A 72,089-nucleotide genomic window follows, 5' to 3' on the forward strand; every position below is an offset into this window, starting at 1 on the left:
TTGCACACAACAGCCGTGTCTCCCAAAGTCTTAGTCAAAGAGGTTTGTCAGTACACTGTCAGTGTAGATTCAAACACAGGAAGTGCTTTAAAAATGACCTGAAACAATGTTAACTTATTGCTTCTGTATATGACTCAGATTCAGTATGGTGTGTGTGTGTTTTGTGTTTGCATAATCATGGTGTGTAAGGCCAGTGTTTGGCATATGAGGACAACAGTGAGAACCAATACTTTAGTGCAAAGACTTGTGTGTGTTTGTGTGTGGCCCAGTAATGGTTTATAAGGACAGAGTAGCACATACAAGGTCATACAGTAAAATATAGTATGTCACATCAAACTTTTGCATGAATTTAAATATTGGGCCTAGTTTATGACAAAAGCAGTTATAGGATCACATTTCACAAGGTTTTCATCAAGTTATACCTTTTCTCACTGAGGACAAACAGTAAATATTGTGAATCTCTCCTGTAATGTTGAGATAGTATTTGATGAGTGAGTTAGCAGATCTGATTAATTTCATCTTTTTTCCTCATGATTGACATTGTTCTTTAACCATAATTTCAAGTCTTCATCTAATAATTTCACTTTTTTATAACATCAATTCTGGACAATGAGCATTTAACATTTAAAAAAAGAATAATTCAATGTTTTTGTTTGTTTGTTGTAATCAATTTTGGTCAGTGTTTAATCTGTTAGTTGGTTTGAGTCAATTTTCAGGTGAGTTTTGATTGGTTTTTGGTAGTTTTTGGTCAGTTTTGGTCTGTCTTCAATCAGTTGGTCAGTGTTTGTTTGTGGTCAGGTTTTGCACACAACAGCCATGTCTCCCAAAGTCTAAGTCAAAGAGGTTTGTCAGTACACTGTCAGTGTAGATTCAAACACAGGAAGTGCTTTAAAATGACCTGAAACAATGTTAACTTATTGCTTCTGTATATGACTCAGATTCAGTATGGTGTGTGTGTGTGTGTGTGTTTTGTGTTTGCATAATCATGGTTTGTAAGGCCAGTGTTTGGCATATGAGGACAACAGTGAGAACCAATACTTTAGTGCAAAGACTTGTGTGTGTTTGTGTGTGGCCCAGTAATGGTTTATAAGGACGGAGTAGCACATACAAGGTCATACAGTAAAATATAGTATGTCACATCAAACTTTTGCATGAATTTAAATATTGGGCCTAGTTTATGACAAAAGCAGTTATTTTTTATTTGTTTTTATTTAACCTTTATTTAACCAGGCAAGCAAATTAAGAACAAAATTCTTATTTTCAAGTGCAGCCTGAGGGGGAAGGGAGAGGGGAGTGCTAAAAATGAAACAAGGTTAATAAATTACACAGAAAAATTCTCTACAAAACAGTACATACAGTATATCAATATAATCAATAAAATACAATATAATACAATGTAATTAAACAATGGGGCATGACGAGAAGCCTGTTAGCATGTGCAGGAGTCGACTGTGGTATGTAGTAAATTTTGTTTGAAGACAGAGAGAGACGTGAGGACAGAGAGTTTAAGGGTGTTTTGTAAGGTGTTCCAGTCAAAGGCTGCAGCGAACCGGAAGGCACTGCGTCCAAAGACGGTGCGGACTTTGGGGATGGAGAGGTTGATGAATGCACTGGATCTTAGATTGCGGGCAGGGTGAGAGAGGTGCAGAAGGGAAGAGAGGTAGAGAGGTGTGAGAATCACATTTCACAAGGTTTTCATCAAGTTATACCTTTTCTCACTGAGGACAAACAGTAAATATTGTGAATCTCTCCTGTAATGTTGAGATAGTATTTGATGAGTGAGTTAGCAGATCTGATTAATTTCATCTTTTTTCCTCATAATTGACATTGTTCTTTAACCATAATTTCAAGTCTTCATCTAATAATTTCACTTTTTTATAACATCAATTCTGGACAATGAGCATTTAACATTTAAAAAAAGAATAATTCAATGTTTTTGTTTGTTTGTTGTAATCAATTTTGGTCAGTGTTTAATCTGTTAGTTGGTTTGAGTCAATTTTCAGGTGAGTTTTTGATCAGTTTTTGGTCAGTTTTGGTCTGTCTTCAATCAGTTGGTCAGTGTTTGGTCAGTTGTGGTCAGGTTTTGCACACAACAGCCGTGTCTCCCAAAGTCTTAGTCAAAGAGGTTTGTCAGTACACTGTCAGTGTAGATTCAAACACAGGAAGTGCTTTAAAATGACCTGAAACAATGTTAACTTATTGCTTCTGTATATGACTCAGATTCAGTATGGTGTGTGTGTGTTTTGTGTTTGCATAATCATGGTGTGTAAGGCCAGTGTTTGGCATATGAGGACAACAGTGAGAACCAATACTTTAGTGCAAAGACTTGTGTGTGTTTGTGTGTGGCCCAGTAATGGTTTATAAGGACAGAGTAGCACATACAAGGTCATACAGTAAAATATAGTATGTCACATCAAACTTTTGCATGAATTTAAATATTGGGCCTAGTTTATGACAAAAGCAGTTATAGGATCACATTTCACAAGGTTTTCATCAAGTTATACCTTTTCTCACTGAGGACAAACAGTAAATATTGTGAATCTCTTCTGTAATGTTGAGATAGTATTTGATGAGTGAGTTAGCAGATCTGATTAATTTCATCTTTTTTCCTCATGATTGACATTGTTCTTTAACCATAATTTCAAGTCTTCATCTAATAATTTCACTTTTTTATAACATCAATTCTGGACAATGAGCATTTAACATTTAACTCATTGAGTGCCGCGCTCCTTTCCAAAGTTTTAGTCAAGTGTACCGGCAAATTAGACCATATTTGACTTTTTATTTTAGAGCCATAGTGTATTCTATATTATTGCCACCAACACATACTGTAGCTCATTTGAAAGGTTTAACTTTATCCTTCAAATGGCCACAAACCGTTTGTTTCTACGTGCCTCCGTTCCTGAGAAAAGTCAAGCTAAACATGGCTGGGTTTCACCAAAATCCCTCCTTTTTTTCTAGAAAAGGAGATACAGCGTCTTTTATGAAAGGTGCGCTGTTTGTGCCTGTCGCTCTTCAGACACTCGCATTTCTGGATCAAAGGGCTCGTATAAGATAAATATACACAACAATTGTTGTTCTATTCACAAAACCACCAGCGGGGGCGGGGGGGGCGCCACTAAACAACAATAACACAGACGCACCGTGCCGTGTCACAGCCTCTCGCCGCGGAACGTGAGGCTCTGCCGGCCACAGCGGCTCGCGAACACCGGTCCCGCCGGTGGTCGCGGTCCGTCTGTGGTACGGGTCGGTGGTGCCGGTCTGCTTTGGTCCAGAGACCATCAGATTTTACCGCGGGAGGACTTTGGGGAGGACACGGTGTTGCTCCAGATGAAGACCGGGCGGGACAGTGGGCTGAGAGCTTCCTGGTTCAGCTCCCAGCTGCTGCAGCCTCGCGGGTGAGAGCGGAGCAGCAGCGGAGCAGCTGCGCTGCATCTGCATGCAGAACTCCGTTTGCAGAAGCTGAGTTATGATAAAAACTTCCAGATCATGAGCTGTCATGTGACTTTGATCGTCATCTATTTCAGTTCTCCTCGTCGTAGAGTCCCCAAATTTACATATAATGTGTATTAAAGTGTCTATTTTCATAATTTAAAAAAAAAAGCAAAAAACGAAAAATTTCGTTTTTGGCACTCAACGCATGGGAACGAAAAACGAGAAATTACGTGGTTGGCACTCAATGAGTTAAAAAAAGAATAATTCAATGTTTTTGTTTGTTTGTTGTAATCAATTTTGGTCAGTGTTTAATCTGTTAGTTGGTTTGAGTCAATTTTCAGGTGAGTTTTGATTGGTTTTTGGTAGTTTTTGGTCAGTGTTTGGTCAGTTGTGGTCAGGTTTTGCACACAACAGCCATGTCTCCCAAAGTCTAAGTCAAAGAGGTTTGTCAGTACACTGTCAGTGTAGATTCAAACACAGGAAGTGCTTTAAAATGACCTGAAACAATGTTAACTTATTGCTTCTGTATATGACTCGGACTCAGTATGGTGTGTGTGTGTGTGTTTTGTGTTTGCATAATCATGGTGTGTAAGGCCAGTGTTTGGCATATGAGGACAACAGTGAGAACCAATACTTTAGTGCAAAGACTTGTGTGTGTTTGTGTGTGGCCCAGTAATGGTTTATAAGGACAGAGTAGCACATACAAGGTCATACAGTAAAATATAGTATGTCACATCAAACTTTTGCATGATTTTAAATATTGCTTTGACAAAAGATGAGATTTTCCAGGAGTACAAATGGTAAATATTGCAAATCTGTCCACTAATGTTGAAATCTCAACATTTGATGAGTGAGTTAGCAGATCTGATGGGTTTCATGTTTTCCTCATGATTGACATTTTTTAAATCATAATTTCAACTTTTCTTCTTGCAACTACTTTTTTCCATTAACTGTTATTCATTTTTTGATAGGACGAGGTGTGTTTGCATCTGAGCCAATTCCAAAAGGCTCTTTCATCCTGGAGTACAGGGGAGTTCTGAAGAATAATGTAGCACCGAATGAGTATACATATTTCTTCAAACATAAGGGAGCAGATTATTGGTGAGTAGTCTGAATTGCAGGATGTTATTCTTGACCTAAAGCCAAACCACACGCAAAAAAATTCTTGGAAGTGAAATTCTTGCAAATCATGTTCTAGCGTCTGCACCACAATTTTGTTTAAGTCTGTGTAAAGTTAGAATAGATATGTGTTTTCAGATTGATGGTTTTTTGCTTTTCCACTAGCACTCGAGCGCAACGTTCGACGTGAGAATCAAACCCGCTAACTTTAAAAACACACCGACAGCAGCGACCACTGATCTGTACTGAGACTGCTGTTATTCTGTCACCTGAGTTAAATGATGCTGCGGAAAAAGACGCTGTGGTCCGTCATTGAGGTGCAGACGAGTGCAAAGAGTAGATACTGAGCAAGATAGTTATCTGTAGTTTAACAAATCTGGGAAACGCGGCCAATGTCTGTTAACGCCGTTAATGGTGTTAACAGCCCAGCACTAGATGTAAAACTTTGTGGCATAATCAAGCACTATACCTCCATGCTCAGCACAGCTGCTGCTGCTACTCAAGAGGTAGGAGGAGAGATGCTAGCCTCCAGTCCATTTAGCTAGAGTCTAGATGTGGACTGTGGTCTGGAGATGAAAGTCATTTTCCAGCGGCCCTTACCATCTATTAAATGTCTTGTTAACACCTTTGTCTGCATATGCATTCACCTCTGTTGAAAGGCAGTGGTAAATTTATCAGTTGTTGGTCGTATTTTCGGCTAAAGTTTATAATCTATTTGATCACCACACAAGGATTTGGCTAATGTTATTTTAATGGATGTAAAATGATCGCCATCTTGGTGAATTTAATCTATGACAGGCAGCTTTGGAGGAGATATTAGAGATAAATATTGATAGAAATGAGTGTATTTGAAACTTCAGTTGACAGAAGGAACTAAATTTGAATGTAGCTACATTTTAAAATATCAGTCTGTTTGGTGCTGAATTAGTAGGCTATTTTTTATTAGGACTGTAGTTGTAGCCTATCTAATAATGACAATAATAGTAATAATGGATAGCAATTAGCAATAGTTAAAAAAAAAAAATTAATATTAGTATAAATAGTAGTAGTAGTACGTGTCAGATAATTTTTGATGTCTCTCTGTCATGTCTCTCTCTTTCATTCTCCTCTGGTTCTCCCTTTTTGCCTCTCCATCAGCCTACGGCTCCAGCTACAGTGAAGAAACCTGTCCTCCGCACACCAGTCGCCTCTCCGTCTACAGGCCACTCCCCAGTCGCCTCTCCCTCTGCAGACCACTCTCCAGTCATCCCTCTGCCTACAGACCACACTCGTGTCGTCTCTTCCACAGTGCTCCCTGAAGAGGTTTGTCAGTACACTAGTCGGTTTAGATTCAAACTCTGGAACATAACCTGAAACAATGCTCACGTTCTGCTTCTGTGTATGACTTAAGATTTGGTGTGGTTCGATTCCTCTTGTGTGTTTTGTGTGTATGCCTATGTTTGTGGCCATTGTTTGTTTGAAATATGAGGACAGCAGTGAGAACCAATACTTTAGCACAAAGACTTGTGTGTGTGTGTGTGTGTCAGATAATTTTTGATGTGTGTCTCCCTCTCACATTCTCCTCTGGTTCTCCCTTTTTGCCTCCATCAGCCTACGGCTCCAGCTACAGTGAAGAAACCTGTCCTCCGCACACCAGTTGCCTCTCCGTCTACAGGCCACTCCCCAGTCGCCTCTCCCTCTGCAGACCACTCTCCAGTCATCCCTCTGCCTACAGACCACACACGTGTCGTCTCTTCCACAGTGCTCCCTGAAGAGGTTTGTCAATACACTAGTCGGTTTAGATTCAAACTCTGGAACATAACCTGAAACAATGCTCACTTTCTGCTTCTGTGTATGACTTAAAGCTGCTCTGTGGAGTTTTGCTCATTATGAGCCACCTGCCGTGTTTTTTTTCGAGTACTGCAACAGTCAGCCTGCGCCGTTCAATGACGTCAGCAATACGAGTGATGCCCCCCCCCCCCTCTGAACAGTAAGTGCAGGTAACTGGTGAAGTAGGAAGAGAAAAAAGTTTTGTTCGTTCAGCTTTGGCATTTACTGTACTAAGTTACACAGGAGGACTTACATTAACTTATGGTGTTGTGAAGGAAGATCAGACAACAAATGTAGCCTACACAGACATAGATGTGCAGCTGTAACAACAGGCAGCTCTGCAGCAGCTCCACAGAGGAGCCTCTCCTCTTCCTCTCTCTTCAGCCTGGTGTTTGGCTGCACTTTGTGCAGTTCAACACTGGATGATCTAACCTTCATATGAACTCGATCAGCTGAGACGGAGCACAATATTGACATTGCGCTGATCAGCTGTTGCAGGCACGTGTGTTACACGGCGCACAAAAAAACAAAAACAAAGTGATTGTCCCCGGCTGGGAGCGTTGTAATCTTATCGGTTAAAGGTTAATAAACTGTTAAGGAGCGTCAGTTATCGGTCAGAAAAAAAATTAAAAATGTGCATCCCTATTCGAACATGCTAACGTTAGCCTATAATGTATGCACTGTAACCAACCGGGCTTCGTTATTCTTGTTTGATTTCGGCGTTTGTCACTCTCCTTTTTAGACATTTTTCCTTCTTCTGAACGTCTCTGTGTTTGTGGAGGACCAGCAGGATGAGCTCCAGAGGTGTCTGAAGCTTTCCTGGGCCGTTTGTTTGGGTTTTGAGCTTCAGACATCTAGCTGGGTCGTCTCTAACATTTTCTTCTTCTCTTCTGTTTACCAGCGCGCTCTAAACTCTGCGTCAAATGCGTACGTGTTGCGTTGCATGCGTAATGCAAACGTAATTCCCTGTGCGACAGCACGGGAAAGTCGCTCCTCAGAGGCAATTGCACTAATGGGTAAGCCAGGGACTGTTGTGTGGTGGAGATGCGTTCAGTGATCATCCTAATAACTCGTTTGGCAGTGGCTGCAGTATAACGGACATTGTTTGTATAAACTCCACAGGGCAGCTTGGTGGTTCGATTCCTCTTGTGTGTTTTGTGTGTATGCCTATGTTTGAGGCCACTGTTTGTGCAAAAGTATTGGTTCTCACTGCTGTCCTCATATTTCAAAGCCCTTTGTGTGTGTGTCAGATAATTTTTGATGTGTGTCTCCCTCTCACATTCTCCTCTGGTTCTCCCTTTTTGCCTCTCCATCAGCCTACGGCTCCAGCTACAGTGAAGAAACCTGTCCTCTGCACACCAGTCGCCTCTCCATCTACAGGCCACACAGTCGAGGCTCCAGCTACAGTGGAGAAACCCGTCCTCCGCACACCAGTTGTCTCTCCGTCTACAGGCCACTCCCCAGTCGCCTCTCCCTCTGCAGACCACTCTCCAGTCATCTCTCTGCCTACAGACCACACACGTGTCGTCTCTTCCACAGTGCTCCCTGAAGAGGTTTGTCAGTACATTAGTTGGTTGAGATTCAAACTCTTAAACATGACCTGAAACAATGCTCACTTTCTGCTTCTGTGTATGACTTAAAGACCGGGTAAACCAAATTCAGTATTTTTCTTCTTAACATATTAATTAGGTCTTAAATGTGTCCCTCAAAACATGTAAAAAGTATTTTTGCCATTCATAATTTACTTGTGGAGCCAGGCCTCAGAGACAGTGCTTCACCAGCTCTGTGTTAAGTAGAGGCGGACCTAAGTCGAGGGCCGCGTTACGTAACCATACCATATACCCGCTCCCTGCTCCACTCTGGGTATAGATACATCAGCGAACTGGCTTGTGTGGTTTTCCGTCCCACTGGCTTTTGAGTCTAGCTGAAACAGCCAGCTAACTAAACGTAATTCATGTTCACACACAGGGGAGTCCACTACTGCCTCATTCCTTCATGTAACGAGTTTACAGTGTTAACGTATTAATACCGTGATAAACAGCAGTCACCGTGGGGAGAGAGGCTGGTCGAACCAGGAAATATCTTACCTTCACTCTGGTGTCTAAAACAGTCAGCAGCAGCAACAGCAGCATCCAGCTCCAACAATTTAATACTGATTATTCCCGTTTCCATCTTGTTCCTCGTGGTCAGCCTGTTTCATCCATGTATTGTGTGGGGGAAAAAAGTTTTTAGCGGCGGCAACAGCAGTTACATGTTTCTGATCCCAGCTCCACCGTGTTTTTTTCTCCCGGTCCTCTCTCACCGTGACACCGCCCGCTGCTCAGTTCAGACGCGGTGTGTCACGGGTGCTGGGCGGTCTGGACTCGTACCAGGTCCAAAGATAATTCATTGTCTCCTTGTGTCGGCTTCTCCTCTCAGGACACTTGAAGCTAAAGCTTAAACTTAATTTTTTTCACACAATGCAAATGGATGAGACACGCTGAGCACTAAGGAGATGTAAACGGGAGCAGCATGGTGGATTAACCTGTTGCAGCTGGATGGTGACTGTTTTGCCCACCAATAGTGAAGGTAAGAAATATTTCCTGAAGGTTCATCAGCTGTGTCAGTGCTGAGGACTCGGGTGTGCAGTGGTGTGTGTTTGAGGTCACTTTCCCGTCTTTCTTTTTTTTTTTTCATGACGACGTGTAGGCTACATGTTTAGGTTGTGTATCAGAGACGTTCAGTAAAGCCTCGCTCTCCTGCGATGGGGCGTGGTTTCCTTGCCTGCAGCCTACACGCCCTCGCCGTCCTGAGGCAGAGAATATTGACAACTTTGATGCAGAATTTTATATACTTAACAACTTTTTTTAGTCCTTCAAATTTGACAGAGAATGTTTTTTTGTGGCATTATATAAACATGAAACACATATTTATTCTTGGTTCACCCAGTCTTTAAGATTTGGTGTCAGGGCTCCAGACTTTTTGACTAGGAGCACAGTGGCCCCTAACTTAAAATTTGTGATGATTTGAGTACCGCTGCTGAGAGCGCAAGCATATTATGGGATATTTAAGGTTTGTAGTGAGCCGTCCAAAAAAATATTCCGGCTGACATACAGCACACACGCGTGGGTTGCCGGTCTGTGTGTTTCCTGCTGTTTCACACGGAGCTCTGCTGTGGAAAGATGTCTCCTCCGCTCCGAGATGTAGAGAAGAGAAACGCACATTTCTATTCACACATTAGCCAATCACAGCGGTAATTAAAAAAAAAAAACGGTACTGGTCGCACATGCGCGAGTAGATGAAAATTTTACTCCCTCTGTCTCAAATTTTAGTCGCAAAATGCGACCATTTAGTCGCAGTCTGGAGCCCTGGGTGTGGTTCGATATCTCTTGTGTGTATGCCTATGTTTGAGGCCATTGTTTGTTTGAAATATGAGGACAGTAGTGATAACCAATACTTTAGCACAAAGACGTGTGTGTGTGTGTGTGTGTCAGATAATTTTTGATGTGTGTCTCCCTCTCACATTCTCCTCTGGTTCTCCCTTTTTGCCTCTCCATCAGCCTACGGCTCCAGCTATAGTGGAGAAACCCGTCCTCCGCACACCAGTCGCCTCTCCATCTACAGGCCACTCCCCAGTCGCCTCTCCCTCTGCAGACCACTCTCCAGTCATCCCTCTGCCTACAGACCACACACGTGTCGTCTCTTCCACAGTGCTCCCTGAAGAGGTTTGTCAGTACACTAGTCGGTTTAGATTCAAACTCTGGAACATAACCTGAAACAATGCTCACTTTCTGCTTCTGTGTATGACTTAAGATTTGGTGTGGTTCGATTCCTCTTGTGTGTTTTGTGTGTATGCCCATGTTTGTGGCCATTGTTTGAAATATGAGGACAGCAGTGAGAACCAATACTTTAGCACAGAGACTTGTGTGTGTTTGTGTTAGGGCTGTTAGATAAATCAATTTTATAACAGGGGTGCAAACTTGTCACCTTTCGGCGAAATTCGCCGTTTTGGATCCCAAATTGGTCATTTGTGTGATTCGTGTAAATCCGCAATAAAAAAAAATTTGAGAGGGGGGGGGGGGGGGTCCGGCGAGGCGAGGCGAAGCAATGCACCTGTCTCTTTAAGGCTCATGCACCTTATCTGGATGACAACGAGTGGTGGCAGCGCTCCTCTTCTGTCCAGCTATATACACCTGAAGCTTCACTTTTAATACAGACTAACTAACGCAACTTTTTGAGCATGGTATGGGACCGCGTGTGTGTGATGATCGCGATCGCGGCCAATTAGCGATTAGCGCGTTTAGCATTTATTAGCTCCAGTGTCTCCCTCTTCTCTGGAGGAGGGTCTGGCGAGCGAGACTAGCTCCAGTGCGACCTGTGCAGCTGCAGCAGGAGGAGGAGGAGGAGGTTGACTGACTGTGGCAGGACACCTCTGCCTCTGTTTCACTGTATATTGCTGGTAAATAATGTGGCTGTAAAAGTAGTAGGCTAAAGTTAAATTATTTAGTATGCACTAATTAAAGGGGCAGAGCAAGAGATATTTTAGCTTTTATATTTTATAAGATATATTTTTTGTAAGAACCACAATTAATAAATATAGGTTATATATTTCAGTGAATATCTAATTGTTCTTAGCATTTGTTAGATAACTTTCTTTGCCCAATAAATTAAAACATGTTGGAACTATCAATGTCTCCTCTCTTGCCACCAGAATCTCACCTACTTTTAACCTCAGACTGTCACAATGATGGATCAGATGTCAGACTGCCTCAGACAGTTTTAACCTGAATATACAAGACATGATTGATTTTCCCAACGATCAAAATATACAAATCCGAACCGAAAACCATGACCACAAAACCGTGAACCGAACCGTTTGCTTGAACGTCTTTTAAATACATATTGCCACTTAATATGTAACCTATGGCATTTTTAAGCTTCATGTGTGTTATTGGACAGAAAGAGCAGCGCTGCCTCGGAGCACAGCCTACGTACAGAAAACAGATTTACATCAATAAATAAATGTTTCACAATGAACCAATCAGTCTGTATTAAATTTTATTTAGTTTGAAGGCAAGTTTTGCAAGGTTCATCTGATGGACATCAAAGGACAGATTCTCCAAGTTTTGCACAGCTTTTGCTCATGCTAAACCTGCAAAGGCTGAAGACCCCCTTCACATATTTCAAAACCAAACACAGTGAGACAGATTGTGCAGGTTTAACAGGAGCAAAAGCTGTGCAAACCTGAGTAAATCTGGACCCTAGTCTCGTGCTAAAATTGACTGTAAATTCACCTTTAAAGTTGGTTTTTAAAACAAATTCCCCGGGGGAGCATGCCCCCCGAACCCCCCTAGGGGGTCGGTATCTTGTCACCTTTTTTACCCCTGATGAGTTTGCACCCCTGTATAAATAAAAATAAAAGCACAATGAGATGTATATGAGGTCCAGTTGCTTGTTGGTTGTCATGTAATGCTTATTGCATGTGTTATGTATGTCTTCTTATGTTTTCTTTTCCTTTCCTTGTGTTTTAATCAGACTGAAAGTGACTTCAGTGAAGTGGATGATGATGATGCTTGTGATCCAGAATATGTGCCGGGTTCAGAGAGTGACACGGAAGAGGAAGAGGCGAATTCAACATTCCAAGCTGCTGAAGAATCAACAATGGATATCTCTACAAACTGTTATGTCACAGATGACACTCTTGACACTAGACAGCCTTCCACCAACACAGTACCTTCAACCAGTGGCGTAAGAATGTGAACAGCCAGCTTTTCCTCTCTGTGTCTCTGTTCTTCTCTGTGTCTCTATTACTCTGTGTCTCTATTCCTCTACGTGTCTCTGTTCTTCTCTGTGTCTCTATTCCTCTCTGTGTCTCTGTGTTTTGCTTGCAAAGAATGTGAACAGCCAGCACTGAAAAATAGAACGTGCCAAAACATAAGAGTGTTTGTAAGAAACAGGAGACTGACTTTTAAGCGCCAAAATGTTCATCCATGCTGAAGAAAATCTTTTTGAAAGTGAGCACTATTTTTTTCTTCAACTCTCTGTGTCTGTTCCTCTCTTTTCTTCTCTCTGTGTCTCTGTTCTTCTCTCTCTCTCTGTTCTTCTCTGTTCCTCTGTGTCTGTTCTTCTGTGTCTCTGTTCTTCTCTGTGTCTATCTATGTCGCTGTTCTTCTCTGTATCTCTGTTTGGCTTGCAAAGAATGTGAACAGCCAGCACTGAAAAATAGAACGTGCCAAAACATAAGAGACTTTGTAAGAAACAGGGGACTGATGTTAAACGCCAAAATGTTCATCCATGCTGAAGAAAATCTTTTTGAAAGTGAGCACTATATTTTTCTTCACTTCTCTGTTCCTCTCTCTGTCTCTGTTCCTGTGTCTCTGTTCCTGTGTCTTTGTTCTTCTGTCTCTCTCTGTGTCTCTCTTCTTCTCTGTTCCTCTCTGTGTCTCTGTTCTTCTCAGTGTCTGTTCCTCTCTTTTCCTCTGTGTCTCTGTTCTTCTCAGTGTCTGTTCCTCTCTTTTCCTCTGTGTCTCTGTTCTTCTGTCTCCCTCTGTGTCTCTGTTCTTCTCTGTCTCTCTGTTCCTCTCTTTTCCTCTCTGTGTCTCTGTTCTTCTCTGTGTCTCTATTCCTCTTTGTGTCTCTGTTCTTCTCTGTGTCTCTGTGTTTTGCTTGCAAAGAATGTGAACAGCCAGCACTGAAAAATAGAACGTGCCAAAACATAAGAGACTTTTTAAGAAACAGGAGACTGACTTTTAAGCGCCAAAATTTTCATCCATGCTATAGAAAATCTTTTTGAAAGTGAGCACTATATTTTTCTTCACTTCTGTGTCTCTGTTCCTCTCTGTGTCTGTTCTTCTCTGTGTCTGGCTTGCAAAGAATGTGAAAAGCCAGCACTAAGAAGAAATAGAAAACAAAACATAAGAGACATAAGAGATGTTCATATATGCTGAAGAAAATATTTCTGAAAGTGAGCACTGTTTTCTTCTTTGCTGTTTTCATTATTGTTGTTAATAAACAATAAAGAGTTATGAATTCATAATCATTCTCATCTCTTAATTGTGATACCGAAAGTTCTTAGGAATACTTACATCAATATGTAATGCTACACAAAAAAATGAAATTAATCGGTATTTGTTATTGGAGATATGACAGATAGCCTGGGCTGTGTGTGTAAGAAAGAGAGGGAGAGAAAGTATGTAAAACCTGCTAACTGTTAGCTATCGTAGCTCAAGCGTTGGTCTACCGTCAGGTAAAAGCTGCAGTTTATTCCTCAAATTAAGTTTTAAAAAAAGGTGTTGAGCCTCTCTGGTAGAGTTATTCATCACTGCAGTTAAATTAGCCGCTAAACTGCTGGACGCTAAAACCGAGGGGGCCGTCTTTGTTTACAATTCACGAAAGCAATGTGAACGTTGGACTGTATATTAGTGCATTTATCTATTTGTCTTTGTCTGTTTGTAGTCCAGTGCGACCTGTCCCGCTAGCGCGCCTGCGTTTGTGTGTGTCTGTGTGTTTGAGTGTGCTCCTGCGAATGAGAGAGCGGGAGGAGGGGCTGACGGACATAGGTGAGAGCCGGTGAAACACTGTTCTTTTTTTTTTCTGTGCAAGACTATGATAAACACTTAATCGCCTGGGCGTTTAATTGTGTTTATTATGTCACATGAGCTTGGACCCCGTTTCCCGTTACATGTGTAGTTATGACAACAAGATTATGAAGATTCTAAACAACAAATATACAGGATAATGATGCTGATATCACTGCTAATAATTATAAGGATTAAAATATGTAATAAAATGTAAATAAAAAACGTACACTGTCCTATATGTCTTTTACAATTACTTTATGTACTGATTAAAGTAAACAAAAAGATGACCCGACAATAGGTTCACAAATGAACAAATAATGCCAACAATCAGTGCATGATGAGCTGTGCACATACCAACAGCGTCCCTGTGGATTCTCACATTGAAGAAGTAATGGTTGTCATTCATTCATTCATTTGTTATCTGATTTTCATCATTCACGTGCAGCTGGCCTTTTTCCCTTTCTTTGTGCCAAGTGCACCATAAACATGGGTCTTTCAATACTTTCGTCTCAGGTCCGTGCTGCTCTCCTGTGATGTGCTCTGTCCTCTGACCCCTGACCCTAAACAGTGTTTATTAATCTAACTAAGATTTATTTGTATATTCTCTTAACGTGAGGAGTAAGTATTTTATGTGATACTGTAAATTTGTTGTTTGCAAGTAATCTTTGTACTGACTCTACAGCAGCAACTGAAGCTTTCAGTTTTTGTTGCTCGCTGTTCGGCGGTCTGCGGAAAAACAGACAGGCTGCAGTACTCTCTATTCGGCAGTCCGAGGGGGCGGGCAGAAGGCTCTCCTGTGAGGGGGACAGCAGGGCTTGAATTGCTTTGACTTGTAAAGGATGCTAGCCTTACTACTAACTTAACCCTGGTTTAAACTTGACTTACAAAGCTCTGAATTAGCAGAGGCTTCCCTCACTTGAGATGTGGCGGGGGAGGGTGCAGATCATTGCCATCGTGGGGTGGAGAATGAGCTACTGGCACTCCCCAGAAGAGAGAGCCGTGGAAAATGGCACAGGTTCTGTTATTTTTGCTTCAAACTCAAACTTCAAAACCTTTAAAGGGTTTTTTAAGAGGTTAATTATAGTATTGTATTATTGTAGACCTTGTAAACTGTGTCGGTCCTCTTATACCATTACCTGGTTTGTGTTTGTGTGTTATAGGCCTTGTAGTGCATGTCTGTCCTCTTATACCATTACCTGGTTTGTGTTTGTGTGTTATAGGCCTTGTAGTGCATGTCTGTCCTCTTATACCATTACCTGGTTTGTGTTTGTGTGTTATAGGCCTTGTAGTGCATGTCGGTCCTCTTATACCATTACCTGGTTTGTGTTTGTGTGTTATAGGCCTTGTAGTGTATGTCTGTCCTCTTATACCATTACCTGGTTTGTGTTTGTGTGTTATAGGCCTTGTAGTGCATGTCGGTCCTCTTATACCATTACCTGGTTTGTGTTTGTGTGTTATAGGCCTTGTAGTGCATGTCTGTCCTCTTATACCATTACCTGGTTTGTGTTTGTGTGTTATAGGCCTTGTAGTGCATGTCGGTCCTCTTATACCATTACCTGGTTTGTGTTTGTGTGTTATAGGCCTTGTAGTGCATGTCTGTCCTCTTATACCATTACCTGGTTTGTGTTTGTGTGTTATAGGCCTTGTAGTGCATGTCTGTCCTCTTATACCATTACCTGGTTTGTGTTTGTGTGTTATAGGCCTTGTAGTGTATGTCTGTCCTCTTATACCATTACCTGGTTTGTGTTTGTGTGTTATAGGCCTTGTAGTGCATGTCTGTCCTCTTATACCATTACCTGGTTTGTGTTTGTGTGTTATAGGCCTTGTAGTGCATGTCTGTCCTCTTATACCATTACCTGGTTTGTGTTTGTGTGTTATAGGCCTTGTAGTGTATGCCTGTCCTCTTATACCATTACCTGGTTTGTGTTTGTGTGTTATAGGCCTTGTAGTGTATGTCAGTCCTCTTATACCATTACCTGGTTTGTGTTTGTGTGTCATATGTAAACAGTCCTCATAAACACTGTTGGTTTCACAAAACACCATTTGGTCTGACCCCATAAACCTGTGAAATGTCACATATTGTTCTGAAAGAGAAATGATGATTTTGTAGTCAGATTTGTCTTCTGCAGATCAAATAAAAATTTTTGATATGTCTTTCAAGTTCACCGGATGTTGCGTTAGGTGTGGTTCCGTAAACCACCACCAGGCCCCATTTCTCAAAATTGGTCTCATAAACCATGTTTGCCTGTATGTGTGTGTGTGTGTGTGTGTGTGTGTGTGTGTGTGTATAACTGATGTGTGTAACTGTGTGTGATTGTAACTGTGTGTGTGTGTGTGTGTGTGTCATACTTGCCAACATTGGGTTGTGAAAAATAGGGAGATTTTTTTTCATCAGTGTATCAGGGTTCATTCGCCAGGTGTGGCTATAAATTGCCATCATTTCTTGCCTTGTATTTTAAACCTGAAGGAAACTTGTTCTGAAACTGTTTCTTTGATAGCCTATTCAATAAATGATTCTGTTTACCAATCAGGACAATGGGAAAAAAAGCAGTTGTAATTGTTGAAATGAAAACCAGAAGGCTGACCAAAGGTGGCCCTGTCCAGTAAGCCTACCTGAAGATGCATAGAATCTGTCAGTAAAGTCAGAAGGGGTGAAAAAGTTGAGTCACTAGACCCCTGTTGGGGGGTCTGGGGGCATTCCCCCCCACAAAAAAAAATGTAATTTTTAACACATAAATGAAGCATTCTAGTGTACTCTGAGAACATAAAGGGAACAGACTAAAAGAAAAAAGAAAAGAAAAAAAGAAGCACATTTAGCTAGTAGCTACTGACTGAAGGCAAGAATGGCTGGAGTGACACTTAACATGAACTCAGAGCTGGTCTGGTGGGGGGCAGTGGCTGGTGGGCAAAAACTAAACTCGTATTTTAAATCTAGGGGTCTGGATCAGCCATTCAAGGGCCCGTTTCCTCTGCTGTGCGGGGGGGCACGTCTGTGGAGCGGTGCATCGCGGACATGCACGGAGGGGGAGTACGAAAAAAAAAAAAAAAACGAATGTGCGCCGCCGCATCCGCTCGGACCAGCGGGTCCGCTCGTGCCGACGTCGACAGCGGCAGGCAACCGCAGTATCAACGCTACTGGTATCACTGACTCCAGTCAGTGACATGTCACCGGCTGGCTTCATACGTGCAGGCAGGCCAGGGTTGCCAGATACGGCAACAATTATCCCCCACAATCTCACTTGTTTCCTTCACTGTAAAATCGGGAGATTAGCGGGAGAAATGACTAACCGGGAGCATCGCGGGAAATAGGGTTAAAAGTCGGGAGTCTCCCGCGTAAATCGGGAGTGTTGGCAAGTATGGTGTGTGTGTGTGTGTGTGTGTGTGTGTGTGTGTGTGTGCGTGCGTGCGTGCAACTAATGTGTGTAACTGTGTGTGACTGTGTGATTGTGACTGTGTGTGTGTAATTGTGATGTGTGTGTAGCTGGGTGTGACTATGTGTGATTGTAACTGCGACTGTGTGTGTGTGTGTTTGTGTGTGTGCAACTGGGTGACTGTAACTGTGACTGTGCTAAAATAGCAAACATGCTATTTTCAACTGCTTTTTTTTTCTTTCTCTGTTTTAGGCACAAAAATCGTTTTTTCTCCAATGCTACCACTGCTGCACATGCCAAAGAGGTGCTGAAACTTGAGCTGCTGAGGTTGCCTGGAGAACTGGACGAGCAGGAGGATCATGACCTGAATGAACCACCTTCAAGAAAACCACGCACGGACCAGACCACCAGCAGTCTAGACAGCATATTTGATGAAATTGCAGATGAGCAGGCATCAGCATCAGTGGGCACAGCTGCAGTAGGTTCAAGTGTACAAGTAGAGACATATCTTGGAGAGGCCGTGATTTCACGGGAAGACAAACCACTACAATACTGGGTGGTTAATAAGGGGAGCATACATCAGTCCGACTGCCCAAAAGTCCGACAGCTCATTTCTCCGACTGCCCATTCTACAGTGTTAAGGTTAGGTTTAGGGTAAGGTTAAGGGTTAGGGCTACTTAAGTCGGAGAAGTGGGAGGTCGGACTAATGGACGCAAAAATAAAGAAATGTATGGTCGGAGAAATGGGTAGTCGGACAGACGCCATGCGCCCGGTTAATAAAGTGCGCTTCCCAACTCTGGCTAAACTTACATGATATTTTGTTTGATTCAAATGTGGACACTGCAATAGGTTAATTCATGTTTTGTCGATCTAAAAGCTGAAGACAGTGCCAAATAGTCAATTGATATTTTGTTTGATTCAAATGTGGACACTGCAATAGGTTAATTCATGTTTTGTCAATCTAAAAGCTGAAGACAGTGCCAAATAGTCAATTGATATTTTGTTTGATTCAAATATGGACACTGCAATAGGTTAATTCATGTTTTGTAAAAGCTGAAGACAGTGCCAAATATTTACATGATATTTTGTTTGATTCAAATGTGGACACTGTAATAGGTTAATGTTTTGTCAATCTAAAAGCTGAAGACAGTGCTAATTGATAATTTTGTTTGATTAAAATGAGGAAACTGCAATAATTTCACAGAAAATTTTTATTTTCACTTGAAATGTGAAAAGTTTTACAGTCATTTATTAATATTTGTCATTATTTGTTGTAACAAGCAGAGAAGAAAATAAAACTTGTCTTCCAATCCATTGCATTTTGCCTAATCGTTTGTTTTTTTGTTGTGGTAGAAGGATCGGCATCGGTACTCGGTATCGGCAAGTACTCAGATCCAAGTATCGGTATCGTATCGGTTTGAAAAAAAGTGGTATCGGTGCATCCCTAATACCTATAACCGCCATGAGTCGTTCATTGGACGAACTGTAATAAAGCGTTAATTAGAGCTGTATAGGCTGTATGGGGGGGGCATACCGTAGGAACCCCGCCCCCGCCTGTAAAGCCGGGTTTCCACCGTATAAACAACCTTTTTTTTTCTCTCTCTCTTTTACGGCAACATCCATAGTCCTTAGTGATCTTTGTTTGACACTTTACATGAAGAGCACAGCGACTCTGTTTTTACACTAGTTTGCTCCTAAATACTGGCTTTATAAAACAAATTTCGTTTTCTTTTGACATCATATTGATATTTCCCCCCTGAATGTAGGCTACACCTCTTCTACAACTAGTCTGTCCAGTCTGGAAAATAATTTCTGCGCCGTGCGTGTGTGAAGTGTGGACATGAGTGTGCATCTGCGCAGCCTGCGCACGTGTACACACAGAGACACACATACACACACACATGCGCACACACAAACACACAGAGAGAGAGAGAGAGAGAGAGAGAGCATAAACCCAATAATGCCGGCGCAAATCGGTGAATTCTCTGGTCGTCCAATGAACGAACGTGGCGGTTACAGGTAAAATGAGAAAACATGATCGATATTTTTTTTGTGTGAGTAATATTTATTGTATTTAACAAAACGGGGTGCTGCCCAACATCATTTTAGTAAAAGTCACAGACTGGTGGACTTCAATGTATTTTTTAAATAAAGTTATGCACAAATGAAAATCAAAGTCGTCCAATGAACGGCAGTTGGCGGTTCTAGTGTTAACCGGAGTTACGCGCTAAAACACAGCCTAGTTACACTGTAAATGCACGGGGGAAACAGGGAGGGAAGTGAGCGGGAGTTACTCGGTACTTGTGTGAAATAAGGGGCAACCTTCATGGAAAGTGAACGGTAGGTAAGTCGCGGGCCGTATTATGTAGAGTTACCAACCTAATTAACGATATTAGTAATCTCCTCCCCGACTACTTTTGCTTCATCAGCCCATGGAGGTCTGTTTGCGCTACCATATATTCGGCCACTGTGAGTTCCAACCTCCCGGACCAAAACATCAGTTTCCTCCTGAGGAAAGTTTGGCTGTCTAGCGTTGTTGTCTCCTTCGTCCATGTCGAAATATAAAATGACAAAATTGCAGTGTACATCGCCCCCTCACACTTTGACCATCAAACAGTTGTCGACAGCCCAAATAAATGGGGCTAAGGAGGCGAATGTCAATATGTGGTACATTATGGCTGAAACACTGAAAAGCTCACTCTGATCCCTGTGACCTGTTGGTGTATATAACTTACCTCACTTGACATCTTGTATTAATCTGTACATCTGTATTAGCTATCCCACAATTCCACAAGTCTTTCTCTTTTGACTATTGTTGTTTGTTTTAGCCGCATTGTCTTAATTCTCTCCTTTTTTTTTCTTTTTCCCACTTTCCTTCTTTCAGGATATTTTCATATGTATTTTTTAGTTTTTTTAGTATTTGGGGGGAGGGTAGGGTGGTTGATGTAACGGTATGTTCAGTGGCTGTACATCATCATTTGTTTTGTGTCTGAATTAAAATAAAATAAACCCTTGATCAAAAAAAAAGAGAAGAACGTGTGTGAGTAGTCTGGGGCCGTTGACTCGCTGTTTTGGTAAGCAACCGGATCCAGGGCGAGAAAGACAGCCCTTTCTGTCAAAATAAAAGCACCAAGCTAATAAAATGCGGTTGTTGGTGAACACTTTTATTTTGGTGAATTTGGTAATTTCCGTCTCCGCTAGAAGACGGGAACCAGAATGCAGACAAAATTCGGAGTTAACAGACACCAGACTCTTCGCCTCTCTGAAGAGCCTGGTTGAGTGTTGGTGCTCTCACTTATTGATTGTTTATTTATTTATTGATTTATGTTTATTTGTCAGAACATTGACGTGATTATGATTTAATTGTGAAGGTGAAGCCACCTGTCTGGTGGGCGTGGTTTAATAAAAGTGCCCTCCTGCACGCAGCTGTGAGCAGTTGCTGTGCTGAGTGCCATGTGAGGCAAACTGAGCGTCTCTCGTCCTCCTTCCTTCTCCTCCGCGTTCGGTGCCGACAAAGTGGGTTTTTACACCAGTAGCCGCTGTATGGCTGCTCTGCCAACAGGTTATGGGCCCAGAGAATCCACAGGAAAGTTTTGCAGCATGTTCCCACCGACGTACAGGTGATGATAGCATGCTGTGAGCACCATGAGAGAGCAGTCTCGGTAGCCGCTGGTCGCGGCTCCTGTTTGACGGAGAAGAAAAGAATTATGAATTATGGGAGGCGAAGTTTTTGGGCCACCTCCGGTTGCAGGGGTTAAAAGACATTATCTTAACAGAGCCCACAACCGAAGACGCAGATGAGTTACTTGAAGACGCAGAAAAGAATGCGGAAGCATATGCGGAGCTCATCCAGTTTCTCGATGATAAGAGCTTGTCGCTGGTGATGCGCGATGCTGCAGACGACGGGCGGGAGGCCCTGCAGATCCTGAGAAACTACTATCAGGGCAGAGGAAAGCCACGCATCATTAGCCTCTACACAGAACTGACTTCACTGCAGAAGTCAGACAGTGAAACTGTGACTGAGTACGTGATCCGGGCAGAGACTGCAATCACAGCGCTAAGAAATGCCGGTGAGACATTGAGTGACGGACTATTGGTTGCAATGGTATTGAAAGGTTTGCCGGAGTCCTTTAAACCATTTGCAATACATGTCACACAACGAGATGAGACGATGCAATTCTCTGAATTCAAAACAAAGCTACGAAGCTACGAGGACACAGAGAAGATGCGGGCTGCAGATGACAACGTGATGAACGTGCGGCAGCGGAAAGCGAGACCCGCCGGAGCAGGTGAGAGAACCGCTGAGAGAACCGCCGAGGAAGTGGTGTGCTTCAGATGCGGCCTGAGGGGACACCTGGCCAGAGGCTGCCAGCGCAGACTGTGGTGCAGCCACTGCAAGAGCACCACACACCAGGACACGACCTGCAGGCGGAAACAGCGTGGGAACCGAGACGACGCACGAAAGGTCTCCGGGGAGACAGAGGACCAGGACAAAGAGTACTTCTTCCGAGTGAGCGAGGGAGCAGCAGATGTCGACGTGAGGGGCCTGATGGTTGACTGCGGGGCAACCTCGCACATCGTCACAGACCTGGCGAAGTTCGTGAGGTTTGACGACGGGTTCCAGGCCAAGTCACACTGCGTGGAGCTGGCGGACGGCACGCGGTGCAAGGGCGTCGCAGAGCGCCGAGGTGATGCAGAAGTCTGTCTGATCGACAGCAAAGGAAGACACCTGAACACAACACTGAGGCAGGCGCTGTACATCCCATCCTATCCACAAGACATTCTGTCTGTGAAAGCAGCTACTGCCAATGGAGCCACCGTGGTGTTCAAGAAGGGGAAGGACGTTCTGATCCACAGAGACGGTACCAAATTTCACATACACGTACACGATAGACTTTATTATCTGCACACATTGAACAATGATGATGATGAAGGTGATGATGATCAATGTAAGGGGTGTCATGATATGCAGACCTGGCATGAAATTTTGGGGCACTGTAATTATAATGACATTCAGAAGTTACAAGATGTTGTGGATGGTATGAAAATCAAGGGTCCCACACAAAAACCTCCACATTGTGAAGTGTGCACTCAAGGGAAGTTTTTCCAAACCAGAAACAGAGACCCTGATGTAAGAGCTAAGACCCCTCTAGAACTAGTACACACAGACTTGGCAGGGCCAATTCACCCAGAGTCTAGAGATGGTTACAGATATGCACTTTCATTCACTGATGATTTTTCCAGTACTGTATTCGTGTATTTCTTGAAGAACAAAAGTGACACTGTTCTAGCTACAGAGAAGTTTCTGGCCGATACTGCCCCATACGGCAAAGTGAAATGTTTCAGATCTGATAATGGTACAGAGTTTACAGGTAAAGATTACCAGACATTGCTCATTAAAAATGTGATCAAACATCAGACATGAGCACCTTACTCTCCTCACCAAAATGGTACTGCTGAGCGCAATTGGCGCACACTTTTTGACATGGCAAGGTGCATGCTAATTGAAAGTGGTCTGCCGAAACAACTATGGACCTATGCAGTCCAAACTGCTGCTGTGGTCAGGAATAGGTGTTTCAACAGACGCACAGGGCAGACACCGATCCAGATGTTGACAGGAAGACGACCCAATTTGTCTAGAATGCAGAGGTTCGGGTCAGAGTGTTTTGCTTATAAACAAGACAAAAGAAAACTTGATCCAAGGTGTGAAAAATGTGTTTTCATTGGGTATGATAAAAACAGTCCTGCATACATGGTCTACTTACCTGTCAGTAAGAAAGTGCAGAAGCACAGGTTGGTAAAGTTTGTGGCTAAATCAGGTGTAGAGCAACAGACACAGACTCATTTTACACCTGAAGATGATGACTTCATAAAACCTAGATCTAGAAGTCCAGATCACGTGATAGAACAGAAACCTGAAGTCAGCCATCACCAACCACAAAGAGTTGAAGTCAAGTGTGAACCTGAGTCAAGCCGTTATCCTTCCAGAGAGAGAAGGAGGCCAGACAGATACACAGATCTAGCCCAGAGTAACATTGATTATTGTTACCGTGTGATATGTAACCTACCTGTGTCGTTTACAGAAGCAGTGACCTCAGACAAATCAAAAGAGTGGGTGAAAGCCATGGATGAGGAAATGCATTCACTTAAAGAGAACAACACATTTACACTGACCAATTTGCCTGAGGGTAAGAAAGCAGTGGGGGGTAGATGGGTGTATGCTATTAAAACTGATGTTGATGGATCTGAGAAATACAAGGCCCGATATGTTGCTAAAGGGTACAGTCAAAAGATGGGTGTGGATTATGAGGAGACATTTTCTCCTACAGCTAACATGACTAGTGTTAGAGTTTTGATGCAGAAGGCAGCACAAGAAAATTTAATCTTACACCAGATGGATGTGAAAACTGCCTATTTAAATGCACCCATAGACTGTGAGATCTACATGGAACAGCCAGAAGGGTACGAGGTGAGATCTCACACAGACAAGAAGTTAGTCTGCAAACTAGAGAGGTCATTGTATGGGCTCAAACAATCGGGCAGGAATTGGAATAAGTTGTTACATGACCATTTGACACAGAATGAGTTTCTCCAAAACCAAGCTGACCACTGCGTTTACACACGAGAAAGAGAACATGAGAAGGTCATTATGGTGATTTGGGTTGATGACTTGTTAATTGCAGCAAGTGATGAGAATGCTATGAAGGTTACAAAAGACATGCTTGCAGCAAGGTTCAAGATGAAGGACCTAGGCAAACTGAGGAGTTTTTTGGGTATTGATTTCGAACAATGTAATAACTGTGTAACAATGTCTCAATCAAAATATGTTGAGAAGATTCTGGTAAGGTTTAACATGCAAGATTGCAAACCTAGGTCAACACCTTGTGAACAGAAACTGAACTACACAGATGATGCTGCATTACTGAGTGATGTTTCAATGTACAGAGAAGCAGTGGGTAGTCTGATCTATTTAACTGTATGTACAAGACCTGATTTAAGCTTCGTTGTAAGTAAACTGTCACAGTATTTCAACGAACCTACTGTTGAACATTTTTGTACGGTTAAACATGTGCTAAGATATCTAAAAGGTACAAGTGATAAGAAGTTGTGTTATAGTAAGAGTAATGAAAACCTGGGTATACAAGCCTACAGTGATGCAAACTGGGCTGGTGATGTAAAAGATCGTTGTAGTACAACTGGGTATTGTGTAACTCTATCTCAAGGTGGCACTTTAGTGTCATGGAAGACCAAAAAGCAGCCCACTGTAGCACTGTCCACTTGTGAAGCGGAGTATATTGCTCTTGCTACTACCATCCAAGAGTGTCTGTACCTCACACAACTGTTAGATGGTATTGATAAACATGTGTATATGCTACCTATAGTTTTTGAGGATAACCAAGGCACTATTGCTTTAGCTAAGAATCCTGTTAAAAGACAGCGATGTAAACATGTGGATATTAAATACCACTTCATTCGGTCCACTGTAACTGATGGTAAACTGTCATTAGAGTACTGTCCAACTGAGCAGATGGTTGCAGATCTTATGACCAAGCCTGCAACAAAATTTAAGTTAGCAAGATTTGCTGAATTTATGTTTGGGTATAACTGAAAGAAAAATAGAATGTATTGATGTTGATGTTTTCTGACTGAATGTAAATGAAATGTTTTTTTTTGTAATGTGAGAGCAAGTGGGGGTGTTGAGTGTTGGTGCTCTCACTTATTGATTGTTTATTTATTTATTGATTTATGTTTATTTGTCAGAACATTGACGTGATTATGATATAATTGTGAAGGTGAAGCCACCTGTCTGGTGGGCGTGGTTTAATAAAAGTGCCCTCCTGCACGCAGCTGTGAGCAGTTGCTGTGCAGTTTGCCATGTGAGGCAAACTGAGCGTCTCTCGTCCTCCTTCCTTCTCCTCCGCGTTCGGTGCCGACAAAGTGGGTTTTTACACCAGTAGCCGCTGTATGGCTGCTCTGCCAACAAGCCTGGTGACACGAGGCCAGTGTGTGAGAGAAATAAAAGCTTTTTCTTGATTGGGCAGGTGTTGTTTGGTGCCGCCCGCTGATTTGCATATACAAATATCTAGACTCTAGATTTTCAGACTTTTTTCAACTGAAAAATAACTTCTTTTTTTCGGGTCAATACATAATTTGTTGAATTTAGCTGAAGCCAGTATTTATCCATGAAGCGATGAGTTTGACTTTTGCCTTGGTTGAGGCTTCTGACAGAGAAGGTGAGCGTTTCCTCTGACAACAGAGATGAAACATAAGGACAGGTCTGATTGTCTGATCTCTGATGCCATAGATTAGAGCACTCAGACATCTTGGGAAGATTATAAAACACACATAAAGCACAATTTGTATGCGCACTAATATTATTCTGTCCAGGACTTTAGAGATGGCTATGAGCAAGGGGGTTTGTATAGTTGATGAGAGACTGAGGCCCAGCTGCACCAGATGCTGCAGCAGTGTGTTCCGAGCCTTTCTGGCTGAAGCTTTGTCTGTAGAGGCTGACCTGGCTGCTACCACCACACCAACATAGGAGTAAATGACTGTCACAACACCTAGAGCAAACAAAAAATAAGTGGAGCTTATGTCATAAAGATCAGATATTGGATTAAGCAAAATGCTTTCTTTGCCACAATAGTCCTTCATCTGCAAAGTCTCTAGCTCTTCAAATGGAAAATTCAAAAGCAAAAGAACTCTAATGAAGACATCTAGGGAACTGATGGTCCAAACCACAATAATGGCCACTCCTGTGTTTTTGATGGTGATGATAGTAGTGTGTCTCAGTGGGTAACACACAGCTACATATCTCTCCAGAGACATCACCATTAATGTTAGAGGAGAAATAACACTTGTGAGATTGCCGATCATGGCGAGAACACCACACACGATATATGTCATCCTCACCCTAAAAGCAGCAATGAGGTACAGTAACTGACTGTTTACTAGCAATATGTGACCCGTTCCATCAAAATGAGTCGGAAGTCGCAACGTTCTATTTTTAGATAATCAGCTGATAACATAACCCGTTTCGCAAATACCGCCATCTTGGACATCCCGCAATGCATTGTGGGTATGCACCGATGCACTCTGGGATTGAAAGCGTCCAAACAACACCGCAGCACCGTGCTCCGCGGCTCTGACAGACGGGCCACGGCCGCAATGGACACAGAAGTTAACTTTAGTAATTTGACGGTTAGTCATAAATGTAAACGGAATCAAAATAAAACTAGTGAAACTAGTAAATCAACTTGGAGCACGAGCGTTTATAAGAACCAGGCGCATATTTGCAACAGGCTACTTATTTTTGCAATGACCAGCACCAGACCTGCACAGAACAAGGAGGTCACTGCAGGAACACTGGAATAAAACTACTTTAACCCCGACATATCTTTATTGACATCAGACAATAAGTACGACAGCTTGTCTGTGTTACCACGACACAGTCCTTATTAGTCCAGCACAACCTGTCATGCTCCCGTTTTTGTGTGTCTCTGTGTCTGTGTGCACCTGCAGGCGAGAGAGCGAGCGGGAGGAGCCGCTGACTGACAGGTGAGGACGCTGTAACACAATATTATTCTATTAAGGAATGTGAACATGTACTAAAATATGTACACGTGTAAACTGTGCAATGCTTTCCGTTTTAAACGTGTACACGGTACGGTTGCCGCCCCCCCCTCCCGACACATGACAGCTGTAACCTGTGGTTCGTAATCACGGCCGTAGCAGCTGTAATATGACGAACCCGTGTACATACTTCAGTTCACATCCCTTGTATATGACCAAATAGTAATAGGCTATGTGTTACAGCGTCCTCACCTGTCAACAGCGGCTCCTCCTGCTAGCGACACAGACACACAGAGACGTGACAGATTGTGCTGGACTAATAGAAGCTCTGATCTAGGAGTGTCAACATCTACACGTGTAAACAGGTACACGGATAACAAATCATAACCGTTTAGAAAAATCAATAGTTTACACGTCTTTTCCCCCCCTCCTCCTCGATCATTTCTCACCAATATATATTTTTAGGGGTGATAATGTTGCCTGAACTGCGTGTCAATTCCCCCCTCTATCTCCGCGTAGCCTACCGGTCTCTTTCCAGCTGTCCCTTCAGAATAAAGGCCGAGGGGGGAAAAAAACAACAACATCATCGACTCCTCCGGCCTGTACTGCGAAGGAGACTCGGCTTTGTGTTCATTTTCCATCTTAACAAAACCTCAAGCCCCGGTCCGAGTTAACACGGTACGAAGCTGGTTATCAACTTGCTGCTGACGCTCAGCTCAACAGGTGAGCAGCGTCTTCCCTCAGCTGAACATCTGTAGGCGGAGACGCTCAGAGAGAAAGTCAACAGCAGCGGATCAGCTGATCTCTCCCTCCGTACAAACGCAGACAGAGGCGGCCGCCTCAATATTTATAATTCAGAAAAAACCCTGGTAGTAAATGTTTTCGATCCGAACCTGTCCGGTCGTGCCCGGTCCGATGACTGAGCCAAGGGAAGAGCCGGAAGCTGTGGCCGTACATTTATTCAGAAAAGGTGTAGGCTATTGGTGCAGATTAAACTTGTAAATGAATGCTGCTCTCGATCCGACCCTTCCTTCTATTCTGACTCTTTTGAACAGTAACAACAACAGAGATTATATTATAGATTTTCTGTGCTGAGCATAAGAATTGTTTGAAATTAATAATAAATAAAAAGCCTTTGTTAGACACAAAACAAATTGCGTTGACACCCCTACTCTGATCAGCTCCTGTGTCGTGGTAACACAGACAAGCTGTCGTATTTATTGTCTGATGTCAATAAAGATAAGTCGGGGGAAAAGTAGTTTTATTCCAGTGTTCCTGCAGTGACCCCCTTGTTCTGTGCAGGTCTGGTGCTGGTCATTGCAAAAATAAGTAGCCTGTTGCAAATATGCGCCTGGTTCTTATAAACGCTCGTGCTCCAAGTTGATTTACTAGTGTCACTAGTTTTATTTTGATTCCGTTTACATTTATGACTAACCGTCATATTACTAAAGTTAACTTCTGTGTCCATTGCGGCCGTGGCCCGTCTGTCAGAGCCACGGAGCACGGTGCTGCGGTGTTGTTTGGGCGCTTTCAATCCCAGAGTGCATCGGTGCATACCCACAATGCATTGCGGGATGTCAAAAATGGCGGTATTTGCGTAACGGGTTATGGAAAACCCATAGAAAATCAAAAAAAAATTTTTACCCTAATTTCAAAGCAATGACATTCAAAAACAATCTCCCAAAGTTTCACAGTCCAGATAATTGAGAAAAGGCACGTAAATGATGATTAAAGTTGACCTGCAACTTAAACCCTCTGAAAATGAGTGTTGCTTCGGTGCAAAACATGAAATGTCTTCTGAACCGTTCATGATAGAGACGAGCTGTAAACTGCATCTGAATCGCGGGATTCTCCGCTTTCCGACGGTCATTGAATGTCGCCTCTATGGCGAGCAGGGATGGGTACAGAAACAGATGCTAAACCGAGTAGCATCGACGCTAACAGAGCGTAGCATCGATGCTAACAGAGCGTAGCATCAATGCTAAACCGAACGTAGCATCGATGCTAACCCGAACGTACACGCTTGCACATGTTTTACAAAATGTCAACAAAACATGACAACTTCTGAACAGTTTGGATGCTACCTCTATGACAACAAGGGGCCGTATAGGTTGTGTTTAATCACGTGGTACAGGAACAGATGCAGAGTCACTGGCAAAAACTTTAACTGCTATTTTCTCAGGTTTTAGAACAGAATAAGAGAGTAGGAGATCGTAATTCAAATGGCCACATCTCGAAAACCATCAAATGTATGACTCTGACTAGGGTATCATTTTAAAGCTTATTATCTAATCTTTCCATTGATACCAAAATCTCAACTTTGAAATTTGGGTCACTGTGACTCATTTTGATGGATCGGGTCACATATAGTGTCTGCAAAAAGTAGGTTATACAGAAGAATATACCGAGAGGTCTCACGGAAAACTGGTTTACTCCTCAAGGTGAATAACATGGTCCCATTAATGAATAGAAACACAACACATGGTACAGTAGTTACAGTGGAAAAAAAACAACCTTTCCAGTATCCCTCGTTGAGTGAGGGTAGTCTGGGATTGAGTTGCATTTGACATCTTCAAAAAGAATTGAAGAGACATAAAAACATTTAACCACTTGACATGAATGGACATAACAATCAAAAGGTTGTTCTGTTTCCCACTGTTTGAGCAGAGAATGCAGCAGAGTTAACATGAAACACGTGCATACTTTTTGGTAGTTCAGAGGAGGATAGGGTGACCAGACGTCCCGGATTTTCGGGGACAGTCCCCGATTTGGCCGACCTGTCCCCGGTTAAAGCTGTCCCCGAAAATGTCCCCGATTTGAATGGGGGAGAAACAAAGTTGCGTATGGATACAAACTCCAGTTATTATGGTTAAACCATAGGGTTAAACCAGTATAACTAGCGTGCTGACGTTACGTGCGCGATAAATGGCTTGTACCGACCGGCTGCGGTCTCTTTTTGTTTGCTTTTTTTTTTTTTTTAAATAAAACACACGCGCTGTTACCGCTGTGCTGCGGCATCAGACAGCAGAGCGCTCCTCTGCTCGTCTGTGCAGCTGCAGGTGAATGACGGGGGAGCCGACTGGAGAGCCCCTCCTTTTTATTTTAGGGGCACCGTACGCGTTGCAGGTTGCACTCAGAGTTTGTTCTGACTTTCTATCACAGGGAGTGCACAGCATAAGTGTAAATCCTCTCATGTAACACTTTGCTGTGAAATATGGCTGAAGGCACGAGTGGAAGTGTGCACGTGTTGACAAGCTCCCATGAGTTGATTGACATAAAATTAAAAAAAATTAAAAAAAACATAATAGCCTAATAAGAAGAAGAATCAGAGTAAAATCAGAATACAAGTTATTGTTATCAGTTAAGTTTGTGTCCAAACAAATATTATTTAGCTCCTAAAAATAATTTGGCTTTGTTGAGCATCTGTGTCTGCAATAGTGACTGTCTGGCAGAGTTGGCTAATAAAATAGGACTCTTTTATGTCAGTGGGTAGTGGCAGAGGCCTGCACAATGACCTGGCCTTAGCAATGACCATTACTGAGTCAGAATAAACTAACTACACTGTAAGAGACAATATTTGTATTAGGCTATATTTACTGTATTAGGCTGCACTGTCATTTTGTAACATTTTTGGTTGGTGTGCCACGGGATTTTTTTAATGAATATGTGCCATGGCTCAAAAAAGGTTGAAAAACACTGAGCTAAGAATCCATCCAGGAGTGTGATAGTGTTTGTTTGGTGCAGAAGCCTCTTTCAGCACTGGCTTCTGTTTTGTTGTTGTTGTTTTTGTTGGTTTTGCTGATGCTGTTGAACTGGTAGCCAGAAGTGACTGAGAGGTTGGAAGGGTTATGGGTAACTTCTTATTGGCTACTCATTTGCTTTGTCAAATACATTAACATGTAATTGCCCCTGTTATTAATTTCATAATGATAACATTTGAATTTTGACCACCGCGCTGAAAATGTCCCCGATTTTCATTTCGGAAATCTGGTCACCTTGGAGGAGGTTAATGTAAGCAGAGCTGGTCTGCAGGGTTTGCCTGCCACCACATGCTGTTTATGAACTCTGTCCCCCTATTCACCTTACGTAACACAATTACACACAAGCAGTTTTAACTCTTTAACAGTCACAACTATTTCATCATATTATCCTTGAGCGTGAGCAGCTATTCAAGTTCAAAAACCTGTATTATCCCCTAAGGGGAGTTAGTTTCACAGCCAGCAGTAAAGATTCAAGATTCAAGACAACTTTATTAATCCCTTAAAAGGCAATTCCATTTGGCAGTTCGCGCACCATGTACTCGTAACACAAAACACATAAAAACAGAGATAGAAAGAGAAAAAGTTGGCAGCTGAAATCTCATAATTCTGTAGCCCTATCCATACGAAAACGCAGCTTCACCAAAAACGATCTTCTTCTTGTTCGTTTTGAAAAAAAAACTCCATTAAAACGGGTCAGTGTATCTTTTGGTCATTGGATTTTCTATAAAATTGAAACACAAAGGGTTATTGTTTTTGAGTGTCAAAGAACAATGAACTAAATTTTAAAAACAGTTAGATTTTCATGTTCTTAGTCACATAACAAAAAATAAAATCAGCAGTCAACAGAAACAAATAAACAGACCAAAAAACTTTTTTCATATTTTGACACCAGATGTTGTCATTTTCAAGGCAAGAGTGCCAATGAGCATGTGATATCTGTGTGTCTGTGGTTCTTTAGGCCAAAATCTACTCAGATATGATTTCAAACAGTAAAACAAGGCCTGGCATCTGCAGAAATCTGTACACATATCAGATGAAAGTGGGGGCAGAAGAGGATTTTCTGCACAATAGGGAACATAGTAAAGACATTCACCCAGGTACCAGAGGGCTTGTACCTTTAAGAGCTAGAGTTTAGATGGTTACTTAGCAACCAGAGAAAATTAACATGTCTGACGGCGAAGGAAGCAGACACAACACCCCAGCAGCACTGGCACCGAGCGACATTAACGACATTGGACAACATTCTCGTAGCCAGCATATCAATTGAGGAACACCTGACACACCTCCGCCAGTTGCTTGAAAGGCTCAGTGAACATGGACTTATTGTCAACCCAACCAAGTGCCAGTTTGGACAGTCGTCCATCACCTTTCTGGGACACCATGTCACCCCACAGGGAGTGGTTTCTCCTACTGCCAGGGTGGAGGCAGTCACCTGTTTCCCACGCCCCCGCATCTTTAAGTCTCTTCAGGAGTTTCTGGGCATGGTGAACTTTTAGAATCATTTTCTTCCCCACGCAGCCCACCTTATGCGTCCTTTGTATGAGGCCCTGAGAGGCAAGAGGGCCAATAATGAGGTGGACTGGTCCCCAGAAAGGGACAAAGCTTTCTGTGCTGCCAAGACTGCACTGGCCAACGCTGCTCTGTTGGCGCACCCGTCTCCTAGCGCCCTCACTACAGATGCCTCTGACTATGCAGTGGGGGCGGTGTGTGAGCAGTGGGTGGGCGGTGCTTGGCAGCCACTAACCTTTGTCAGCAAGCAGCTCCGTGACAGTGAGAAGAAATATAGCACCTTTGACAGAGAGCTCCTGGGACTTTTCCTCGTCACCCAACACTTCAGACTCCTGTTGGAGGGCCGCCGGTTTACTGCGTTGGTAGACCACAAACCTCTGACATTTGCCATGTCCAAGACCTCAGAGCCATGGTCTGGTCGTCAGCAGCAGCAGCTCTCTGCAATCTCCGAGTTTACCACAGACATTCAGCATGTGGCGGGCAAGGACAACTTTGTCGGTGAAGTTAGGTAGTTAGTGTGCTTGGGTTGCTGGGGGCTTGTGATACCAAATTGCATACAAGACGCAAAATGTTTATTTTCTATTTTATTTGTGTTTGTCTTATTGTTTGTGTTGTATGATGAACTTCTTAATAAAAAGAAAAGAGAGAAGGTTTGTCAGACGGGGCCCACTGCGCTAAGGCTGGATGACGTGGTGTTCGACAGAGCTAATGACACGCTTCTCTGTGACGTCTCCACCAACCAACCGCGCCGTATCGTGCTTGCTGGCTGGCGACGCCAGGTTCTGGACACCATCCATGGCCTTTGCCATCTGGGTGAGAAGGCTACTGTCAAGCTGGTAGGGGCCAAGTTTGTTTGGCCGGGCCTTAAGAAGGATGTTAGTGCCTGGGTGGGTGCTTGTGTGGCATGTCAACATGCCAAGGTGCAGTGTCACACCAAGGCCCCTTTGGCACCCTTTGTAGTGCCTTCAGAAGCGTTTTGATCACGTCAATGTGGACCTGCTGGGCCCCCTGCCTCTTTCCCGTGGGTTCACCCACCTCCTCACCATGGTAGACAGGACCACCAGGTGGCCAGGAAGCTATTCCCCTGTCCTCAACTACGTCAGCAGAGGTGACCAGGGCATTCATCACATCCTGGGTGGCACGCTTTGGCACACCATCGGACGTTACCTCTGGCAGGGGCCCACAGTTCACATCAGAGCTCTGGACTGCAGTCGCTGAGCATCTGGGGGTGAAGCTCCAACGCACAACAGCGTACAACCCGCAGGGCAACGGACTGTGTGAAAGGTTTCATTGTGCCATGAAAGCCTCTCTACACACCAGCCTGACGGGCAGCGACTGGGTTGACTTCCATGGGTCATGTTCGGTCTTCGCTCTGCCCCCAAGGAACACCTCCAGGCAGCCGCGTCGCCAGACAGATTTCACTGGGGCACGTGCCCCAGTATTGATCTGCAGTGCCCCAGTAAAAATTTCACCAGTAAAAAATTCACTTCAGAGTTTTAAGTCTACATAGCATAGGCTACGGAATGCGCACATAACTACTTAATATGGTAATTTATTCACGTGTAGCGACTTCAGCTGATTTATACTTCTGCTCAACTTGAAGCTGCAGACAGAGAGAGAGAGAGAGAGAGAGAGAGAGAGAGGCGCTGTGAACGTTAGCCGACAACCATAGTGCGAATTACAGGAGGGTTTGACCCCCCCCCCCACCCCCCCAATTACGACTTCGACCCCCCTAAAAGAGGTACAAATAACAGGGGGGGGGGGGTTGAAACATTTATCTTTCTTATTAGTAATCATAAATACTACAATAAACAGTATTTTCCATAGTTATGCCAGGAAGATGCTTGTAGTAAAATTTCAGACACCCCTAGTGGACTAAACCATTTCATTGCCTGAGCCTGACTGGCTCACATCCAAGTCGGTGCCTGCATTAAAAAAAAAAAAAGACTTCACGCCATCTCATGGAGCGCTGTAAATTAATCTAAGTAGCTACCAAGCTATTTAATACACTTACTAACTTTCAGAGTTTCAGAATTATATTGTGTCAGGTGTATGCCTCCTACCTTTTTTTTTTTTTTTTTGCTAGGAACACCTGGCCCTTGCCTGCTCGTCCCTCTCTGGCGTCTTTATGTTGATTTTCATAATGCTGCTTCCTCTGACTCTTTAACGTCACTATTCCTTATCACGCCGCCTGTCAGTCCGTTTGATTTTTCTTATTAGAAATCGATCCATTTTGTGCCCTGTGCAGTCACTCTGGTTAGCGGAGCTATGGTAACCTGCAAGCTGCACTGCCGTCAGGTTGTAAACAAAGCCGCATGCTGCGTTGCCAGGTTTGACATTTTCCCCCTTTTGGAAACAACATAATTGAAGTGAATGAGTTGAGTTGAATGAGTTTAATGCATGGTTTAATGTAGTTGTTAGCGTGTTTGTAGTGCAGTGTTGGGCTATTTGTAGCCTAGCACATAAAAAAAAAAGTTTTATAATTTCATTTTAATAGTCTGTGGTGGTTTAGTTGGGCTTTTATCTTTTTAATAATACAAAAAAAAAAAGAAAAGAAATTGGTGACCTCAAAATCAAACTTTGTGAACAGTTTTCTTAAAATAGTCTAATATGTTTCTCACTTCTGAATTAATGGTAAAGATGAGATTCACCATAGCTCTGGCTTTTGGGCCTATAGATAGAGTCCTATCTTATCCTTAGTTCCAATATTGGGACCAGTACAGGATGTGAATCTGTCTGGATTAGAGCATGTATGGTAACACATCTGCCATCTGTCTGGATTAGAGCATGTATGGTAACACATCTGCCATCATCTTTGCTATGTAGATAGTGTGTTTGGTTCTAGTTCAGCATTTTGTGGCTCTGTGTTTGAACAGAAATGAGGGTGTGTGGGGGTCTCACTTGCTGGCAGTTTAGATCTAGAATATTTTGTTGGTGACTGCAAAAGTTGTTTGTGTGGTACATTATGTGCCACATGAACTGTAAAATTGTGTAAAATTTGGTTTATCATCATCTACAGACTGTAGACATGTATAGTTTAAAGCACTATTTATGTTTTTTTTTATTATAAGTAAGTGCTAAAAATGTTTTTGCTCGTGCACTTTGCGCGCTCACATGAATTCTTTGTGCCCCAGGTGTGCCCCAGTACAGTATTAGGTCTAGTGACGCCCCTGCCTCCAGGCCTCATCTGCCAAGCTGGTATACGGCCAGCCAATGCAGGTCCCGGGGGAGTTCCTCCCAGATGTAACAGCTCCCTGGTCAGCTAGCTATTTTGTTATGATAGGCTAGTGCTAATCCCCTCTGAGTCTGGGCTGACCTGTTATCAACATCCGGGGGCTGTAGGTTGACCTACTAACCTCTGACCTGGATGATGTCATCTCCCACCGCGGTGCGGCGCGGCTTGTTGCTACTGCTAATGCTGTGGTCCATTTCTGCGTGTTTCTGACTTGTCAGAACAAAATGAGCAGCTGGTCGAAGTTCAGCTTCCACAGGCTTCCTCCCCGCAGCCTGGACTTACTAAAGCTCCTTGCGCTAAAAATTGACCCGAATGCTGAAGCGGAATCATTATCATCAGAATGAGCCGGGCAGCGGTTGTAGATGACATCATCCAGGTCAGAGGTTAGTAGGTCAACCTACAGACGCCGGATGTTGATAACAGGTCAGCCCGGACTCAGAGGGGACTAGCACTAGCCTATCATAAAAAAATATTGGTGAAATGAACAAGTTTCGTGGCAGATAATGTGTTATTTAGAGGCTGCATTGTGTGCCCCGTGTACTCGCATTATACGGATATACGCGGCTCTCAGCTGGATCTTATTTCGTCGGAACAACTTCTAATGACACCAAAGTTATCTGGGTGAGTAAATGATTGTATATTATGCTAGAAATAGGTCCAGATTGTAAAAATTGGTAATTATCCTTTAAGGGGGCATTGCCCTTGGGACAGCTCTCCTTTCCGAAACACCTCCATTCCGACACACCGCTGTTCCGAAACACCCCCACTCTGAAACACCGCTATTCCGAACGTCCCACCGAAACACTGCTGTTCCGAATCCAAACCCCCACCCCTACAGCTGTCCAAGGTGCTGAACCGGGTGATGTTGTTTACACTCTGCGATGTGGCTTGTCTGTGAAATGCCCGCAGCTCCGGGACTGGGCAGATCTGTCCCACTTGCTTTCTCCCCCACTCCGTTGTGGGACATCTCCACAGTAAAAGAAATACACTTTTCTTTTCTCTCCCCCGCTCTGCTTGAGCACGGCTGAACCCGGCTTGAGCCCACACAGGTGCGGGCCTGCTGCAGCCTCTCTTGCTGACAGTGGACCAGGGGAGATGCTCTTTTGAGAAAATAGAAAACCCCGCTATTACGAAGTATGGAAGTCTATTCTCGGAAAGGCGGGGTGTAACCCATTGCCCCCTCTTGCCCCAGCATATAGCCGGCCTCGGACAGAGGTGGGATGCACCGGGGTGTGTGGCGCATGAAACTTGCGCCTGGAGACACTGCATTGGCGCAGTGGTATACGAAGCTGGAGCCCAATATGGGAAGAAGTTAAACACATTTCTCTGTGGATTTATTGTTGTTGTTTTAATACCTTCAACATATTTATCAAGCACATGAGCTGCTTGTGTGATAAAAAGAAACTGAAACCTCATCTTCTACAACAGGGCACTTAAAATATTTGGTTACTACATAAAGTAACAGTTGTTTTTTGCGTCAAGTATTCATATGGAGACTTACAAACACAGTGCAAGTAAAATCTTCTTTTTTTTTGGGAGCATGTCATGTTTATATAACTTCAGTAATTACCTCTGAATTACTTGCACAGGGAGAATGATGGGTCTGTGTACTTTGACAGCAGTTGCTAAAGCTAATGTTGATTGATTGTCTGGATAGCACAAATATGGATTACTACAAATGCAGTTGTCATGCTAAGTAAGGTAAAAACAGACACAAGCTGGGGCACACCTACACAAAGGGACAGGGCAAGGAGAAAGAAGGGACCTAACCCTAGAGCCGAGCTGTAACTGCGGTGGAGAAGAATGTGTGTGAGAGAAATAAAAGCTGTCTTGATTGGGCAGGTGTTGTTTGGTGCCACCCGCTGATTTGCATATATAAATATATAGACTCTAGACTTTCAGACTTTTTTCGACTGAAAAAATTAAGGTCAATACGTTAATTTGTTGAATTTAGTTGAAGCCAGTATTTATCGATGAAGTGATGAGTTTGACTTTTGCCTTGGTTGAGGCTTCTGACAGAGCAGGTGAGCGTTTCCTCTGACAACAGAGATGAAACATGAGGACAGGTCTGATTGTCTGATCTCTGATGCCATAGATTAGAGCACTCAGACATCTTGGGAAGATTATAATACACACATAAAGGACAATTTGTATCCGCACCAATATTATTCTGTCCAGGACTTTAGAGATGGCTATGAGCAAAGGGTTTTGTATAGTTGATGAGAGACTTAGGCCCAGCTGCACCAGATGCAGCAGCAGTGTGTTCCGAGCCTTTCTGGCTGAAGCTTTGTCTGTAGAGGCTGACCTGGCTGCTACCATCACACCAACATAGGAGAAAGTGACTGTAACACCACCTAGAGCAATCAAAAAATAAGTGGAGCTTATGTCATGAAGATCAGATATTGGATCAAGCAGCATGCTTTCTTTGCCACAAAAGTCCTTCATCTGCAAAGTCTCTAGCTCCTCAAATGGAAAATTAGAAAGCAAAATAACTCGCATGAAGACATCTAGGGAACTGATGGTCCAAACCACAATAATGGCCACTCCTGTGTTTTTGATGGTGATGATAGTAGTGTGTCTCAGTGGGTAACACACAGCTACATATCTCTCCAGAGACATCACCGTCAATGTTAGAGGAGAAATAACACTAGTGAGATTGGCGATCATGGCGAGAACACCACACACGATATATGTCATCCTCACCCTAAAAGCAGCGATGAGGTACAGTAACTGACTGTTTACTAGCAATATAGTGTCTGCAAAAAGTAGGTTGTACAGAAGAATATACCGAGAGGTCTCACGGAAAACTGGTTTACTCCTCAAGGTGAATAACATGGTCCCATTAATGAAAAGAAACACAACACATGGTACAGTACTTACAGTGGAAAAAAACAACCTTTCCAGTATCCCTCGTTGAGATTGAGTTGCATTTGACATCTTCAAAAACAATTGAAGAGACATAAAAACATTTATCCACTTGACATAAATGGACAGAACAATCAAAAGGAATCTTGTTCTGTTTCTATTCCTAGAACAGAAGACATATGCCAGTGTTTGAGCAGAGAATGAAGCAGAGGTAACATGAAACACACACATGCTTTTTGGTAGTTTAGAGGACGTGGTTGTGTTAATGTGAGCAGAGCTGGTCTGCAGGGTTTGCCTGCCACCACATGCTGTTTATGAACTCTGTCCCCCTATTCACCTTACGTAACACAATTACACACAAGCAGTTTTAATGATGTTCCCAACCATTTAACAGTCACAACTATTTCATCATTTTATCCTTGAGCGTGAGCAGCTATTATTAGTTCAAGTTAGAAAACCTATATTATCCCCTGGGGGCAGTTAGTTTCACAGCCAGTAGTAAGGATTCAAGATTCAAGACAACTTTATTAATCCCTTAAAACACCATCCACCATGTACTAGTAACACAAAACACATAAAAACAGAGAAAAAAAGAGAAAAAGTTGGCAGCTGAAATCTCAGAATTCTCACTTTTTCCCTCAGAATTCTGAGGCCCTATCTTCACGAAAACGGAGCTTCACCAAAAACAATCTTCTTCTTGTTTGTTTTGAAAAAATCTCCATTAACACGGCATCAGGCCCAACTTTGCTACTCTTGCAGCCCCTCTCCACGATCTGAGCCGCAGCCGACTGCCACATCATGTACAATGGACAGAGGTGACGGAGAAAGCTTTTCAAACCCTTAGACAAGCCTTGTGTGAGGAGCCCCAGACTTTACCAAGCCCTTCCTGCTGCACACAGATGCCTCCAGTATGGGACCCAGAGCTGTGCTGGCCCAGGTGGTAAATGGGCAGGAACACCCAATCATGTTCATCAGCAGGACCCTCCTAAAACATAAACGCAACTATGCTACAGTCGAAAAAGAATGCTTAGCCTTCAAATGGGCCGTGCAACACCTACGGTACTACCGATGGGGTCGGGAGTTCGTGTTGGTGACAGACCACGGCCCCACTGAAATGGATGGCCACAAATCGAGATAGGAACCAGTGAGTGACAAGGTGGTTCTTGGACCTGCAGAATTACAAGTTCAGGGTTGAACACAGGCCGGAGAAGGCTATTCAGAACGCCGATGCCATGTCGAGGATGTTTGAAGGGGAGTCGGAAGCTCCCTGACCAGGCAAATGATCTGCTATATTTATTTACTTACTTATTATTTTATTAGCGGGCGAGCGGCCACATCGCCATGCGACCATAACGAAAAACTGAAAACAAATACACTATAATCTCTCTCAGCAAACCACAATCAGCCTCGGCATCAAATAGTGAGCAGATATTCACATCTCCCATCTCAGGAAAATTCTAAAGAAAAAAGAAAGAGAGAGACGCTCCGCGATGCCTCCTTTACGCACAGCTGTTTCTGATTTCATTCCAGTTAGGCATGGTATTTGTTTATGTTGTGATCTGTGCACACGGGTTTAAATATAGGTTACCAAATATGAGTGTCTTTATTAATGGAAAAGGGGTGTGTGTGTGTGTGTGTGTGTGTGTGTGTGTGTGTGTGTGTGTGTGTGTGTGTGTGTGTGTGTGTGTGTGTGTGTGTGTGTGTGTTTTTTTTACTGGGCAATGGCTCTCAATATGTCAGAGCAAACCTGAGGTATACTTTTTTTTGCCCAACGGTGACTATTTGTGTCATACAGTAAGATACCCATTGTCCTCATGGACATTGATTTTTGAGAGAACTACTTATAGAAAGCTGAAAATATGAATTACTAATAATAATACTAATGGGCCCTTATGGTCCCTAACAACAATTACTTTTTTTTTTAAGGTTGTGATAATCCCAATCCCAAATAATACTTCCTGTGCAAAGGCAAAGTTTAGGTATTGTACTTATTAGGTCCTACTTATCCCAGATAGCAAGGATAAATAAATAAAAAAATCCACACCCGACAAAAGCTCGGTTCTCAGGAGGATAAAGCAAAATAAACCAGCTGTCCACAGCAGAACCCCTGTGTGCAATGTGCCTGCTACTGTACCATTTGAGTTAGTCTCAGTGGACTCCTTTTTTGGTGATTATAATAACTTGACTGAATTTGCACAATTCTACCCAACTTGAAATATGTCAGGAAAAACTATTGCTGTCAAACTCTTTAATAACTTTCCCCTGAAATTAAAGAATAGAAGTGTTGCCATTTATTACACAAGAACAATTTTGAAGGACTATGGTGACCCTGTGTCATGTATAATCTCAAACATTTAAAAAATATAAACAAAAGCTTGATGGTACAGGAGGAGGCTTTAATACCCCTTCTGTTGTCTCGGCACTTTATCATACATTGTTACATGTTCAAACATTTTCATTGGTACAGTTCATAATAGATCCAAACCAAGTAATTGCAGACATTTGAGTTTGTACAAGTAATTATAATTAGTGTATATTGAAGTTTCTATTTTCATGTTATATATGAACATTTCACATTTTAACAGTATGGCCTGCATGTTAAGTTAGCAAATGAATCTCTACAACTGTTGATTATACCTATCCAGATAAAGTACTTTCATGAGTAGCATGAAGCAAACCCAGATTCAAAGTTAGTGTTTATCTATGAGGTGACATGTATGCTGATTTTTGTCTTGTTTGAGGCTTCTGACAGAAAAGGTGAGTGTTTCCTCTGACAGCAGAGATGATACATGAGGACAGGTCTGATTGTCTGATCTCTGACGCCATAGATTAGAGCACTCAGACATTTTGGGAAGATTATAATGCACACATAAAGGACATTTTGAATGCGTACAATAATTAATCTGTCCAGGACCTTTGACATAGCAATAAGTAATGGGTTTTGTATAGTTGATGAGAGACTGAGGCCCAGCTGCACCAGATGCAGCAGCAGTGTGTTCCGAGCCTTTCTGGCTGAAGCTTTGTCTGTAGAGGCTGACCTGGCTGCTACCATCACACCAACATAGGAGTAAATGACTGCCACAACACCTAGAATAAACAAAAAGTAAGTGAAGCCTCTGTCGTAAAGATCAGACATTGGATCAAGCAACATGCTTTCTTTGCCACAAAAGTCCTTCATCTGCAGAGTCTCTAGCTCCTCAAATGGAAAATTCAACAGCAAAAAAACACGAGTAAAAACACTTAGTGAACTGAAGGTCCAAACCACAATGATGGCCACTCCTGTGTTTTTGATGGTGATAATAGTTGCGTGCCTCAGTGGGTAACACACAGCTACATATCTCTCCAAAGACATCACAACCAGTGTTAGTGGAGAGATTTCAATTGTAATGTTGGAGAGCATAACAAGAACACCACACACAGGATATGTCAGCCTTACTCTAAAAGCAGCAATAAGGTACAGTAACTGACTTAGAGCCAAGTTCATAGTATCAGCAAAAAGTAGGTTATACAGAAGAATATACCGAGAGGTCTCACAAAACACTGGTTTACTCCTCAGGGTGAATAACAAAGTCCCATTAATGTAGAGAAATACACAGGATGGCACTGTAGACATAAAAGAAAACAACACTAATCCCATTAAGCCTTGATATTGCAGTCCAACAGTGATGTTGGTCTGAGACTGATTCATGAACATTTTAGAGAAGTATTATTTACCAGTTAACGTAATAGCAGTATAAAAGGATACTCTTCTTCAGTTTGCTATTGTTTGACAGTGAAGGTCTTGTGACCCACACATATTTTATGAGCTCAGTCCTCACACCTACATGACACCATGCTATGTGTCACATGGGTGTGACCCAGTTATGTTAGTAATGGATGATGCAATTCCTCTATCACAATATTACACTTCCAGTCATAGTTTTAAGACTTATGACGGACATGGTGGATCAGTAAGTGCTTAACTGCTAACAGTGAGAAATTAGGGCCGGGACTCGATTAAAAAAATTTATCGAATTAATTAGAGGCTTTGTAATTAATTAATCGCAATTAATCGCATTTTAATCGCATATAAATATTTGACCTGAGAACAGTGAGAAGCATTTTTTTTCACATGGATTTTAGTATACCATTGAATGACTGAATACATAAGCTTAAGCATTCAAGGTGGTACTTAACCAAGACCAACAGACTAGGGATGCAAATTATCGATTAATTCATTAATCGATATTTGATACATACAGATTAAATGGTCTTTCCTTCCAATACACTATGATGATTACTGTAGTATTTAACTAGGCTATTTAAATCACAGTAGCATAAACTGATTTGTTGAACTCAGCCTGTTGGAAACATTAAAGCAGAAGTAAGCGATATATTTGTGTTAATATAAGTCTTAAATAGTTGTATCTTCCGACAGCAATCCCTTCTATAGAGTGTTTGGACCGAAACACGGGTCTGTCAGTCACTCTGCTCTGCTCTGAGCCCAGGAGAAAACTTTTCTCGTATCCTACAGTTTTTATCCAATGAGCCCAGCCAAGGGATGCGCGTGAATGTGGTGACGTAGGGACGAGGACTGTTATGGTGCGTTCAAGGCAGCCCGTAACTCGAGTTTTTCCGACCTGTGAAGTCGTACCAGTTCGATCTGGTACGAGTTCACGGGTCAGAAGTCACGAGTGGCCGTTATAGTGACTTTCACAGGTAAAACAGGTTGGAAAAACACGAGTGGGTTGCCTGAAACGCTACAAAATCGTAAGTTGTGACATGAAGCTGTAATTTACGGTTTCAAAAGCCTGCCTGGAACGCAGCATTCGCCAAAACGACCGGATCACTTACTTCTGCTTTAATAAAACTCAGTAACCAGTCACACAGGCAGCTCCATGTTGTCCCTGTGTGATGTTCAGGGACAGGTCAGGACAGTCTGAAGACAGACAGCTCTGAGGGTGAAGTCCTATCATAATGAGATGAGATGCACCTGTGACAGTGACAGGTCATAGATATAGCGCTGCAGCTGAGCAATTAGCGCGATATGGCGCATTTAGCGTGCGCCCGTGTCTGTGTATCTATGTGCAGGCAGAGATCAGAGATGGTGTTTTAAATAACCATGCTAGCGTTTCACCAGCTCTCATCTCTGCCAGTCAGCCTCTCAAACTGCCGCCTCTCTCGCGTGCGGGCGCACCGCACGTAGACACACGTGAGAAAAAAAAATAAATAAAAAAATAAAAAAATTAAATAAGTGTGATTAAAATGCGTTCATTTTTTTAACGCGTTAATTTTTGTGGAATTAATTAATCGTAATTAACGCGATAAAGTCCCGGCCCTATGAGAAATATTTTGTTAGAAGCCAGATTTCAAATCTTCTATTGACTGATGTGTGTCTCTTCCTTATCTACTACTTCCTACTTCCTCACAGAAGAAAATTTGTCTCTGACCTTAGTTAAAGCAACTATAAAGAACCTTTAATTGGATACGGAAAAAGTCTCTCGTTTCTGCTGATGTCCCTGTATGACCTACAATAGCAAATGAGGCCATCGGAAGGAACATAAGCTATTTTTTAACAGTGTAACACTATACCTTCGGGAGGCAGTGGTCGGGTTGGTCCACTGGACAAAACTATTTACGGCACTTGGATTGGAGACAGCACATGCAAGCTAGATACCGTATATCAGAGCTGACTAAAAAACCAAAGAGGGAGTAATGGGCAAATTCCACTGGATGCGGATCGGCTGCGGTTCTGTTTCTATTCTAGTCTGTGTGTGTTTCTATTCTAGTCTGTGTGTGCTTCCACCGCCACTGGCACCCGGCGGCCCTCCACAACACGCAGAGCTTTTACTTTTGCCAGACGCCGGAGCACGGCACGGTTACACCCCGCCTTTCCGAAGCCCCGCCTTTCCGACAATAGACTTCCATTCATCGTAATAGCGGGGTTTTCTATTTTTTCTAAAGACCCCGCTACTCCGAAAAGGCCAGTGGGGGAAACCCCCCCACTCCGAACGGACAGACGGACCTAATCAGAAAGGAACCAGAGGCTGTGCAGTGCGCAGTGCGCAGTGATCCTTTTTTCCTTTTTGGGGTCAAACGGATCATGTGCATAATTAACTGCAAAACAAGCAAATACTTCATATTAATGACATAATGTTCATTATGCTTCTAGCCTGTCTAGCCTCTACCTGGTCTTTTTACTAAACTTAACCAACTCCTTTCTTCATTGCCTAAATCCAACCAAAGCATCTCCCTCAGTCAGCTGTCAGCACGAGCGGTGGCTGCAGCAGCCTCGCGCCCCTGTGAGCTCAAGCCGGCTTCAGCCGCGCTCGAGCGTAGGAGGGGGGGAGAAAAAGAAAAAAAGTGTATTTCTATTACTGTGTGGGAGATCTCCAACAACGGAGTCTGGGAGAAAGCAAGTGGGACAGATCTGTCCAGTCTCTGAGCAGCGCACGTTTCACAGACAAGCCACAAAGCAGAATGTAAACAACGTCACGCGGTTCAGCACCTTGGACAGCTGCGGGGGGGAGGAGGGGGTGTCGGAGTAGCGGTGTTTCGAAGTGGGGGTATTTCGGAACAGCGGGGTGTCGAAGTGGAGGTGTGTCGGAATGGAGAGCTGTCCCCGCACGGCACATAAATTAAAAATATTTAATTAAATAAATTAAGCACAGAGCAGCTCGTGCTGGACAGGAAATCATGTACAAAATACAAAACAAAACACCCAGTTAATTTTACGGCAGATCATAAACACTATGACAGCATGAACGAGGAGATACTGATTGTAAAATCCCAAAATAGGCAGATCAACAGGTCAGCACCGAGTTGTTGCACGCGACCAGGAGATCAGGATGTTTACGACGCTATGCGCTGGTGCTCATGGGTTAGGGCAACAGTGGCAGCAGCTTTTTTAATAACTAAGTTTTTTTTTGTCTTGTTTTGATGGCTGCCTGTGACGTGAACTACCGTTTCAGCTAGCCTCTGCCGCCATACGCTTCTGCCTGGGACAGATGTTCTGACACCGCCTGTTTTTGTGGCTGATGAGGCGTTCCCACAGCAGATCAACCTCATGCACGGGAGCGTACCTATGTTCCCCGGGTTCGAACCCCCTTTTTGAAAAAGGGTCCTATGTTCCCCGTTTTTCCCAAAAAGGGTCCTATGTTCCCCGGTCGCAATACATACATACATAGGTCCTATGTTCCTAGGTCCTAGGACATAGGTCCTAGGTCCTATGTTCCGCAAAGTCCTATGTTCCCGACTTTGCGGAACATAGGACCTATTTTCAAAAAAAGAGTCCTATGTTCCCCACTGTTGCCGGTCGATGGATTCTCTACATATCCGGACTCTATCTATCTGGCCTGTCTAGCCTCTACCTGGTCTTTTTACTAAACTTAACAAACTTCTTTCTTCATGGCCTAAACCCAGGGCGCATGACGTCCGTCCGACTACCCATTTCTCCGACCATACATTTCTTTATTTTTGCGTCCATTAGTCCAACCTCCCATTTCTCCGACTTAAGTAGCCCTAACCCTTAACCTTACCCTAAACCTAACCTTAACACTGTAGAATGGGTAGTCGGAGAAATGAGCCGTCGGACTTATGGGCAGTCGGACTGATGTATGCTCCCCCTAAACCCAACCAAAGCATCAGAGTAGATGTCTTTTTTTCTCCCCCAGACTGCTGTCAGCAGGAGCGGGGGCTGCAGCAGACTCGCACCCATGTGAGCTCAAGCCTCATACAAGCCGGGTTCAGCCGTGCTGAGCGGAGCGGGGAAGGAAAAAAAGTGTAGCCTACCGGTATTTCTTCTACTCTGTGGGACGGTAGATCTCCCATAACGGAGTGGGGGAGAAAGCAAGTGGGATCTGCCCAGTCCCTGAGCAGCGCACGTTTCACAGACAGGCGCACAGTGTAAACAACGTCACTGGTTCAGCACCATGGATAGCTGGGGGGGGGGGGGGGTCCGAGGGTCCGAACAGCGGTGTTTCGGAGTGGGGGGGGGTCCGAACCGTCCCTGTGCTGATGCTAACCTGCCGAAGCTAACGTTAGCTAGCTACCGTAACTGGCTGCAGCTGAAGTACAGGGGAAAAGAGGCAGAGTGCAGTAACTGCGCAGTTACTGCGGTTTGGCTCAGTTTTCAGCGTGATTTTGTACAGGGAAACGGATCGGAGAGTGCAGTAACTGTAGTTACTGCGGTTTGGCTTAGTTTCAAGAGTGATTTTGTAGTTACTGCAATTTTTCCATACCTCGTACCTCTAAAACTGAGCAATTGACCGCTGAAAATTTTACACAAGATAAAACATTTATTGACAAGTTCAATTTCACAAAAAAATCCATTTCGAATTTTCGTGTAGTTACTGCGTTCTGGCTTAGCAGGGCAGAGGAGGTGCCTGCCGACCCGATCACCACAGATCAGTGGGTAAATATGATGTTTGACAGTAGTGACGAGGAGATACAAACATTTCTTCATTTAATCAAAGAAAACAACATTAATACAATTCTGGACGGCAAACAACAAAGGAACGCAACAGTATACCAAGATTTGCAAAGGCAAATGAGTGCCAAGGGATATGAAAAACCGTGGCACATCCAACGGAACAAATGGAAAAACTTAAAACAACGGTACATGGCGGAGAAGCGGCGGTTGTCGACGAGCGGTGAGAGGGGGAAAGAAAAAAGTACATTTAAGTATTTCGACCTCATGGACGAAATTCTTGGCCAAAGACCCCTGGTCTCCTCGCTCAATTCCTCGATCAACAGCTCAGGTAAGATAACGATAACGTTAGAGGACTAACTGCTGACATAAGTTAGCAACTAGCATGCTAATAACGTTAGCCTAACGTTAGTTTATCTGTTGTTGTGGTGGTCGTTGTCGTCGTCTTGTCGTTGTTGTTTTAACCATGACAAGGGATTTAAGTTCTCCGACGGATTTCCGTCCGTGTCAATTGGATAAAAATAGTGGTAACACTTTACAATAACCATAGTTTATAAATGGTAAATAGACCATTTATAAATGGTAAACAGATCGTTTACTAATGTATAATCATCATTTATAAACAGCATGTAGACCAATTATAAATGGTAAATAGATAAGTTATTAATGTTTAACCATAATTTATAATTGGCAAATAGGTAGTTTATTTATGTAAGTGAATAGTTAATTTACCATTAACAAGCAATTAAATTATGATTAATAATGTTTATTAATTATTAATGGACTATTTATTAATTGTTTATATAAGGTTTAAATGTTGGTTGTAAAACATCTATAAAGATTAAAATGTGTATCAGTGGCACTTTGTAAATGGGTAATATTTGGTTTAAACCATCTAGAAACATTACTTAGATGGTTATTGTTAAGTTGCAACATATTTTTGTAATACTTTGTAAACGATTAACAATTGGTTTATAAACCACCTATAAACATTACTTAGATGGTTATTGTAAAGTGGCGACTTATGTTCATAATTATTTAAATGATTAATACGTTGTTTGTACTGGAAATCATCAAGTGACATTTATTTGACTTCTTTTAATGGTGATAACAGAGTGATTATTTTTTGCAAAAGAATAGGGTCTGATCATCGTATTGAACACATTTATGTACAGAGTCAATAACATGCAACACTGTACCACAGGCGAAAATGGTGGGATTACAACACAACAATGACAACGTAATTTTAAATTTGATGATTACATTTGAATTGATGATACAATATTCAGGCACACTGCACTTTAAAATTAAAGGGATAGTTCACCCAAAATTCAAATTTCACTCTTTATCTACTCCCCCTCATGTGGACTAAGGGCTGGGAGAAGTTTCAGAGTCCTCTGTGCCTTCTCGGAGTTACAGCGGGGCTCCGTGCAGCACTGCATGTCCATATGACAGTAGGCTCACTTTTCTTCGTCCAAAAAGACATACCAAAAAACATCCAAATACCTCCATACTGCTCGTCTGTAATGTCCCTCTTGTATTGAAGCCCCAACATGAGAAATTGTTCCGAAAAAAATTAAATAAGTCTATATTTTAAGCTTGTTTGTAGCGGAAGCTCCCAGTATCTCAGTTCAGTGCTCTGCCTGGGTCTGTGCAAATCGCACAAGATTTGCACGGAAGGGAAGAAGAACAAGAGGGACATTACAGACGAGCACTACTGTTAGACTTTTTATTGTATTTTTACAGTAACTTACTGGCAACACTATTGCCAGTAAATTACTGTAATTACCACTTTACAGTATCTATGCTGTAATTATGTTTTACAGTAAATGAGCTTTACTGTAAATTTGTTTTGCGGTAAAACTGCTTTACTGTAAATGCTTTTTACAGTTACACAGTCTTACTGTAAGTATGCTTTACAGTATCTCTACTGTGAAAACAGTATTATACTGTATGTTGATACCGTAATGAGGTTTTACAGTAAATTAGCTTTACTGTAAGTTTGTTTTGCGTTAAAATTGCTTTACTGTAAATGATTTTTACAGTGTGAAAATTGTATTATACTGTATGTTGATACCGTAATAAGGTTTTACAGTATATTTATTATTACAGGCACAGTATTTAATGGGACACACACAGCAGTGATACAGACACTCTTTTTTAATACTTTATTGTAAAGCTTCATAGTTCTTCAATGTTGACAGGAAGTGTGTGTGTGTGTGTGTGTGTGTGTGTGTGTGTGTGTGGGTGTGGGTCATACTGAGAAAAACATGAAGCAGGTGAAAAAAAGTAAACAGCCAAACGTACCAAAATTAAAGGCATGGCTATTAAAAACAGTATGAATTTCAAATTTTGGATAAGGGAAATAAACTGAACTGAAAAACGACCAATCAAAGTAAAGGTACATTGTGTAAGTTCTCCTGTTATTTATTCACAAAAATCGATTATTTCGTTCAAAAGTATGTTTTTCATTAACCAGTAATCCCCCCATCAACAAAGTGAAGTGTTCCTTTCAGCTCTGAATGAGCCGTTCATATCATTCATATCTACATGGAGCGGGTAAGCTCGGTGCTGGCTGCCATGTGGTGTCGCCATGTTTTTACGTTCAGTGGCAGCGTGACAGTAGCCTGGCTCTCGCCAGACCCTTGTAGTTCCGCAAAGCTCCACCAGAGGCGCTACGCTCAGCTTCACACAAGGGTCTGGACTCGAGGCCAATGCAAACTTCTTCCCCGGAGCAAAAAATAATGAACCAATCAGGATCGCCGGGCGGGACTTTCTGAGGTGTGACGTAGCGCTGAAGCGACTGTTTGAGTCAAACAACAATGGCGGCTCGCAGTGAGTGGCTGAAGTAGCACGTCATTCAAGATAACGGACAAGTGGTTTATCCAATCACATACAAGATTTTTTTACAAGGCCCCGCCTTCTGAAATGAATCGCCTATGGAGCAGTCCCAGACCCTTGTGTGGAGCTCAGCGTAGCTTTGCGGAACTACAAGGGTCTGGCGAGAGCCAGGCTAGCGTGACGGTAGGAAACCACGGAAACTCAGCGGAGACTGCACCTGAATGCTGCATTCAGGAGCAGTCGGAAAAATGGCCGTCAGTAACAAACCAGATGTCATTTTAGTCACAGAAGTCCAGAGAGTAAAACGTGGGTCAGGTAAACAGTACGACATCACCGTGACAACATATTGTCACGTGTATTGTTTTGCCTCGTGCTGAGATCCACTTGTTTACATAGAGGCTTGTTTAAGCTGTTATCTGCAGTGGCTGTTGTCCATCTGCCATCTAACCGATTTCACGTGAATGCAGCATGAAAAATACGACTGAGTTGCTTGCGATCTACAACCGCACCACTAGATGGGAGTACTTCTTAGGGCCGAGATATACTTGCTGTTAAGTACGCGTACGCGAGCTGCCGCGCGTATCCTGCGTCCGTTTGATGCGTCGCCTGCGACCGAACGCACATATCGACGCGAGGTGACGCGACGCAGGATACGCGCGGCAGCTCGCGTACGCGTAGTTTACAGCAAGTATATCTCGGCCCTAACACAATGTCCCTTTAAAGATATCGATAGAACGCTAACATTCACACAAGCACATACAAATACAACAAAATATCCACTTTAAGCAGGGTGCTCAGCATCTCTTTGTCTGGCATCATACTGAAATCCACCCACCATCAAAACTGAGATATTTCGATGTGTGGGTCTCTACATTTGCCCCAAAATACAAGAATGTGAAAATTCTCAGTATGCACAGAAAAAGTGTGCACAAATTTGATTATTTACATTAAATCAATTTCATTGTCCACCATCACTGGTTTTTAGACAGTTTTTTGAGCGCAAAAAGTCATGTGTGAAGCTGTAGACTATAGTAAATTGGTAGTCAAGTTATCAAGAACATAGCCTGCAGCATATTAGATTTAAATAAGTCACTTCACTTCATCACTTTATATATGTAACAGTATGAAAATGTTATGAACAATAGACCGAACCTCCTTCTCTCTCCTCCTTCCTCCTCCTCTTCCTCCACATCCTTCTCTCTCCTGCTCCTTCCTCCGCGCTCTTCTTTCTTCTCCTCCTTTCTCTCTTCTTCCTCCACCTCCTTTGCTCTCCTCCTCCTTCCACCTCCTGCTCCTCTCTCCTTTCTTCCACCTTCCTCCTCTCTTCTTCCTTCTCCCCCTCCTTTCTCTTGTTCCTCCACCTCCTCCTCTTGTCTCCTTCTCCCTCTTCCTCCACCCTTCTCTCTCTTCTTCCTGCTCCTCCTCCTTTCTCTTCTTCCTCCACCTTCTCCTCGTGTCTTCTTCTCTCCCCACCTCCTTCCTCATCTCTTCCCATTTCTCCTCCTCATCTTGTGTTGAGCTGAAAAGAAATAAAGGGACAACAAGGTCATTAGATGGTAAGCAGTGGTAATAATATAAGTGTAGTATCAGTAAAAAAGTAGAGTTTGCAGGGTGGGTTGCTGATCAATTGCAAACGTTACCTTGTAAAAAATGATTACCCTTTAAAGTGATACTTCAGCTTTTTTGAAGTGGGGTTGTATCAGCTACAAATGCCCTTAAAGGGGAATTGTTATCAACCTGTTATCAACATCCAGGGTCTGTAGGTTGACCTACTGACTTCTGACCTGGATGATGTCATCTCCGACCGCTGCCCGGCTCATTCTGATAATAATCATTCTGCTTCGGCATTCGGGTCCATTTTTATCTCAACTAGCTGGAGCTTTAGTGAGTCCAGGTTGAGGAGAGGAAGCCTGTGGAAGCTGAACTTCATCCAGCTGCTCATTTTGTTCTGACAAGTCGGAAACACACAAAACGGACCGTAGCATGAGCATTAGCAACAAGCCGCGCCACGCAGTGCTCAGAGATGACATCATCCAGGTCAGAGGTCAGCAGGTCAACCTACAGACCCCGGATGTTGATAACAGCTAACCCCGGACTCAGAGGGGAATAGCACTTAGCCTCGTAAACCAGCCTCTCCCGGAACTGCATTTCATTTCATTCTGAGGGAGAGTCTGGCCTCATCCCCCCTGCAAGCATTTGGGGTGGGCGGGAGCTGGGCGGGAGTAGTAGCAAAGACGGTTTAATATCTTTGGTAGTAGCGTTGACAGACAACCCCATTCAGCCAATCAGCAAGTTGGTGTAGTGACGGGGCGTTACACCAGTTGGTCCCTGATTGGCCAACGTGCTGTGTCAATCACAGCGGGCGACGCTGATTGGCTCGGCCTTCTGAGGGTTTCAGTCCAAACGCTTAGAATGGGGATGAGGCCAGACTCTCCCTCAGAATGAAATTAAATGCAGTTCCGGGAGAGGCGGGTTTACGAGGCTAAATAGCACTAGCCTATCAGAACTAAATATTGGTGAAATGAAGGAGTTTCTCTGCAGATAATGTGTTATTTAGAGGCTGCATTCTGCTGCCCTGTAGACTCCATTATACGGATATACGCGCCTCTCGGCTAGAGGTAATTTCATCACAACGACTTGTAATGACACCAAAGTTATCTGGATGAGTAAATGATCGTATTTTATGCTAGAAGTAAGATTGTAAAAAAACAGCAATTAATTAAAGCAGAAGTAAGTGATATATTTGTGTTAATATAAGTCTTAAATAGTTATATCTTCCGACAGCAATCACTTACATAGAGTGTTTGGTCTGAAACACGGGTCTGTCAGTCACTCTGCTCTGCTCTGAGCCCAGGAGAAAACTTTCCTCGTATCCTACAGTTTTTATCCAATGAGGAGAGAGAACGGCATGCAGGGCTGTGTGTGCAGCCAAGGAACGCCGTGAATGTGGCGACGTAGGGACGAGGACTGTTATGGTGCGTTCAAGGAAACTCGTAATTTTCCGACCGTGAAGTGGTACCAGTTTGATCTGGTACGAGTTCACGGGTCAGAAGTTACGAGAGGCCGTTATAGTGACTTTCACAGGTAAAACAGGTCGGAAAAACACGAGTGGGTTGCCTGGAACGCTACAAAGTCGTAAGTTGTGACTTGAAGCTGTAATTTACGATTTCAAAAGCCTGCCTGGAACGCAGCATTAGCGAAAACGACCGGACCACTTACTTCTGCTTTAATCAATTAATCAGTGTATTTTTGCCACCTACGAGAAGTCTCATCTCAAAATAATATGCCAGTTCAAGCTCACTACGATAGAAAGAAAAAGTTTACATTGCAACAGCTGGTCAGATTTTTTAAATTTATCTGGAACTAACTAACTCACCCAGTACGCCTCAGTACCCCTAAGTACACTATATGCAGTAGAGATGACTCTGGTCTCCTGATCTGAGAAACACTGGTGCATCGCACTGCACCGACACACAGGCAGGCTCCGCAAGGTGCTGTGTCACTCCGCTGCACAGTTGGTTTTGTGGAAGAGGCGACGTGATAAAGCATGTCGCGGAGCCTGCCTGTGTGTCGGTGCAGTGCGATGCACCAGTGTTTCTCAGATCAGGAGACCAGAGTCATCTCTACCGCATATAGTGTACTTAGGGGCATTTGTAGCTTATACAACCCCACTTAAAAAAGCTGAACTATCACTTTGAATCACCTGCAAGGATATTTATGTTAATTTTGGCGGCCGCTGTGGACAAAAGCAGTGGTGTCTTGCCAGAATTAAGTATGTATTTCGCATGAGCTCTTGCGCATATTGAGGTAAGGACGCCTATCTGGCTCACGCATCAGTGCTCCAAACAAACAGACAAATTCCTTTGGAAAAGCCTGTAGCAGGACGGCGGAGCAGGCTGATGTTATAGCCCAGACGTTACAGAGGTGAAGTGTGTGTGAGAGGAGCAGAGAGACTCAGCTGGCTGGAGCATAAACCAACTGTCTCGCTTTCCCCCACTGGTTGTTGCAACTCGTGGCCGAGAAGGAGAACCGAGTCTCGATCAGCTGTCTGGTATTCTGGTCGCTAAAAACACAGAGGTGGGAGGGGCAAGGGCTTTCCAGAGGACCTGTGTGTATGGAAAACCGAGTACAGACAGGTATAGACGAGTAGAGTCAATGTTTGACCTGGCCTGGAGGCAGCAGGAGAAGCACGCTCTCTGTGAGGATGAGCGCAGCAGTCTTGCTCCGCTTCCACGGGCAGTGCGTCCGGGCTGTGAGTCTGCAGGAGTGTTCTCCTGCTGTAAGAAGTTGTGCGTCCCTGGGGAGGACAGGATGGTCTTGAGTCCTGCTGCGCGTGCAGTCTCCAGTCTGAGTGCTGTAAGTTGTTTAGTCAGTGGACCAACCTGAGCACCGCCTCCCAGTTTCACTATTTAGAAACAGCTTATCTTCACACCAATTGGCTCATTTGCTGTTGTAGGTCACAGAGACACATCAGCAGAAACGAGAGACTTTTGCATATCCAGTTAAAAGTTCCTTGGAGGGGCTTTAATACAGTTGTGTATTGTTGTGACCGATTAAGAAAGGATGTCATACAAACTCCTGGGCATAAAATTTACACTGGAGAAACAAAATAATAAACAAACAAATTCTTACCTGGTTTGAAGTCCTCCATTCAAATTCAGCCAGTTGCTGGAGAAAGGTGGTGACACGTGGGTTGACAGCTGTCACCTTCCTCTTCACAAGCGTTCCAGTCTTCCGGCTGGTGCCCACTTTGGCAGGGCATTTTGTCCCCTCATCCACATTTATTCTCACAAAGAACCTTTCAAAAGAATAGTAGCATAAGCATCTGTCATTTGGTGCTTCATTTGCAGTAAAATCTTTTTTTTCATGATAATAGAGGATATGCCTTTCCGTCACATTGCCCTCGGCAACGCCCCTTTTGTTCGGACTGAGTGGCAAAACAAACCTCCCTCAACGTGCTGGCAGACAGCGGTGGACTCATAAACTGGATTAACCCTCTTGTACCCTTAGGGACGCTTTTGTCCTTTGAGGCATTTTTTCACTCGTTTTTTGGTCATAACTTTCACTGTATGACTTGAAATGGCATGATTATTGCCTAATAAGCTTTTTTTTGGAACGTTCCAAATTTTGTTTGAATTTTTTTTCAATCATTACAATCATTGCAGCACTGCATGCGGTGTCATCGGATGTCTCTTTTTTCTCTCCTTGATGCTGTACGCGCGTTTCACGGCGGTGATCCTTTGCTATTTGCGGCGAATCATATACATCCAGGCCACGATCCAGGCAAACAGAACTAACTGTTTCCTGTTTTGTTCGTCTTCTGTTGAGTTTGATCGGCGGCTGGCATCCACATTACAGATCACTACCTACTGGACTGGAGTGTGTCACATTCCTCCCTGTCCATGTTGCTGTCTACAATAAAGTAAAAAAAAAAAAAAAACATTCCTTCCTGTCTTCTTCTTCTTCTTCTCTGTTTCTGGTTACGTTTATGTGGCAGCGCTACAGTGCCACCCGCCACATGCTCCATCCTGGAGTAGTATGTAGGCTACAGACTGTCTGAAAGACATTAGATCCTGGATGTCCTCTAACTTCTTGCTACTGAATTCAGATAAAACTGAGGTTATTGTGTTTGGACCTAAACATCTCAGGGACACGTTCTCCAATCAGATCGCTACTCTAGATGGCATCACCCTGACCCCGAGTACTACCGCGAGGAACCTTGGAGTCATTTTTGACCAGGACCTTTCCTTTAGCTCCCACATAAAGCACGTGACTAGGACCGCCTTCTTCCATCTGCGCAGTATCACTAAGATTAGGAATATCCTCTCCCAGAGTGATGCTGAGAAACTAGTACATGCATTTATCACTTCTAGGCTAGACTACTGCAACTCTCTCCTGTCAGGATGTCCGAAAAACTCTCTAAAGAGTCTCCAGCTGGTCCAGAATGCCGCAGCGAGGGTTTTGACAGGAGTTAGGAAGAGAGAGCACATCTCTCCCACCTTAGCTTCTCTCTACTGGCTTCCTGTGGGATTTAGAATAGACTTCAAAATCCTTCTGCTGACTTATAAGGCTCTTAATGATAAAGCTCCAACCTATCTGAAAGAACTAATCATTCCTTACTGTCCTACCAGAGCACTCCGCTCCCAGAATGCAGGTCTGTTAGTGACTCCCAGTATCTCTAAAAACAGACTGGGAGGTAGAGCCTTCAGTTACCGGGCTCCTTTACTGTGGAACCAGCTCTCTCCATGGGTCAAAGAGGCAGACACTCTAACTACATTTAAGTGTAGACTTAAGACCTTCCTTTATGACAGGGCTTTTAGTTAGGGCTGGTTCAGGTAGCTCTGAACCATTTTATAGCTACGCTGCTATAGGCTTAGACTGCTGGGGACACATCTGGTTACACAGAGCCCTCTCCTCCTCTTCTCTTCTCTTCTCTTCTCTTCTCTTCTCTTCTCTTCTCTTCTCTTCTCTCCTCCCCTCCCCTCTCCTCTCCTCTCTTCTCCTCAGTATATTTTTGAACTGTCATTTTCTGTTGTACTTTGTAGTTTGGCCTTGGTGTCTCGCACTCTCTCTGTGTTTCCGCAGATCCACCGGAGCTCCATCTCTCTGCACCAGCCGCCGCCTGCATCGCCCCCCCCTCCCACCCCTTCCCCTGCTGTTAGACCGGCCTCCCCTTCCTTCCCATGGACCAGTCTGCCACCCAGCCCTCCCATCGAGCTGGCCAGCTCTCCCTGCCCCCCCCCCGCCCCCCCTCCCTCACCAGAGACTGCCTTCATCAACTCCTGCTAACATTTCCATATTTCGCACATTCTGTGACAAACTGTAAACTGTTTTCTTGTCTGTAACAACATCTATTGCACGTCTGTCCGTCCTGGGTGAGGGATCCCTCCTCTGTTGCTCACCCTGAGGTTTCTCCGACTTTTCCCTGTTAAAAGGGTTTTCCATGGAGTTTTTCCTCAGTCGATGTGAGGGTCTAAGGACAGAGGATGTTGTTACGATGCCATGTAAAGCCCTTTGAGACAAACTGTTTGTAAAAACGGGCTATACAAATAAAATTGCCTTGCCTTGCCTTACAGTCTGATTTTATGAATTGTGATAATAAATCCTTGTTATTATTCATAAATGTATGCAGAGTATGTTTTTTTTAAACAGAAAATTGTATTTCTGAAATATTTTGAAAAGTAAAAGTATTTTCATACCTGCTTTACTATATCTGGAAGAATAGCTCTTGGAATATAAACCCAGAATTATAGTTTTTCTGTGCATTGGCCTGGATAGAAGGTAAATGGCGCCATCAAGTGGTGGATGGTAAAAACTGCAACTTTGACCTCTTCTGAAGAAGACGATTGCAGAATGCATGTTTTTTTTTTTTTTTTACTGTTATAGCCCTGCAATCAAAAAAATAATGCATCAAAATCAGTTTTGTTACTAATCTTTGACATATCCAAGGGTCTCATACCACGTAAAAAAATCTCCCGCCTCCAATCACTTTTTATATATATTTTTTTTCAAAAATCTGGCGCATGCTCTATATAATTGCCATAAAAATATAAAAAAAGTAAAGAAAAAATATAAAATTTAGTATTTTTGGGGCACTTGTTTTGAGGGGACAAAAACGTCCTTAAGGGTAAATTTGTAACTTTTTTTTGAAAGGGTACCAGAGGGTTAAAAATGTTATATCAAAACAAATTGATGTCAAAAGGAATCGACAACCAGCTCCCCAAAACCGTCTGCTCCACGGACACTGACAATCCTGTAACACAGTGTGACCACGGTACCTGCAGAGTGACAGACAGGCTCACTGCTATTGTGCAGAGGGACGAGATTACAGCTGTTGCTCCCGACACTTAAACCCGAGTTGCTTTTATTCTGAAAAACTCTGACAAGTCAAACTGTAGGATGTGTTACCCCTTGGACGCACTGGGCGTGCGCACTGCGCGCGGCTTCTCGGGCGCTTGGGTGGTCGCACTGGGAGCATACTTCTCCTCCTCTCTCCTCGCCGGTCAGACATCGACTGCAGTCGTTCATACTCGTATTCACTCGGTTTTCCACACACACGTCATTTTAAACATGTGTCTGTGTGTCTCATGTGCAGACGCAACGGTCAAATATGTATAGATGGACAAGCAACAACTGAGGGGGCTTTCACACCTACCTCGTTTGGTCCGGACTTTCGGACTTTCCAGATAGTTCGGATCAAATTGACAGGTGTGAAAGCTCCCCCGGACCACGGTCCGGACTAAAGACCGAGTCTTTGGTCCAGCCTCAGAAGGTAGTCTCGGTCCGGACTATCCTGGACCAAGGTCCGCTGCTGCGTAGTGTGAAAGCATTTTTTTGGAAGATTCGAACTATCAGACCAAATACAGGAAATAACGTCAGATTCGCTCGTGCCGAAAAAAGTAAATAAACAGAAAAAAAAGGAAAGAGGAGCCGCGGCAACCGGCGGCAACACTTGGGGAGAGGAGGAGATCATATTATATCCAGATTTGGTCAGAGGGATGGGTGTGTCAGTGTAGGCTACACTTGTAAACGTTTACACGGAATTAAACAGTAGAGTGTTTAATATAAATCCCCAAACGATACATGCAAGCCTATTTTTTTATATAATGACCCGAATATATATTTTTTCCGCCGAAAAAAGTCTGAAAAAGACGGATCAGGGGGTGACACCAAACAACGTCTGCCCCAGCAAGTCAGAGCTTTTATTTCTCTCACACTCACACACAAGTGACCTGGAGAGATGCAGCCGCATCTGACAGGAGGATCGTGCGTGTGTGCGCATAGCGTGTGTGTCCTCCACTACACAAAACAGCTGATCGCTGCCACTCTGATCAATGAGAGCATTTCGCCGCGGCACAATCCTCTTTTTTTCTCTCCTTTCATCAGCTCTAAACTCACTCTTCTGCACCGCGATTACAAACCACAGCGTGCTTTCCAGCAGTAGGCTATATATATTTTTTTTTTTTTTTTTTACACATATTTTTATTTCATTTTTTTCAGAGCACTTTCTATGCGCTTAAGTCAGACGCACGCTCATCCGTCATGATGTCGGTAGATCCTTTAGTCCGCTGTCATAATAGCAGTGTGAAAGCGAACTTTACTGGACTATATGGAAACAATGTAACAAAAAAAAAAAATTAAGTCCGGACCTTGGTCCGGACTATTAGGTGTGAAAGCGCCCTGAATTAATCATCATTTAATTATTTTATTTTGAAAATTGACCGGATTCTCTCGCCTTTTCTGTGCCCGACTTCCTGTCTGGTACGACCACGTCTGTCCAACCCCCCCCCCCCCCCCCCCCCCGTCTCCAGGTACCACCGCCACCTCATTTCTGTCCAGGAAAAACCCTGAAATAAACAAACACTTTGTTTGTGTTGTAATGTAAGAATGACCATGTAAAATTAAAATGATTATTACATCAGCCAAGATGAAAACTGAGTCCTCTCTTTCGTGGAAATACTTCATCAACAAGAGGATGGCAGTTGTGGCAAGCTGGTTGTTCTCAGCACTGTTGCACTCACGCAGTAGATGTTCAATGTCCTTGTTCCACTTCAGTCTTTGGTTTTGAAAAAGTTCCAAATTCTCCTTCCCTTCGTAAGGAGAGCTTCACTGAGGCGGATGTCCACTTCAATCCCAGTGAGTGTGTGGAAGTGAGTGCAGAGGCCTCTTTTAGTAAAAAGAAATGGCCACTGCTCTTGAATCTCACACAAGCTGGGGGCAGGCCAAGAATTAACCATGTGCCTCTGATAGATATAAGTCAGTCTCATAAAGTCATCTACATCTGTCATCTCAACAGCTTTAGGTCCTGCTGATGTGTAGATGGTTGACATCATCTGCCTTTTTGCCTCCAAAGATTCTGGAGATTCTTCTTCTGGCAGAGATGTAGGTTGCCAGTTAATGCAGCCATAACTGTCTAATTCAGTTCTCCCCGTTTTGATAGAAGGTTGACCAATGTCACTGTCACGCCTTTTCCTAGGCTGTCTGATTCTACTGGTGACGTTGTCTCTGTTTACATGTTTGACTCTTGTTTTTAGCTGTCTCAGTAAAGAATAATATCCACAACCTAACTGCTCACCATCTCCAGTCTTATCTCCAAAGGTTGCAGTATACTGAGATACAATAGCTCTAGCTATCTCAGTACAAGCAGACCTGTTAGGGTTTGGGCAATGTGCTCGCATTGCATCCACAACAGTCCTAACCATTATCCTCCTGTCTTCTGGATGAGCCAGGTGACCACTTGCCATGGCCCGGGAGAGTCTTGCTGGCATTTTATCCCACGGTATCGAGAAACTGCTGACCCAGGAATTTCTACTTGTGGTTGGTTGCGGAGAGGGAAGTGGTGCAGAATCACATACATGTTCAAGTGCAGTGGATTCAGGCTCGTGTGGGATAGACAGCATCATCCGGTTATCTAAGTAGACAGAAAGAGAGACACACACATACAAAAACTATTAAAGTTGTTCAGAAAAGAAAAATGCATTTGAGCCCACTATGGGTCTAACAATTTGTGTAATCACTCATCTATCAGACAATGTAGCCCAAATTTTGTGCAAAACTCTACTTTTGAGTGAATCTGGGGTGAAAGTGTTTTTTTTGGGGGGGGTTTTTTGCACTGGATAATGCAGGCACTCAAATTATGCATCATGTTGTACACGATTCATCAGCCAATGATATCAGGATCCGTCGACAGTTAGCTACGTACTGAGCTGGACAACATTAAATCGCCCGCTTGATAATGCCCAATCAAATTTGTTTTCCTTACTCATGCAAACCTGTGCGGTAACTCGGGAAAACTTGTGGAGGGAGGCCGGACAAACGGCCATTTCTGAACGACTTTAATAATTCCAATTAACTTTATACAAATATACAGGTATTTACAATAACATTTGTGTTCATTAATTGTGTTTATTAATCATTGTTATTATTAATATCATCATGAAGCAAATATTCTTCAGTGAGTACCTTCAAATATGCAATTTGATCATCGTGAATTTTGGGAGCACAAATGAGCTCAACCATCTCCTTGAGTTTCAGACACAGTTGCCACACTTCACTGTCACATGGGTTTTTTATCCAGTTATGGACCAATAATGGCAACAGCCGCAACAGACACCAATTCTGTGCTGCAGAACCAGCGAGCTTTTTGTCACTCTCCTTAACCTCACATGGTTTGCTAAGACCATCATTTCCTGTGTATTTAAACTGTAAGATTGACCTGTTCAGTTGAGCGTAGGTGAAATGTTTTTCCACTGTCACTAAATGTTTAATGTATAATGCTAAGTCGTTAGCAACTACACCTTCAAATACATCATGACCCAAACAAGGGGGAAGCCCTGTGCAGACATGAAAATATTTCAGAGAATTGAAGGTTGAGTCAAACTTTACTCCCTGTACCATCCCCTGGCCACTGTCAGACAGCTGTCGCACAGTCTCTTTGTGATCACTGATTGTTCTTTTGGGGCCAAGCTTTAGAGGTGTCTTTATGAAGTCAGTTCTTTCTATTAAGCAGTACCTGCAAAAATGTGTACTGGAACTGAAGTTTTCAGTGGAGCCACCTAGAGAGTGTGAGCCAAGGTTATCTCCACAAATGGAAATCAGGGCAGCTTTAAGGGTTTTTCCATCATCTGTTTCAATACCTGTACATTCTAAATCTTTTAGGTCTGTGATGATGCTGGAAAACACTTTCTCCTGACCAAAAGTCGTTAAGTCATTTTCTCTGCATAGCATCACCAATTGCATGGGATCAACACAAGAACGATTGTGTGGCTGGAACTCACTCTCTTTTACACTGGAATGTTTGAAGAGGGATTTTAGTGTGTCTTTAATGCTAATGAATTGACAGAACCGTTCCTTTCCAGCACCATCAGTTCCCAGATATATCTGGGTGGGCTCAACATAATCAAAATGCTGCTTATAAAAGGTCTTCCTTGTTTTGTCTGATCTTAAAGCAGAAGTAAGTGGTCCGGTCGTTTTCGCTAATGCTGCGTTCCAGGCAGGCTTTTGAAATCGTAAATTACAGCTTCAAGTCACAACTTACGACTTTGTAGCGTTCCAGGCAACCCACTCGTGTTTTTCCGACCTGTTTTACCGGTGAAAGTCACTATAACGGCCACTCGTAACTTCCGACCGGTGAACTCGTACCAGATCGAACTGGTACCACTTCACGGTCGGAAAAATACGAGTTTCCTTGAACGCACCATAACAGTCCTCGTCCCTACGTCGCCACATTCACGGCGTCCCTTGGCTGCACACACAGCCCTGCATGCCGTTCTCTCTCCTCATTGGATAAAAACTGTAGGATACGATAAATGTTTTCTCTTCGGCTCAGAGCAGAGCAGAGTGACTGACAGACCCGTGTTTCAGACCAAACACTCTATGTAAGTGATTGCTGTCGGAAGATATAACTATTTAAGACTTATATTAACACAAATATATCACTTACTTCTGCTTTAAAATTCCCTCACTGTACAAGGAGAAGAGATCCTCTTTAGAGAGCTCATCAATGATTTGCTCAATCTCAGTTTGTGACATGTTTAGCTCAGAAAGCTTGTTTTTCAACTTTCCATAGAAGTCTGACATACTAGTGCTGTGAACATGCTGAAATCCTTCAATAATGTTCTGTATGGTGCTAGCAGGCAACAGCATTTTCCCTTGCATTTTCAAGAAAAAAAGGGCCAAGCTATGCAAGAATGACTCTTCATCACCACATTCTTCCTCTACATCATCACATGACATTGAAGTTAAATTCTCGTCAAGGGGCTGCGTAGAACACCCTATGTTGCTCTGCTTACCTGTCACCTGAGCTGCTGCTACTTTGTGATGCTTCCTTGATATATGTGTAGCAAAGGATGATCTCACCCTGAAATATTTATGACAGCCATCATAGGGACACGCAACTTTCTTGCCATCTTTAATATGGAATCTCAGGTGAGCACATAAAGATGAAAAGTTTTCTGCCACGTAAGAACATGCCTCAACTTCACAGGCAAGATTACTGTGGATGCGTGTGTGTGTCTGTGGATGTGTGTGAGGCCTGCAATAGCGGTGGTTCCTGTGCATATGAGACCTGAATGAAGAAAATGTTCGGTAGGAAGCGGGGCATTGCGCTATTCCACATCCAAACCTATAATTAGCAGTGTGCTGATGTTTTTTTATATGACTACAAAACTGTTTTAAGTCTGACATACAAATGCTGCAAAATTTACACACAAACATGGTTGCCTGCGTGTAGTCTCAGCGAGTGTCGAGCGAGGACTGTAAAATGTCAAGTCGGAACAGAAGTAATAACAGCACTTAAACTGACACTTTTTTTCCCTTTTTTTGAGCGCAACCAAGCGCAACTGACAGGACAGAGAAAAAAACGAGGGGACGACTGGACCGTTAATGACGTCACATAAGGTCAACGCTATGGGTCAACGTCGCCCACTGAAACCAAAACTGTTACTAAAGAAAAAAGACTATACCGTTAATACCTAACATTTTCAACCAAAACAAGGGGGTAGGGTTTACTTCACTTAGATAACAACAGATAATTTTTAGATATGGGCCAACGATTAAACAGTGAAGCACAGAGAACAAGGTTTTAGAGAGAGAAAAGGGGAAACAACCGGACCCTTAGCTTCACATAACGTCAACGTCTCCGGTTACATGCTGCCATTCCGACATGCTGCCACTCCGACATACCGCCATTCCGACATTCTACTATTCAGACATGTCACCATTCAGACATACCACCATTCCGACATGCAAACGTCCTGCCATTCCGACAGTTTCGTCCCGCCATTCCGACAAGGCTTTAATTTCCATAAGTAAATGTGCGTTACTCCGAGCGGTGGTTAGGGTGTGTGTATATAATAAACAATTACACACAGATCAACAGAACCCGAAAGCCCCCCCCCCCTCCCACCGTCACTGTCCGTGTGTGTGTGTGTGTGTGTGTGTGTGTGTGTGTGTGCGTGCATTGACGCGTGGTGAGGGTGAGTGAGAGAGAGTTTGTTTGTCCTACTGTCCACACGGGAGAGACGCCGCGGCTCCGCCAGGTGACCACGCCAGTCCTCTCCCTCGTCCCGCTTGGCTGAAAACGGGCCCGGCCGTGCAGTGTCCAAAAGGAAAAATAATCCACTATGCCGCTTTGGAATTGCCGCCACGCCAGCCGTGTCTCTCATTCTCCTTCCCTCTTACCACGTCACTTCCCCATTTAAACCCTCGGTCCCACTAATGCACTTTTACGCATTACGCACACAACTTACAGCAAAAAAGAAACATTCATTCATTCGTTACAGGTCCACACGTCCCCGTGCGCAAACCACAAGGATAATTGATCATTTCCCTGGCCTAATACACAATGGAAAAAACCTGCAAATCAACTACCCCAGCTGGCCAGGCAAAACCCAGTGGATCACTACAAGTTGTTGCAACTTGGGGGAATTTACTCCTGGTAAAAAGGCTTACAAACAGCTTCATAATACGCACAAAAATGCAAAGGAAACGAAAGGTAACTTGAAAAAAAATAGCAACAGCATTAAGTAGTCAAAATATGTGTTTTACGCATCTGCCTGTTCAGCTCCGCTTACATGTAAAATGACATTTCGTTGCGTACAGAGTCTCTCTCTCTCTCCAGCACTGAGACAGCGGACAGCGTGCTTGGTCATATTTCAGCACTACAAAATATCAGCAGTTCACTCTTCACTGATAAATCCACGGCACTGTCCATATAGTTAGATAATAATAAGTAACACATTTCACATGTAAGGGGAGCTGAACATATAGTTTTCATTCACAAACCAATGTGGGAGAGGTCCAAGACGCGTGTGCCAGACGCACAGAGGCATGCGTAAAACACCGACCTGTTTAGTTAATCTTTTAGTTAATTTTCGTTTCTTTTGGATTTTTGTGCGTATTTTGGAGCCGTTTTGGTCCATGTTTGTAAGCCTTTTCCCCCCTGAATTATATTTTCTAAAGTGCAACAAGTGGGTTCGGAGTGTGTGATTGAAAGCACGGTCTGCTTCCCGTTCAAGGCCTATCTCCTCCTTCGTTGGTTTACGAGGTTGTGGAGTCCCTCTGCTTAAAATCTGAGGCTTTGAAATCGTCTGCCGTTTGAATTATCTGACCAATCTGTGTGCTTTAATGAGATGCACTGGACAAACGTGGGCAAACTGCTATTTTGCGCCGGCATATCATTAGTGCAAAATAGTGTTAGGCCTATTTCTTTTTTTTTTTTTTTGGGGGGGGGGGGTGCGGTGGGGTGGGGTAGGCTTTTAAAAGATTTGTCGGAATGGCAACACGTTTCAAAGAGAAAAAAATACCGCCATTCCGACCTTAGGAGACGAAAATTGTCGGAATGATGGGATGTTTATTAAAGGGTAAAGTGTTGCCATTCCGACAATTAGGGCCTAATGTCGGAGTGGCGGCATGTCGGAATGGCGGTTGCTCCCCAACGTCTCCGACTATGACTAACACCAGGCTACTATACTTCACGTTAAATTGAAACAAGAAAAAAGAGGAAGGGATTTACTTTAGGCTACTAACAATGTAACAACAATTTATTAAACTCCTGAACGTAAACACAGAAGCACAGAGTGTTTTAGTCGGGGGGGGGGGGGGGGGCTGGAAACGAGCGACCGTTAGCAACACCACGTCAACTTCGCCATGACTGAAACCGTTTATATTTACACATTTAAACTGAAACAAGAAGATGAGATTTACTTAATTTACGATGTAACTTTTGGTAAACGATGATAAAATACCGTGCAGCACTTACCGTGTTGTGTACTGAGTACCGTGGGCAGCGTACTGCTAATGCTGAGCCTGAAAGTGCTACTTCCTGTGTCATTTCAGATTAAAAGCTGAGAAATTGTCAGCGGCGGACTTTGAAAGCCAGATGCTGCAGACAGGGAAACGTTAGAGACCAAAACACAAAGTATTTAACTTACTTACCAGTAGAACCAGTGAAGTCTTCTTCACTGTCTTCGTATCTGACAGCAATATTCTCAACCACCAGGAGTTGCATAAAATAAAATAAATGCATTAAAAATCCCGGAAAAAAATATGACCCTTGGGCTGGCGGTGGTAAGAAAATAACGGTGGCAGCAGCTATTATATTTCTATGTTGTTGTTGTTGTTGTTTTTTTTATCTCCATGTACGTTTTTTTTTTCTTTTTCTTTTTTTTTTAGGCTGAATGAATTTAGCTGTAGGAATCACTCTGTTATAGGCTACTGTAGACACGTTTTGTCCTTTGGTAAATTTTACAGGTAGAGAAAACTCGATCACATAGACCACAGTGTTAAGACCATAGACTGTAAAAGGTTAAGACATATGCCTACAGTAGCATTACTGTAAATATCAACAGTAAATTACCGTAATTTCAATACAGTAAGTTACTGTAAATAAAGGCGGTTTACCCATAATACTATGCAAATTACAGTAACTCGCTGTAAACATATTTTGCGGTAGGTTTACTGTGTATTTTGTGGTAAATTACTGTAAAAATTACAGCAAAGGCTAACAGTGTGGAGGTATTTGGATGTTTTTTGATGTGTCTTTTTGGACGAAGAAAAATGAGCTCCGTTCTCAACCATCATATGGACATGCAGTGTTGCACGGAGCCCCGCTGTAACTGAGAGAAGGCACAGAGGACTCTGAAACTTCTCCCAGCCCTTAGTCCACATGAGGGGGAGTAGATAGTTAGTGAAATTTGAATTTTGGGTGAACTATCCCTTTAAAGGGACAATGAGGAGTTTCTATTTGGTTATAAAAAAAAGTCTCATGTTAATGTGGATGAATCTACATTACCCACACTTGTTAATGGGCCCATTTTCGATAAATATATGGTTTACTTTCGGTTTTGCGGCGAGTCATGAGAATAAAGCCGCCGCATCGCCGTTTATGGTTGGAACTACGACGGTATGTGATCGTCTTCGAACCTCTGACTTTAATTCTTGATGAATGAAAACATGAGTCTGTCTTCACTTCACTTTTCCAAAACTCCTCGTTGTCCCTTTTAATTTTAAAGTGCAGTGTGCCTGAATATTGTGTCATCAATTCAAATGTAATCATCAAATTTAAAATTACGTTGTCATTGTTGTGTTGTAATCCCACCATTTTCGCCTGTGGTACAGTGTTGCATGTTATTGACTCTGTTCATAAATGTGTTCAATACGATGATCAGACCCTATTCTTTTGCAAAAAATAATCACTCTGTTATAGATCACCATTAAAAGAAGTCAAATAAATGTCACTTGATGATTTCCAGTACAAACAACGTACAGTGGGTACTAGTTTCATTTGGACGTTTCCCTCACGTAACGCGTGATTCACGCGTTGCGTGAAATTGTAGGTCACACTGCAGCCACTAGGTGGAAGCATCGTACTGAGATGCAGCTCAAAAGATTTTGGGATAATTCCACGTTTGACCACAACGTAGCTGCAATGGAGAGTGGCGCTGTTCATAGGCTACTTCATTTGCAGCTGTGGTCGAGAGAGCTAGAGAGTGAGTGGAGAGAGGGACCGCTACGCCGGTCAGTGAGATCAATGTTGTTGTTTTATTGTTTCACAGTGGTTACAGACAGTAGCCTACGTTCAACAGGATCAGTGGTTCTCAGCCTTTTGGGGGTCCCCTGCATATCTCTCCTGTAGCCTGGCTGGGTGGCTCCAAGTTTGAGTAGTTTGAGTTCTGCAAGTTCTGGTGAATGTAACAATCCACTCATAGACGATCGCTACGTCCGTGCCAGCAGCCTGGACCCGATGCTGCTGGACTCACGAGCGAAGGGACAGATTAGATGCTGATTTTGTTAACAGTGACTTTGTTGCATCCAAACATTTAGCATAGCCTATCTGTCGGGTGCTGTCTCTTATCCGGTACAAAGTGGGAGATGACAGAACTACTTTAATCGAGGGAAAGCTACATTGTTGCGAGTTGACTCCGGCCAGCGTGTGCACATGCACTAAGCCTGGGAATATTCTCGTTTGTCCCGGACTCCCGGTCATAGTTATCTCAAGGAAATTTAAATCGAATGCAACTGGACTTGGTTATTTGTCTAGGAAGACGTTTCACCTCTCATGTTACAGTTACAAGTTACGGGGGGCGACCGCCATTCCGAAGGACCGCCATTCCGACGGTCTGCCAGTCCGAAAATTCCCGAAGGTCCGTCATTTCGAACTTCCCGAGGGGCCGCCGTTCCGAATGTGTTTTATTTTGAAAATTGACCGGATTCTCTCGTGGTTTGACTTCCTGCCCGGCTTGACACGACGCGCCGCGGGGACAGCGCCCGACCGGCCCCTCCCCCTCCCCCTCCCCCTCCGCCTCCAAAGTTTCACCCAGGTGCGAGTCTGATGCGAGTCTGATGCATTACATCCATGGTCTGATGCAGCCGCGGCACTCCTGCTGAAAATAAATGTCCTTGCTCTGTGCTTTGGTTAGGTTTAGGCAATGTAGAAAGGAGTTGGTTAAGTTTAGTAAAAAGGTAGAGGCCAATAAAATCGCAGTTAATATGTATCTCCCCCGGGAGTCGAACCCTGATCCACCGCGTCAAAAGCAGATGCTCTGACCACTACACTACCACCACAATTACGCTTGTTTACTCCGTGCCGTAAACCATTCAAGATTTTTTCAGGTTCGTAATGGCACCCTTTCTTTCAGGTTCGTAATGGCACCCTTTTCCCATAAATAATTAAGGGTCGGCATTCCGACAAATTAAAGTAAACGTTCGGAGTGGCGGCCCTTCGGAATGGCACCCTGGAACCACAAGTTACAGTTGCATTCGATTTAAATTTCCTTGAGATAAATGCACACTGTTTCTGCTGTCAATTCGGTCATAGTTCATTTGTAACGTGTTTTCTTCATTCTTCATTAGGCTAATGTTAACACTAGAACGGTTACATGCTGCTATTCCGACATGCCGCTATTTCGACATTGACTTCTAATTGTCGGAATAGCGGCATTAACATTATTTTTTAAGCGTCCCACTATTCCGACATTTTTTTTTTCATTGTCGGAGTAGCGGCACTTTACTATTTTTCAAACATTCCGCTTTTCCGACATTGATTGATTACGTTATAGTCAGACGTGTCCTTCTGATTTATTTTTATTTTTTCATCTGAGACACTGTTTCTCATACACAAATATATAGGCCTATTAGAGAAGAAAAAACATACCCTCCAAGTTTAAAAACACACCGGCAGCAGCGCACACTGATCTGCAGCTACTGAGACTGTTATTATTCTGTCACCTGAGTTTATCCTGCTGCTTTACATCGTTTTAACATAGGCAAAAGAAGAAAAAAAGATTGTCTGGAATAAAGGGGCAGATTACATAAGATTATTCTTTTTTCTGCTCCCTTTTGTTGAGATTTGGGAGGTTTTTGCCTGATTTATTGCCCGATGCCATGTATCTAGCTTTCTCTCCCCCCCCCCCCCTCCGCCTGTTGTCTTCGTTGTCACTTTGTTGTCGCTCCACAGAGCGCACATGGCTAATTAATATGCACGTGCTGACCATATGGTTGTGTCTAGGCATTCCGGGGACGGAGGTGTGTTCACGTGCGCAACTGCGCACCATTCTTGGATCCAGTTATCAAAGTTGAGGTGCAGAGTTGTGCACGCACAGTTTGATAGATCTGAAAAAGGTGTAAATATTTTGGGATGTCTTTTCACCGTAGGCCTAAGCAAAAAATTTAGTAGCAGCAGTTTTACACTGCTTACTTACAGTTTTCATAAATAAGGCCCCAGGCCATAAGCCCAGAGCCCAGACGCTCACAGATGCAGCTTCTCCGCGGCTCATCCGCGGCACTGTCCGTGGTGCTGAAGGTCACAGGTTAACTTGACAAACAAACTGCAGCATAGTTCTGTTTGTTTATTATGTGTGTCAGTTTTGTTTGCGACTTGATAGTTGAGTTGTTGAGATTAAGAACATTACTCCCTCATCAAACCAGTGATAGACATGCTGAAAAGAAAAGAGAGAGAGAGACGCGCCTGGGTATCGCAGCTGTAAAAAAATTAAAAATAAAAATAAAAAAGACGTGTCGGAATAGCGGTATCAAAAAGTGTCGGACTACCGGCATGTCTAGATAGAGGGATGTCGTAATAGCGGGATGTCTAAATAGTGGGTATGTCGGAATAGCGGGATGTCTGAATAGCGGGCGGACCCCCACTAGAACCACCCAGATGGTCTCACACAGACGTTTGTGTTTTTCTTACGTAAATGACTTTGTTTACATTAAAACTACAGGTCTCTCAGTCCGTGACTTTTCCATGTGTGATGGTTTCTGAAGCTTACAACTTACACAAATGAAACATTCGATTTCTGGGCATTTATACCTCGGGCCGACAATAGCTTATTTTTTTCTTCAATTATTGTTTTCATCTACAGTTATATTTATCATAATATGCCCAATTCGGGAGGGAGAGAGGGGGGAGAGAGTGCCGCGGTCACGTTACATAATGTAACAGTTTCCAGAAAAATACAAAACAGGATATTTATTCATGTTACCCTCTGTTTAGGTAGATAAAGGTCTCAGTCACATTTGAATAAAAATAATGCAATTAGGCTAAATATCATAGGATCTTTTTAAAGATAGGCCTATTTTATTTTTAGTTCCATAATTCAGAGATGATTTTCACTTAACGAAATGAAACGAAACAATGAAGCCTATAGTTTTGTCCTCCGGCTTATGAAAAGTGTGAGGAGAGGTAGCTACTGTAAGAACCGTTTTTTCTAAGCTGACTGAACAGCTGTGTGAAGTTCTGGGGGGCAGGGCTGTAGCCTACTTGAGTGAAGTATCCACAAGCACACCTATTGATCAGAGATAAATGAAGGTGCTAATGTGTCGCTGATGCGTCTATTAAGCTGGTCCTACAGACCGCTGCATATAAACCACACTGTAGCGATTTTCACCTAGCCTCGCTTTCAATAAAACACACACTAGCATTCTATAGCCTAATTGCAATCAGTAAAATATATGAAATCAATATAAAACACAATGTAAATATGAGAGTTGCTGTTCCTCTAGTTTAATAGCGCTGCAGCTGCATTTGCCGTGCGCCCCTGTCTGTATGTGAACCTGTGTCTGTCTATGTGCGGGCAGAGATCAGAGATGGTGTTTTAAATAACCATGCTAGCGTTTCACCAGCTCTCATCTCCGCCAGTCAGCCTCTCAACCTGCCGCCTCTCTCGCATGCGGGCGCACCGCACGTAAACACACGTGAGACGTGGACACATTTATTTATTTATTCTGTGGGAAACACTGATCAACCTGTGCGTACGCACAACTCTCCGCAATATTCCATTGATAAATCACACCGGACCCAAGAATGGTGCGGACATGAACACACCTCATATTCCACCCCCAGAATTCCTCAGCACAACCATATATGGTCAGCACGTGCATAATTAAGTAGCCATGTGCTCTGTGGAGCGGCAACAACAAAGACAACACCCGAAATGATGCTTCGGCGGACCTGCCCTCGCTTTTGAGGTCGGTTATGAGAAAAATGCCTACTGTCCAGACAACTGTGTTTTTTTAAAGCACCCCTGCATTACACAAACATACACATACGGTATATATAGCCGCACATATAGGCTATATCAGTGATCATAATAATGATGATAAGAGAAAATGCATTGTTCACTAAAACTGCACGTTGGCATCCCAGACTGAAATAAAATCTTTGCTTACAGTGAGAGCTGCTCTACTAAGTGAACTATACCTTTCTTGCGTTACTAATGTTATTGTGTCTCGAGTGTTTCAGAGTCGCCGGCTGTAAACCAGCTGACCCCAACTGACTTTTTTTTTTTTTGCGGTCACATCAGCGCGGCTGCATCGGTCGCGGCTGCTGTGGCATTTGCCCACATTGCCCTATGGCCAGTCCGTCCCTGCCACTGGTTGTTTGTGTTGTCTGTCAAAACATGGGTGAATGAAACCTATATCCACACATCTTGTAGCCTATTTCTATCGAGGGAAAGTTATTTCAGGATATCCTGTTTTATCGCCCAGGCCGAAAGTGACATAGGCTATTGCCCGTTCATTCATGAGAAATCATCCAGCTACACTCTCAGTCAAACAAGGTGGGGAATGAACACTACTGTACAGTAGTTGGCTCATTTTAAAAACACACCGGCAGCATCGCCCACTAATTAACTGCTGTGTGGAAAACCACGCTGTGGTCCGTAATCGCGGTGCAGGTGGGTGTGTTTAGAGCTGACAAGAGGATCGATAAAAGAGAGTGAGACGTATAGCTGCCATCGTTACATTTTTCTCATTGAAAAACTATACTGTATTATTATTATATTGCATTCCCCATTCGTGTTCAGTGCTCCGTGCTGCTGTCTTATAGAGGCGATCTGCTGCTCACAGATGCCACCCGGCGGTTGTTTGGGCACATTGTAGCTTCTGGTGAAAACACAATTACTCCTCCACAAAAAATCCGCGTGAGCCTCCCGTGACTCACGCGTGAATCTTGCGTGAAACCGTCCAAATGAAACTAGTAGCCACTGTACAACCTCCGAACTATACATTATATTACATTTAGAACACGGCTCTCTTGAATACTCGATTCTGATTGGTCAATCACCAATATTCTGCGGTGTTTATTTCTCGATAGACCACCGCTGA

General features: G+C 43.3%; 3 protein-coding genes and 2 pseudogenes across 3 annotated transcripts; 1 reads left to right on the forward strand and 4 right to left on the reverse strand.

The window, feature by feature from the left end:
- The first annotated feature begins 20,986 nt into the window (after window positions 1–20,986).
- On the forward strand, window positions 20,987–22,428 carry LOC146960638 (uncharacterized). Its single transcript, XM_085772194.1, has 2 exons — window positions 20,987–22,227; window positions 22,409–22,428. Exons 1-2 carry the CDS (start codon window positions 21,177–21,179, stop codon window positions 22,426–22,428), a joined length of 1,071 nt encoding a protein of 356 aa, XP_085628320.1. The 5' UTR covers window positions 20,987–21,176.
- A 3,025-nt stretch (window positions 22,429–25,453) lies between these two features.
- On the reverse strand, window positions 25,454–29,436 carry LOC146960639 (odorant receptor 131-2-like; annotated as a pseudogene).
- Window positions 29,437–37,321: 7,885 nt separating this feature from the next.
- On the reverse strand, window positions 37,322–38,308 carry LOC146960640 (odorant receptor 131-2-like). Its single transcript, XM_085772195.1, has one exon. It carries the CDS (start codon window positions 38,306–38,308, stop codon window positions 37,322–37,324), a length of 987 nt encoding a protein of 328 aa, XP_085628321.1.
- Window positions 38,309–40,933: 2,625 nt separating this feature from the next.
- Window positions 40,934–41,930, reverse strand: LOC146960641 (odorant receptor 131-2-like). The gene has a single exon (XM_085772193.1). The coding sequence runs from the start codon at window positions 41,928–41,930 to the stop codon at window positions 40,938–40,940; it is 993 nt and encodes a 330-aa protein (XP_085628319.1). The 3' UTR covers window positions 40,934–40,937.
- Window positions 41,931–53,910: 11,980 nt separating this feature from the next.
- Window positions 53,911–72,089, reverse strand: part of LOC146960642 (uncharacterized) — a 24,100-nt pseudogene continuing 5,921 nt past the window's right edge.

Source organism: Trachurus japonicus, unplaced genomic scaffold (assembly GCF_045865225.1).
Source record: "Trachurus japonicus isolate A0001 unplaced genomic scaffold, Traja_1.0 AP030150.1".
Classification (NCBI taxonomy): Eukaryota; Metazoa; Chordata; class Actinopteri; order Carangiformes; family Carangidae; genus Trachurus; species Trachurus japonicus.

Coding starts and splice junctions, on each gene's coding strand:
- LOC146960638 (XM_085772194.1), top strand. CDS start 21,177: ATGCGCGATGCTGCAGACGACGGGCGGGAGGCCCTGCAGATCCTGAGA. Junction 22,228..22,408: donor GAACAATGATGATGATGAAG/GTGATGATGATC, acceptor TTTCCAAACCAG/AAACAGAGACCCTGATGTAA.
- LOC146960640 (XM_085772195.1), bottom strand. CDS start 38,308: ATGTCAAATGCAACTCAATCTCAACGAGGGATACTGGAAAGGTTGTTT.
- LOC146960641 (XM_085772193.1), bottom strand. CDS start 41,930: ATGTTCATGAATCAGTCTCAGACCAACATCACTGTTGGACTGCAATAT.